Here is a 72,089-nt window from a genome sequence, read left to right as displayed (position 1 = left end):
AAACATGTGGCACTTTCAAAGATCTTCGTTAGGCTCTGTGTGTGTGTGTGTGTGTGTGTGTGTGTGTGTGTGTGTCGGCGAGGAGGGAGTGCATTGGCTAATGTAGCAAAAATAATCTCAAAGCATAACTGGCTTAAAGTATGTTTACACTGATACACTAATTAAGGTATCTCTCTGGTGATTACTTAGGCAGTCAGTTTAACAACTTCTCTTTCTGGTAAACTGTGCAGCCTGCAGCCCAAGACAAGCGAGTGTGTGAGGTAACTTCAATAAGAATTGCCAGTGTCCACATGCCGCAGGGAGACATAAATTGCAAGTAATGGACTCTGCGAGTGCTGAGATGTTTATCAGACTAAATGAACAGAATCTCACCAGAGGAATGTGGGGCTCTGTGACAACATGCCAGAAAGAGACCCGATCAGAAATGATGGCTGCCATGAATTGATGTATTAAAATTTTGAGCAGAGCTATGGCTGATCATTTGGAGCAATGATTTTCATTATACTCCGAATGCATGTCAGTCATGGCATTCTTCTCTCATTCCTTCCCACTGCTCTCACTGACAAAGCAGATCCTCATAAACACTCAATATACAGCACGCTAAAACAATAAGTTATTGTTTCCTATAATTTAAAAAAAGACAGAAAAGGGTAGAAGTGTACCATTTTCATGCTAATTAGCCACTGGCCATGTCCGGAGTAGAATTAAAGTGACCACAAACATGCATCGCCTCCTTAACGAGACTTGGTGAGGAAACCATCACAGCTTGACTTAACCAAAACCCTTCATTGGCAAATCCATAAAGAGAAGGAAGAACAAGGAATTAGGGAGATTTTCTGTCTTTCCAACGCAAGAGCCAGATGCCAATTTATTGCTCTCCTATTCTTTCTTTGTTTCTGTTTGCCTCCCTCTTTCTTCCTATTCGGGCTCTTATAATTGTCTCTCTCTCTCTCTCTCTCACTCACTCTGGGTGATTGCATCCATATGCTCTCCAAGGATAGATGGGGTCAGCACCCTACTTACTCACACCACAGTGAGGCACTGACACTTGTGAGAAAACTCAGTGCGCAGACTCGAGCGCTTGCACACACGCACACATGAATGCACACATGCAGACATTGCAAGTGTGGTTGTCTCTACACAGCAGGCCCAGACCAGGGTAGAGGATGGGAGGCTGTGGGATCCTTATGTCAACGTTTAATTCCACATCATGAACATACAGAGTACACTACTTATCAGTGATCCCCTCCTCCTCCTCCTCCTCCTCCTTCTCCCCCCAAAAACATTTAGGACTGGCCCCTGAAAGGTTCTGGCATCAATTAAGTGGCTCTCAGAAGAACACTGCTTGATGGGGCCCAATGGATACTCTCGTCTTCAATCCCCTCTTTTGTTCAGGAAAGCCAGAAGAGGTCGTAAATCTGAACCTGAAGACAGTGCGCAAATTGCAGTCACACTTTCAAGAGAAGAGAACCAAGGCCAGGAGGGGGAGGAGGATTTAGGCTGCGCTCCACCGGCCGCCCAAATCCTTTTCTCTTTCCATCCCAGAAAAAACACAGTGCAGACGCACACACAGATATGTGCAAACATATGTTGCTAACCACAAACTTGTGGCTGTCTGCCTTGCGCACGGAGCAACAAAGCAGATGAACACATGCACCTTCAACCAAACACGCGAAGGCGCGTACATGCACGCATATTTTGAGCCACCGATGAAACATCCCAGCATTTGGAGTAAACAAGAGTATCAGAAGGATCACTATCCATTTGCTATTGTCTTTGTCTTTAGTCCGATGTCCCTCTTAGGAATAAAGACATCCATTGTCCTCATCCAGTGTCCCTGCTCTCACTTACATACTCACGCACACAGACTCACACAGACACAAACTGAAGGACATCGATAAAATCTGCTATAATGAACCCCTCCCCTAGACCTTGCCAGTGACCTTTGGGAATCCGATTTACTCTGCCACATCTCTTATCATATCTCTCCTGTCACTCATAAATTATAGCAATAGAGCAATAGGTGATGGTACCGCACAGAGCTGCACTGATGCTCTCTGGATATTCAGCCGCCAAACCCACATCCTTTTGTCTGTACATGTGAGTAGGTTGAGCAAACGGCATGGCTTTAAAACACTTGTATGGGCATGAGCTTCATTACTTTTGAAGCTAAATGGGCAGCAAAACACATATGTGCTTAGCTTAAAGGCTATTTAATAAAAGAAGAAGATTGCAGAGGAGTTGCAGAGTGAGAAGGATTTTAAAAGGGGATCGAAGATGCCTGCTTTTCAATTCAACCTAACGGTTTAAATTTAACGTTTGGTGGGTTTTTTACATCTTTCTTGGTGCACCAAAGCAGTCATGGGCATAAAAAAGGTTCATTTTGTGTGAAAATGACAAAAGGATTTCACCTCCTAATATTCCAATTAGCAAAGTTATAGTTTATACCTTAGAGACGTGGGTCCTAAAATGCTGGATTTTTTACTTAATATGCTAAAGTTTAGAAAACAGAATTCAGTTGACTGCAATCTACTGACATCTAGTGTTGGGATTTCATACACTGTACCTTTAAAGTGCTGCCACTGTGATAGTCCAGCATAAAAAGAGTGCATGCTTCACACGGAGGACTGATTGTATTTTAATGGAGTGTTAATTTATGTATTACACTACTTGCTTCACAACAGACTATTTTCCACGTCTGCGGTGTAAAACTTTCATACCGGCTGTATTTCACTTTGAGTAGACACTCCAGTCAGTCATAGGACCTTTAAAATGCTCATTTACTGGCATGGCTCAGTGGCACATCTCACTGAAGCAGAGCCATCACAGCGGGTGCCCAGGTGGCTGGCAGGTTGAGTGTTCACTCAGGATTACAAAGGCCCTGGGTTCAGCTCCTTTTGTGTACATTTTGCTTGGTCCTGCGTGCTCACATGTGGTTCCAAGGTACCCCTGCACCTCTGGCTCCCACTGATTTATAGAGGTATTTGCAGGGTTGAGTTTTGGGTGAGAAAGAGTGAACTTCCAGCGTTACACCCCTCTACCTTCATAGTGAAATGCCTTGCTTGTAAGGAGAAAGAAGCGGCTGGGAACGCCATGTGTCACTGTGGTAACACAAATCTGTCTACGCTCGCCACAGGCCAACTGTAGCGTTAGCAGTGACATGAACCGCAGTGCGAGGGGGTAGTCATTTCAGATTAGGATAACACTCACAAGAACAAATGCATAGAAAGGGAGCCTGTGTTGAAGTTATCGGCTCCACTTTGGCTTTTTGTAACAAGTCAAAAATATTTTCTGTGTCTTTATTGTTGAAAGTTGGCACATGTTGACAGCCTCTATTACTTCTATCACACTTCTACTTATTAGTTCTCTTTACTTCTAATTTATAATGTCTACCAGCACTAATAATTGTGTAACTGCTGTAGGTTAAAAGAAAATAAAGCTTGAATAAATCAGCAGTATAACAAAAAAAAAGGTAATCAGAGGTAAATCTGAAGAAAATTAAATCAAAGAACTAGTGTGTGAAATTTATGTATTTATCCCACACCTGAGGGAGCTCTCCGTTAATGTATTGCACAGTGAAGACCCCAGAAATTGTAACCACATAACATATTTTGGGGGTTTTTTCCCAATATTTTCTCTTTTTAAAAAAAAAAATTACTTTAACTATGCCCAACATCAGAATTGAATACATGTTTTTTTCCAGCCGCTTTTGCAAAACCAGGTGCTGTGGACACAAATGACAAATAACCATCAAGGGAAGCAGTGGTTTGCACAAGAGGTCGTGAGGTTAAACTTATTTATCAGAAGCTATTCATTGGCCCGCTACTTCACCCTCAAAGCTGTGGTCACAAGATCACAGTGGGAGCTCTCAGATTAGCACGCCACCCGTTTTGGAAAAAATATATATTAAGAGGAGGAGGAGGGCGTGTTCTCCTGTCTTAATCCTATGAGAGAATATCCCCACTCAAGGCCTTGACCTTACGAGCCGCAGACTTAGCAGAGGACTTTGATTTGTCAACGGTGACCGCAACAAAGCTGACCACACTGATTGCCAGGGTCAAGGATGCTGCTACACGCATTTCATGTGGCTCATGTGACACTGAGGTCATCGTGGGTTTAAGATGTTTTCATGTGCTACATGTGTCATTGTAATAACAGCAACCCATTAACCTGCTACTTTAGCTCCACTTTCAGAATTAATAACAACATAATGATCCTGATGAAGGATGTATAAAAATGTGGCTTCTCTGTTCAAAATACAGCAATTAAATTCTGTTTGACACACCAAGGAACTGACAATTAAGGCAAAGCTTTTTGGGGGGGGGGGAGGAAGCTCTGATGTTTAAGGAAGCTTTCAGTTAATCTGTGCAGATGCAAGGATTCTGCTGAGTGAGCTAATCTCCATTATAATTCCTCTTTATGAAAACATAAATGAACATTATAATTAAATCAACAGTAGTAGATGCTGCCAAGAACAAGTTAATCTCTGCAAAAACAAAAAACTTCGTAAAACAAAATCACATCACCCTGCCCAACGAAGTATCAGCAAAGAGACAGAAAAAAGTCTTTCCCAAGAGAACAGTGAGTATGTCTGCCCTGAAATCTGTGATTTTCAGAGTAATCTTTCTTACCCGAGCCACTAACAGCACCCGAACTGCTGATATACTCATTGCTTAATTGTGTGTTAATGCAAATATTTAATCAGCCACTCAGATGCATTCACATGCTGTATGTAAGTATGTGAAAGACAACCTGCTGAGGTTCAAAACCAGAGCATCAGAATGGGGAAGAAAAGTGACTTTGTGTGTTTGTTGCTGACAGATGGGCTGATCTGTGTATTTCAGAGAAACTATTAGTCTAATGGGATTCACACGGCCATCTCTAAGGTTTACAGAGAATGGTCTGACCATGGCTGTCCCTTTATGACCACAGTGTGATGACCGCTTCCAGCAGGACAATGTGCCATATAACAAAGCTCCGATCATCTCAGCCTAGTTTCCTGGATGTCACAATGGGTTCACTGCACTCGGAGGCTCTCTATAGTCACCTCATTCATGTTCAGCCAACAAATCTGTTTCAAGTGTGCGATGCTGTCATGTCAACATGGATCAAAATCTCTGAGGAGTGTTTCCAGCACCTTGTGTGAGTATATGAAGTAACTCATTTTTGAGAAGTGACAGAATATCAACCGAATCTAAACAAAATCCTTCTTATTTATTATGATAAAGCTCAATGTGACTGCTTACTTTAACCTGAATAAAGATAACAGCACAATGTTCTGATACAATGAGGGGCCTGAAAATGTCATCATCTATCTCTAACACTGTGTACTTTAAATCTCACTTAAATCTCCCGATCCTTGAATTTTGCTTTTTTATTTATCTTTATTATTTATTTTTAACAAATGCTTTGCATTTCAAAGAATAAACCATTAGTGAAGAGTTCAGTAAGCTCCAGGAAGTCAGTGCAACAAAAGCAATAGCAGAACAAAAGTACAGCAAAGCTGAAAACCTCTGGGATAATTGGCATTTTATTGCTGATTTCCTGTCTTTACTGTCTAGCCCTTCAGTGCTTGTGGTGGCTTTATGGAGATCTATTACTTTTTGGCTATGCCTAAATGTTGTTTCAAGCTGGTTGGTTCATCAAGTTGAGTGACAGGTGTTGGGGTGGTTACTCAGGGTGAGATGGAAAGTAGGTTTTTCTCAGATAATTTATTAGAAAATATATATGTGGCATAAGATCTCATAAAAATGGTTGGATTCGTAAATTAGCATGACAAAAATATCATAATTCATTATCTATATATGTGGTTTTAAGGGTTGATAACAAAGTGAAACTGCAAGCGCTCTTTCTGTCCCCCTTGCACTTTTAAAACCTCTGAGTGTAGCAGTCATTCCCACATGTGTGTGAGGCCCACACCTTTCCTCCTGCTGAATGTTGAAAGCACAGGCCAGAGTGCAGGTTTGTTTGTCGCTCCATCAGCGACTCGTGTTTTATTAGTGGTGACTTAAAAGCTCTGACATACACTGTAACACAACATTAACGGCGAGAGGTTGAGATTAGCAGCTGAGTGACATCTCTTTCATAAAGTACCAGCAACGCTATGAAATATTAGGCGGCAGACTGAATGCTTCACACACAATTCCATACAACAGAATCCAGAGCCCTTACTGCTGCATTTGCAATCTAAAAAAAGGTCACGGGAAAATGTTATAGGTCAGAAATAAGTACAGTAGAATAAAACCAAATGAGGTCATATGTTGATGTGAAGCATCACAGATATAAACTGTAGCGGTGTTTAAATCAGGCTGTTGACGTGCAGCATTTGCGAGCACATCCTGCAGCTATTACAGTAAAATACTGAATCATAGAGGCTAAGAAATAACTGCCAGCCCTTGCCCAATGTGAACTTCCACCCGACACAAGACACACCCAAACACACACACACACAGACGGACACACATGCACACACTTTCTTTCCAGCTATGCACAAGACTGATGGAAACCATAACATGGAGTTGAGGTCCTCTGGGGGATTGAGGAACGCCACACACCAGCACGGCTCCTGTTACCCTGTAACCCAAGACAAAAATACTGGGGAGACAGAGAAACACACAGAGCCAGGAAGACAGAGACAGAGACAGAGAGCGAGCAACAGACTGTGTCCAGAGGTGGTCAGATGACGCCACACACCAGAGTGAAGAGCTGGATCAAATATATTACTGTCAACATTTAATAGAACTGACTCATCGTACCAGATGGGCAGATTTAATCTACCAGTGCCATGTGAAAGCAGAAAAGTGTATGAAATACAGTCATATGGGTTTTTAAGCAATTTATCAGCATTGTTCACACCTACAGGATGAGTGAGAATTAAATCAGCATTGCTGATTAATACTCTCACCACATTATTACCTCAAACCAGCAACACACTTTACTTAATAACAGTAGAACAAGCAGTCAAGCAACTGTAGGTGCTTGTGCTTGGTGTATGAGTAGATATCTATCTATCTATCTATCTATCTATCTATCTATCTATCTATCTATCTACCTACCTACCTACCTACCTATCTATCTACCTTCCTACCTATCTATCTATCTATCTATCTATCTATCTATCTATCTATCTACCTACCTACCTATCTATCTACCTTCCTACCTATCTATCTATCTATCTATCTATCTATCTATCTATCTATCTATCTATCTATCTATCTATCTATCTATCTATCTACCTACCTACCTATCTATCTACCTTCTTACCTATCTATCTATCTATCTATCTATCTATCTATCTATCTATCTATCTACCTACCTACCTATCTATCTATCTATCTATCTATCTATCATCTATCTATCTATCTATCTACCTACCTACCTATCTATCTACCTTCCTACCTATCTATCTATCTATCTATCTATCTATCTATCTATCTATCTATCTATCTATCTATCTATCTATCTATCTATCTACCTACCTACCTATCTATCTACCTTCCTATCTATCTATCTATCTATCTATCTATCTATCTATCTATCTATCTATCTATCTTTATTTAACAAAACCTAAAAGTACTAACAGTACCTCAGTTCATGGCACACACTTACCAGCCAGTTTGTTAGGTACACTTATTGAACTGCATATTAATACAATTATCTAATCAGTCAGTCACATGGCAGCAACTCAGTGCATTTAGACATGTAGACATGATCAAGAGGACCTGTTGAAGTTCAAAGCGAGTATCCGAATAGGGAAGAAAGGAAAACCTTTGATTAAAAGTTAATTTGAATGTTGCATGGTCTGAGCATTTTAGAAATTGCTGATCTACTGGGATTTCCCCACACAGCCATTTACTGGGTTTGTAGAGAATATATCCAGTGAGCAAGGTTGATGCTAGAAAGCAGAGGAAAATGGCCAGACTGCTTTGAACTGATAGGAAGGTAACAGTAACCCAAATAACCACTCATTGCAACCAAGTATGCAGAAGAGCATCTCTAAATGTACACTAGCAGAAGAGCACACTGGTTGCCACTCCTGCCAGCCAAGAATAGAAAACTGAGGCTACAGTTTGGATAGTCTCCTCATTTTTTATTTTATTTATTTATTTATTGGCTCTTTAGAACCAACTGAACATTGTTTAAACACCACAAACTACTTGAGTATGACTGACTGTGTCAATCCTTTTATGACCACATGGTACTCATCTTCTGAGGGGTTGTTTGTTGTTGGGATTGAGTTTAGTTTGTTAAATACTTCTAAAGCATATTCTTTCCCATCTACCACTGACTGGTGCTTACTTCACCATGACTACTAAATGCCGTGTAGAAAGAATAAAGATCTTTGTTTACCAAGTTTAGCAACATTTGACTTTTATGGTACTGCCTGGACTGCCTGACTGGCAGTTTATTGGCTTGCAGGAAAACATTTCTCTTTTTTTATCGTTGGTAGCTTACAGCAGAAAAACCTCTTCTTTCTTGATAATGTTCAAAGTCTGCCAGGAAAAAGAAATTCTGCAGAACTCTGTGAGGAAAAATTACATTCTTTGCTTTTATAAGATCTTTGATTAAGAAACATTACAACACCAGGGGAGCCATTTGAAGCGGCCAGGGTTAAAATAAAGATTTAAGGCACATCTTCATTAGGTGAAGTAAGACTCTGGGAATGTGTGAGAGGAAGATGGAGAGGGAGCAAAGGCACAGAGGATGGAAAAAAGTTCATAAAAAGTAGATAGAATCACCTTCACCCTTTAATCAGCAAGTGTAAGAGAAAGCATCTTCCCTATTCTCCCCAGGGCTGAATAAATCCCTTTTATTATGGCAACTTAGTATTTAGTTACATTATCTCACTGTTTGTTAATAGGTGGTCAAGAAGGACGGAGGATAAACACCAGAGGGAGCGGCAAAGAGCACGTCGGGCCAGCACTGGGTAATTGTGATTGACTATTCCTGCATTGCACAAACAACACAGCAAAATGAAGCACGTTGTCCATGAACCCGGGGCATTTTATCTTCCTAATGAAGTGAATCCTGTTAACCTTCGCATAACATTTGAAAAGGTTGGGTAAAAGTTAGCTAACGAGGAAGGCATAATGCAGACACCCAAGGACACCAAATTACACTCGAAGTTGGAAAATGGAGTGTAAAAATACTCTAACAATGCATTTGTTTATGACACACTTCCTTACCGCTGGGGCCATTTTTGTAGCAGTCAGTATGGTCATTAACATCCACACATCTTGCCCCATTATCCTTGTGCAAGACACCAAGGCCCCAAATCACTATGGGTTATTATGCAGCAGCTAAATGCCTGAAATATAAATGTCAGTTTGATAAATTACTTCCATAGCTCCATTTTCCTTCTTGTGGCATCATAAACATGTAAACACCTCGAACCCGGGCAACAAAACTAATCCCAGACTCCCCAACTTTACACCAGACACCGGCGTTGCCTTGTGACAACACCACGGCCCTGCTTCTCCTCGACTGTGACTCAGAGTCATTGATGTGACGTGGTTTTGATGGGGTACAACATTGTCAGGGAAGCTGAGCTAATGCAGAAGCACAGAGTCCCGGGGTTTCCTGCAGGGAGCTAGCTCGGGGTCCGGGGCCTGTTTAAACTCCCTGGCCCCTGTTTGAGCTGTCCAAAATGTTAACATATAAACATAAAGGCTTATTCCCCAAGGGTATTCATAGATGTGGGAGGTGAGGGAAGGTGTACATGATGTACTACATTTCCATTCATAAAACCCCCAAATCTTAGTATTTCTTTCCCCCTAAAGATAATTTGAGCTGCAAATCCCCAAAACCTTCATCCAAAACTACACTGGCACCTTTTTTTTGCACATGCGTCTATATTTTAAGCACATGGTCATTTATGTTTTAATGTAACAACTTTTGCTACATTAAACACGTCTTCATCTTTACATCGAGCCTTTGCTGCAGTGCCAGAAGTAGACAGGCTTTGGCATTGTCGTTCCAGATTAACTTTCTGTATATGAACAAAACAATCAATTTGAAGCATCTGCCTGGCACCTTTGCTTATTTCCCAACAGCCTATGGAAATGGAAATGGAAATCGTGCCGGCAGATTAAAGTAAAAGCACATTCCCGAAGCAGCGTGCCAGCGCGAGCCCCTCTGACGAGGACATTTTTATTGTTATTATAGGTTGCTACGAGATAGATTGCTCTCTCGTTTTAAGGGTCACAAATGTAATGCTCCTAATTTGGGTGGGAGATTGCATCCATGTAATTACTATAATCTTCCACATCCCTGAGTTGTGTGGAGATGTTGCTTGGTGAGCGTGTCGTCCAGAAAAGCAGGAGGAGAGTAATGTTGGTAGGGAGGAGAAGCTGTGGGCACATTCAAGCGAGTAAAAAGAATCAAGCTGATAGGCTAGCTGCCCAAGTAATGGTGTTACATGTGTGTTGTTGCTGTGTGCTTGCAATTAATTCCCAGCTAAGGACTGTAATTGTTATCAGCTGTATATAACTGCATATGTGAATCATTTCAACCTTTCAACGCCAGCGATTTACTATATGGCAAAAAAACACTAGCAAATGCACTGCAGGCCTCATCAAGCACATTGCCAGACAATACATTCCACAGACCTACAGAGAGCCACTTATCTTCCTCACATATTTTCTGCAAAAATACACATCCCTGACATATTTTCACACTTCCAAACCAAATACAATAACAGCTCAGCTGCACTCTACCACGGGCCAGGGCGAATATCATTTGCATTTTAAGCATCAACTGATGCCTTTATCCAGAGCAGATAGCAGTGAGAGGGCACGCAGGGGTTCGCAGGATGCTTCCAAATGCAGCGTGGCCCTTCTGGAATTTTGTAACATCAGCACAGTCTTAAAATGCAAATGTCGTGCTGGGTTAACAAGAAGTGGAACATTAACGTACGTGTTCGTCCACAAAGACAAGACCACATGGAAGAGAGCGGAATCACAGCGCTCTCCGATCCTGAAGCAGGGAAGCAAGTTTGTGGGGTTCAGGGGGATAATGTGCATATTCATGCAAGCTCAGCTTAACGCTGATTCAGTTTTAAAGTCACGTTAAGACTTCTTGCCAAGTTTCTGACAACTTTGACCAAACGCCAGTGTGAGAGTTTTACTGCACAGTATTTTTTTAAGGTGTTTTTGTCAACTGTTTTGGGATCACAAGCCCGAATAAAACTGCGAGCTGAAAATGATGTGGCCGGAGGGGTTTTAAAAATAGTGACGCTTAAACTGCAACTTAGTAGAGCAATTATTTCTGTCTTCCTTTCACAAGTGCAGGTCAAATGAGAACCACGAGAGGATTTTTCTCTGTGTTAACTACGTTGTCGGTGCTGTTTTCAGTGTCAGCTTCATCTGGCTGCTTCATCAGAAATTATCCTTCAACTAATTTAAATTAAGGCAGCATGAAAAGAAATCAAGTGTTAATTTGCTCACCTTGAGCCTTTGTAGCAAGCGAGTTAAAGGACGCCCCTGTAAAAAGATTTAGATAATTATTGCCAGTGTTGGTCAAGTTACTTGAAAAAAGTAATCAGTAACTAATTACTGATTACTTCCCATTACGTCGCGCACTCGGTGCTTGTTTAGGGGTTTTTTTCGCTGTAAAAAGAAGTTTTCTTCCCACGCACAACACTAATGTTTTTGTCACTTTTTATGGAATCAAACTCAAAATAAGGTCAGTACTTCCAAGCTGTACTTCCAATCAGTAACTAATTACTGATTACTTCCCCAAAAAAGTAATCCCATTACTTTACCGATTACTTATTTTCAAAAGTAATTAATTACTTAGTTACTTAGTTACTTTTTAAAAACACGATTTACAACCTGAATAGGTGATAAAGCGATAGATCTTTCAGCCCAATTCTACTTTTTCTACATAATCCATCATACAAAATGTAATCAAATGGAAAAGTCTATTTTTAAAACTTGTTTTATTAGTTTTAATCTTTTAACTTTATGCATCAAGCAAAAATTTAATTATATGCAACATTCTCTGACTTGAAGAAATTAGTTTAACATTTTAACCTATTTTCTGCACATTCCAGCACATAAAATAAAATATTTTTTGTGTTTAAACTCAGTCTTTCAAATAGATGCAAGTAAAACACAGCAGAAAATAAATAAAGTCAAAGACTAGCGGTCCTGTTGCTCTATTTTCACCTGTAAAGCAGGAGTGGGGTAGGCGGAGGTTTACCCTGGTGAGGGTGTGCCGCAGCGGTCAGTGGAAGAATCCGCGAGTTTCTCTGTGAATTTCCCATTACGTCGTTGCGCACTCGGTGCTTGTTTATGTTTTTTTTTCGCTGTAAAAATAAGTTTTCTTCCCACGCACAACGGACACTAATGTTTTTGTCACTTTTTATGGAATCAAACTCAAAGTAAGGTCAGTACTTCCACGCTTTAAACGCTGCACGCTCATACTCTCTCTGCACTCGATATATTATCCATTGTTGATCTGCACACAGCTGTTGTCACGAACGTCACACTCGCTTACGTCACTGTCATGAGACATTCTCGCAAAAAAAATCACGGTTTTAGTAACGCAGTAACGCAGCATTCCTACGGGAAAGTAACGGTAATCTAATTACCATTTTTGCAATAGTAATCCCTTACTTTACTCGTTACTTGAAAAAAGTAATCAGATTACAGTAATGCGTTACAAGTAACGTGTTACTGCCCCTCTCTGATTATTGCACAATTATTTAAATCAAACTTTAAATCAATAATGACATTTAGTGCCAATCTAAAAGTCTTAGAAATATCTAATATGAAAAAATAAATAAAACAAGTTCTTCTGATTAGCTGGTAACTGGATCCATGTGTCTTTACAAGGCACAAAAAAGCTGTTTTTAATTCACTGAGACACTTGTACACTATCTTAAATATTCATAGTTTTATTTAGATACCACACTTTCAGCTGCTCCTATATTCACGAGGGTCACCAGAACGGGCAGCTCCGCATGTTTGATTTGGTAGGTTTTTACTCCAGATGCATTCTGATCACACTCCCAAGGAGATTTGTGATTATGGGCCAGATTTTCAAGACACTGCTAAAAAACAAACAAACAAACAAAAAAAAGCAGAGAGGTATTGCAGTGAAAAGATTACCTGTAAGATGTAGGGACTTTTTGTGACTGAGCCTGTTGCACATGTGTAGAAATAGGAAGGAGAATATTCAAATCAAGCATGCAAAGTGATTTATTAATGTTGGAATCACAGAATATATATTTAATATAATGATATTTAATGTAGGAAAAATGTGTTGAACTTTGTTGCATTTGATACTGAAATGGACTGAGCGCGCCTGTGTTTAGGAAACAGCACAACCTTTATAAATCACCATTCACTCTATTCAGGGATTGCGCTCTCACACTATTTTCACCGTTTAGTGAATCTGACAAAATATTATTGAAGGCAATATTCTGAACCTAATCCAAACTGTTCAGTAAATCTTTATTTTTAATGAGACAAATACTTTTTTTTCTGAAAAGTTATTTGATTTTCAAAACAAAAGCTGCAATACGTGTCAAGTTTTTCTTCTGAGGCTTCGGTGGACATATATTCCCTCTAATGACACACTTCTATCATCCTCGGCATTTTTGTCTTAATTCCATTAAGTTCAGTCTGTCAGAGCAGCTGGACTGCTTCAGATAAACTGGTCTACAAAAACAATTCTGATAAAATAGTCACATTTCCAACCAGCAGGAAGTCTGAGCAATACAGTCATAGGAAATCGTAAATGCACATGCTCTCAAATGGCCCCGCTATGTGCATGTTTAATGGATCCGAAATGAAAGACTAAATAAGAAGCCCGATGAAAGATTGTGGAGGTCTTTCTATGTACCCAGTGAGACCATTAAATATCCATGGTTTATAGCATGTCAGCAAGTGAACTTATAAATACAACATAAAATACGCTACACATGAGCTCATGCAAGCATCACATCATCACCAGATCTGTAGATGCATTATGTCGACTGGACCTGAATCAATAAGCTTCTCCTGACTTATCCAATATTTCCTGAGACGTCAGATTAAAGTACCTCTGTCAATCATTCTGACATTTGCTACACAGACGTAATAACAGGAGAGAGGCCTGCATTTTCATTAGACGTGGCATTGCCAGGGCCCTGTTGCTGTACGCGCCGGCTCACTGTCACCTCAATGGAACATTTTTTCCATAGCAGACGTTTGGCACGCCATTACGCAGGAAATGCACAGGTGTGATTGATAACTGCATTCCATTTAGGTAAGCTAATCCTGGTGCTCAGTTATTGTGCTTTCTGTCATGCTGTCAGGGCTTTCTGGGACAATTAATGGGACCGAGCCAACTAAATTTGTCAGCTGCATTTTGTGCCACGAGAAGCCCAAATGTGTGCCATGAAAAAGGTTTACTGAGCCATCCTTAGTGTCATTAGACTCACCTGCGGTATTCCTGCATGACAAGTCAAAAGCAGTTTATCGCGACACTTTCATAGTTGAGATGTTTAAATATTTCACTTTCAATTTTAGTGAGCTTCACGGCACACCCATCTACCAAAAGCCACTATACTGCTGTAGTTACCAGATACATTTCCACAGAAGACTGCCTAAAAACAGGAAATGGGAAAGGGATAAATTGTCCAGTCTACTTGTATTCCAGGCTAGCTCTGAAGCACAGTGATGATGTGCACTAAAGTCACAGTAGGTTACCACAGGACCCATAGAGCTGGTCAGAGTTTTGCCTGTGAGTAATTACTCTTCTCTATCAAGGGAAGCTCAGAGAACACATGCATCAGTCATTCACTGAGGATGGGGGAAAAAAAAAATCTCAATGGCTCACAATGGCACCCAGGAGCAGCGTGCAATTAATTGATAAACGCCAGGACGTGATGTCCCCTCTGATAGTATGGAAAGGCTGCAAAAGAGCTCACTGGTGCGTGAATCAAAGACTGAAAATGCATTAACGGAAAGTTAGTGAAATGCCATTAACCTACCAAAGCCCTCAACTGATAGTGATGGGCTACAGAGTGAGTTTTAAATTGCACCAAGCCCATGAGATTATGGCGAAGTCTGTAAGTCTTCCATGAAAGGCTGCAAACCCATTTTGATTGCTTCTGACACAGACTCATGACATTCCATCAGCGAGACTTTGAATCTGGAAAACCATCATTAGGGATGTGCGTTTTGAACGAGTGATTATTGCATATACACACGCGCTGATTTGAGATCAAATTGAAATTTCTGGGGGAAAAAAGTATGCTCTCTTGGTGGGTTGTTTTGTAAATACTGTGCATACGCCAGCATGACTGCATGTTTCCCATAACGACGTCTTCCCAAAGGGCACCATCAGCAAAAATGAGGGTTGAGCTCCTTTTTCTATGTAGTGGAGAACAAATCAAGAGACTTGGAAAAGTCTAGAGTTCTTCCTTTATGGGAGTTTGGTGCACGCACAAAAACATATGTAAAAAAAATGTACACTTATCCTCCAAAAAATAATGACATGCACACACACACACTAAGAGACACACACATCAATTCGCTGCCTCATCTTACTGTGGAGATTCCCCTGGCTTTGATTAATCTCCAGCGCCAGAGGATAGTTCCTGTGTTTGGACCCAACAGGCAGGTTGCCCACTCCACATCTGGAAGCTCTAGCCCTGCCATCTCCCCACTCATGCACGTACAAGTACACAAAAATGCTGCTGCGCACATATAAATCAATCAAAAGCTCTGTTTTCCAATTTCTTCCTTATAATTTCTACCTCTGTTTCTTCTAAAATCAATTATTTCTGCAATTCAAGTTTGTCTTTAAATGTCTCTTTAAGTTGTATTTAAAAAGAATGACAGTCACAACATCTTTCTTAAGATAAGGTTTTGTCTCAGCTGTAAATGAAAAACCTTTAACCCTGACATAGTGTAAATACTTATACATCACAGGGCTTTCTGGGTCATTTATGGCGAAAAAGACGTATGTTGTCGTACACGAACGTGTTCCTGAGACATAAAAGCAGCGATAATGATGTAATAATGATATGGTAAGAGACAGGCAGTTGGGCAAACAGTCTAATTTTCCAGGGGAGAGTTGCATGGCAGCTCTGTGAGCATGGTGGTGTGGGCTCCAGTGTACTGACCATTTGAAGAAGGAATGCGAAGGCAGGCCACGACTGAAAAAAATCACCAAGTACACAGAAGTTTTTGCAGAGGGCAGAGAAAAGTCAAACAACCCAACACTTGAATCTAAAATAGGTTCAAGCTAAATATTTTATTGGTAATGAACAACACCTTCTATCCTAGACTTGGGACTGAAGTCTGAAATCCTGCATAAAGTTATCGAAAAGAGAACTCAAACAGCAAACTTGTGGCTTTGCTGACAGACTATGAGAACAGGGAGGCATCCTTGCCCCACCACCAGGAGATGTTCCAGGGTAATGTATGAAACACCGGTGGATGTTGACGAAGCCTGCAGAAACAGTGCAATGTTGATTTTGGTGCAATGGCCCTACCATATTATTACAACTTCTGTATTCATAGCGTGAGGCACACTGGCCCCCAAAAGCACTTTTTCCACACATCACTGGAAAAGGAGAGCCTGGAAAATGAAGCTTTTTTTTAAGCATTACAGCTCCTGCAAAATCCGGAGACTTATTCAGTCCAATAACATTTAAAATGTCTAGGAGAGCCATAGTTTAAGCTCATTTGTGTATATGGAACTGGCAGAAATCAGTGTCTCTCGTGGATTTGTCTGCAGCGGATGCCAATGCACTTGCTCCAGGGGCCCGAGTTTGCTAAAGCATTTGGAATATCTGGTATTTCGTGATGAAGGAAGGGGAATCTGTTTCAGTATTTAGATCACGGCACAACTTTCCTTCAACAAGACGAGGTATCATCATGTACCCAGTTTTCTTTAATAACCAATGATTTTATCTACTGTTCTGATTTTATCTGTTTTGATTTTATATACTGTTTTGTTTGTTTGTTTGTTAATTAGTTAGTTTGCTTGTTTGCTTGTTTTAATCAATTTTAAATCATGCTTTTTATTTGTTTTTGTTTCTAATGTCTCTGTAAGCACTTTGAATCTCCTTGCTGTTGAATTGTGCTATACAAATAAACTTGCCTTGCCTAATAAAACTAAGTTTCAGGAAGACGCAAGCAAAACTTCAGAAGCAAGATTAGATGTTATTCACGAGCACTGTGGTACGTAGCTAAATGATTGATACAACACCCTCACTTTTGCTTCCTTCCCCAGTTTTTCACTTAATTAAATGACACCAGTTAAAACAATAAATAAATAATCAAGTTAGAGTTCTGTATCTGAAAACACAGACTGACAGCCAGTTCAAGTTAGACTGGCTGAACGCCCATCTGGCCAATCGCAGTCAATCCATCAGAGTCGAAGAGGCAGCTTCTTCTCGTGTATCACTGTGATGTTGCATAGTGTTGTTATATCCAGCAAAGGAGACAGATGAACTGTTATCTGCTGATTTTATAAACAAAAAGAAAAATTACAGTGAAATGAACCCATCATTTCTTCCTCTGGAGAATCACAATATTTTCTTTAGCACATCAAGTGGTTTATTAAAGGGAGTTTTTGGTTTTGCTGCTTAAATGCAATGATAGATGCAGGCGTTGGCTTTTCTCCAAGCATGACTTATCAGATCCCTTAAGTAAATAAAAAATAAGCCAAGAAATTAAAGATCAAAAAAAGTACATAAATAACATAAACTGGTGTTTGCTTGTTTTTTATAGTTAGCTTTAATTTGAGAGCTGATCTGATATCAGCAAAAAAGTAAAGGATGATTAAATATTGGTGAAAAAAACATTTAAGAAAATTCAGCTTCCTTAAAAAAAGAAAGAAAGGGAAAACTCGGAAAAACAAGCTTCAAGTGCTACTTAACAAGAAACATGTTGTTAAATTAACAAGAAAAGTTAAAAATCTGCTGTTTTCTGTGTGTCCTAAAATATGCTCAGGCAGCTGTGAGTATGCACAAATCTCCAATCATTTCTAACAGCTTGTTGCATTTAGTACACACACCTCTGAAGCTTCCATCTTTCCCAAAAGCATCTCATGTCTAAATAAGGACTAAATATAGATTTCACAGTTTATTCCAACAGCAAGCCGACGACATTCATCCCCGTCCCCTGTGTGTGTGTATGCTGTGTTTAGATTGCTGCATTGCTGTGCACCTCAACAGTTAATTAGTGACAAGGTGAGTATTTAGCATGTAGACACAAGGCACAAAGATGCCCTGGCATGCAGTTAGCATCGACGTGCATGCATCAACTGCTATCCATTGCTACTGTAACAGTGCAATCCCCAATACAGCCATGCTTTATTGATGCATTATGTCTTGTGCAGACTATAAACAAATGCAAAACTCATGGTAGGCTGCCAGACCCTGTGAGTCCTTGTAGCCAAAGCTTAGACAATAACTTTCAGTGAAAGCATTGTCCTTAGTGCAATAAATCAGTATGTAAACACAGCCAGTAGTATCGTAGCAGTGTGTCAACACCGCGCTGTATTTATGAATTGGGTCTTTAAGGAGTTAACGGGATTCTGTCTGTACTGTATGTATACAGCATGTGATGTGCTGGTGTGCCAGGAACAGGCTTACTGCTCCATTCTTCATACATGAAAGCAAAGTGAACTCGGTTACGCTTTAGGGGATGAATGCGTGTTCTGAATGAAACTGGAGGAGAAATAAAGTAACACATGTCGTAGCTCTGGCTTTTAAAGCACCTTAAAACAAGTCGGTTTGATTAATCGCTGATTTTGGGCGGTGGTTCTCAAACGTTTTCTGGCATGGCCACACACAGATTTATCGACCATCAACAATTTCAAATGGATCAGAGTTGAATTTTAATTAAAGGTCAGCACAAAAACATCAGCAAACTCTTGTTTGGTTATTTTCTTTAGAGTACTTTCACTCCATGTTTATCATCTGGTTTTGTGACCCATATGAAAAGCGTTCCCCCGCCCCACAATTTGAGAACCTCTAATCTAGCGGTACAGTTCTCTTCTTGTGCATGAAGTCCAGGCGTGGCTCCTCCAATCTGCACGTGGAAGTGTTTTGGAGGCAAAATAAAGACGCAAACTGCCCCTAATGCATCCATTGTTGTGCGAGTGGGGATAAAGCACCGTGAAAAATAGGGAAATGTAACCGAGTGGTCAATACAACTAGAAAAGTGCTATAAAAGTTCCAGCACATTTTATCACAGATATTTTCTAGTTAAGTATTTTCAAGTGTGTTGAAAATTGCAAGTAAAATTCACAGCAATTTGAGGATTTCATTACAACAAAGAGCTGCAATGGTGTGTGAATAAAACTGGAGAGGGCCGTTTAAGGAATTTCACATATTTATGATTGACATCACGGGGTCATGCCAAACCCGGTCTCCATGATATCTTTTGTTTTAAAAATTCAGCCTCTTTTAAATGTTCCCGTGACGCAGTATGAGTATGACACACGGGCTCAGAGAGCGGTCTGATCTGGCTGCTCCCACTTTGACCTTTTTTGTGAGCGAGGGAAACATGCCGACCTTTCATTCCCAGAACACTTCGTTTAAGTCAACTTCCTTTTTTTTTTTTCCCTCCTCAGCCCGTGTTATTGTAAAGTGTCACTTGGTGCTGTCAGAGACAGGAAGAGTTCAGTCCGTTACTGCGCACGACGTATGTGCATGCCTGCTTTGTGTGTGTGTGGGGTCCCACGTTGTGTCCATATTATCTTTCAAACTGGTTCGCGTGATTAGTTGTGTGTGTCTCTATGTGCAGGAGTGCGTTTGTGTGGTCGCAGAGGGCATCTGTGTGAGGGCTAGCTATGACATACTACTGCCACTCAGTGGATTCACACCAGAATGCAGCATGAATGGATGGCAGAGCGAGGCCTTCTTCACCGACGCTGCATAGTTTCAGCAGCTGTTACCAAAAAAACACAAAATAACAAAACAAGAAGTGTATTAAATCATTTCTGTGGATAAATCAGAAAATAAAACCGATTTAAACACAGATGAAGAGCCAAATCCACTATGGGAAAGATTCTTTATAACATCGTTTTTTGCTCAGAAATGGACATTTAACCTTTCTGTGTTCGATGGAGACAGTATAAATATACAAATCACTAATCCTGTAAAGGCAAACACATTGATTCTGGATGAGAAGATGCTTTGGTTCTCTTTTACACTGGCACAGCTAATATAGAGCAAAAACCAGCACATGCAGTTTCCTAAAAGGTTTCTGGAGGTCATTAATTAACCCTTCATGTCTTAGTTATTTCCTTCGTTATCCATTTGGGATTATTATTGATCTTCTCATCAAACTTTGGGCAAGGAAGAGACAAAGTGGATATAGTGAATCTATTCCTTTTCAAGCTCTAACACCTTTACACCACATTATCTGTCACTATTATACAACTTTTTGCTGCATGCATTAACAGAGCCCTTTTAACACGCTGGATATCTGGTTTCGTTTCCATTTTGATAACACTCCAATTATCTCAAAGAGCTTGAGCAATTATCAGAGTGTAACACCACTGAGGAAAACTTTAGATGATAATAAGTGTGCTAATTTAAACTACGACTGCTGAGGAAACTTTGCTTTGAACCTCGAACATGCTTTCCACCACAAGTCATCCGCAGAGCGAGCCCGTGGGTTGCTGGTGGGGAAGGTTATGAGAGAAGAAGGATTCGCGGGCACACCGAGGTGATGACAAAGGAGGACGGGCGAGAGAGAAAGAGACGGAGACATAAAGGGAACACTATAGTGAAAAGGATGACAATGTTGATAAAGTGAAATTGGAGATCAAGCCAGCAGATGGAGGCGCAAAGAATGTGACCTGCCAAGTCGCTCGTGGCACTCCAGACCCGGATCGACGGATACATACAGTCAGGAGATAAAAAGGGAGGGAGAGTGGGAATGACAGATGCAATGTGGGGGGAAAGCCAGGGAGGGGGAAGGACGAGACAGCAAGACGTGAGAGAGAAAGAGAGAGAGATGAAGTCAGACTTACACAAAGGGGGAAATGAGCAGTGGATGAGCGAGCAAAGCAAATGGGGGATATCTGCGAAATCGAAATAAAAGAGTACGTGGAAATAAAAAGAGGGCAGATAGTGAAAACGAGTAAGAATTTAGGAGAGGGAGCTCAGAAGGAGTGGAAGAGGGAAGCAAGGGAGCAGGGGAGAGGCCACAGCTTGCCTTCCTCCGATTCAGATGTGGAACAATAGCTGCCCATCAGTCTGTCAGCACCTAGAGGCGCAGAGGGAGTGAGAAGTTAGGAGTGACACAGTGCTAGCATCAATGAGCTATTGTCTGCGCATGAGTCTCCGCTGAGCCAAATCTCACTTGGTTTCCTATTAAAAAGTTCTAACACTATGAGTAATGGCTTGAACCAAAGGGACACTGTTCTCCCGTAAAGCCTGTAAACAGAGTGAACGTGAAGATGCGAGTAAACCGCGGACACGTGTGAACGTCTCTCAACGTGACCGGGGCTCAAACATGCATTTACCACCATCTGACAGTTACACACACACACTGACGCGCTCATACGCACACACAGAGTATTAAGTGCACACACACACACACATAAATATTGAACAATGATGTCCTCTAATGATTTCCATTACCTCCCTCCAAGCGCAGGTTCTGTTTCGATTTAAACTTTTACTGTTTCTTGACAACACGCATTAAACGACAGAGGGTGGAAAAGCACCGAAATAAACATCCAGACATTCAAAGTAATTGTCATGTGCGTGTTCATGCACGTGTCTGTGCTTTCCCCTGGGCTACCAATGTACTGCTAACATACGCACTGGACTCTACACAAAAAAAATCGTCTTGTTAATAGCCAAGTGTCAAGTGCAGACTCAGCTCCAGCATTCGAGCTTTGACATCTGCCTAAATACTGATGTATGGGAAACATCTAACCTTCTAATCCACATAGAAATATTACACAAAACTATTAAAGCATCACGTTGATTGTTTTCAATCCTATTTTTGACCTCCACGGAAAAGGAAGCGGCGCTTTACTCAGCTACACAATAAAATCTAAATCCCATAAGGATAGCGTTTTGCACAAGTGCAACCTCTTTGTTAAAAGAGGCCACAAGTCTGACCAGCTAATCTAGCCATGAGCATCACTGGCAGGAGTCTTTTCATTTCAATAATCAAGTAACATTAAAAAAACATAGACAACCTCAGTAAAAGCAGCACAAACAAAAGTTCTCTGAACTCATTTTGAAGAGACGGTTTGTTCCACAGTTTCAGAGCAAAGGTACGGTCTCCTCTGTACTTTAATCTGGAGCTCAGGACAGCCAGGAGCGTTCACTCAGGAGACCGCTGTGATCTAATGGGAGAAAGATCCGAGAGGCGAGAAGGTGCCAACCCCTCCACCCATGCTTTAAAAACCAATAATCACATCTTTAATACTGTACCCAAAACTCTCTCCTTTAGGTTTGCCACATTCTTTTAAAGGACCTTTGCCGTCACGCTGAGTAAGCACCACTTTCAGCACACAGGTTTAATCTTGTTGTACAAAAGCAAAGTAAAAAGCGAATAAAAGGAGGGCATGAAAAAAAACGTGAAGTCAAGCAAAACGTAAAGCTTCCAAAAGGGGACACAAGCTGAAGTTGTGGCTTACCCACACACCAACTTCCTCCCGGCGTCCTAATACAGACTCTCTTTAAAACAGGATCATCATCTATGGGCATCCAATATTGTCACAGCCAGAGCATCAGTGTGCAAATGCCTTGTAAATATTACTGTGCCACAAAAGGCACCCAGGATTCAAAATCCTGCTCCTCACATACAAGGTCTTAAATAATCAGGCCCCATCTTATCTTAATGACCTTGTAGTACCATATCACCCTATTAGAGCACTTCGCTCTCGCTCTGCAGGCCTACTTGTTGTTCCTAGAGTATTTAAAAGTAGAATGGGAGGCAGAGCCTTCAGTTTTCAGGCCCCTCTTCTGTGGAACCAGCTTCCAGTTTGGATTCGGGAGACAGACACTATCTCTACTTTTAAGATTAGGCTTCAAACTTTCCTTTTTGCTAAAGCATATAGTTAGGGCTGGACCAGGTGACCCTGAATCCTCCCTTAGTTATGCTGCAATAGACGTAGGCTGCCGGGGGATTCTCATGATCCATTGAGTTTTTCCTTTCCAGTCACCTTTCTCACTCACTATGTATTAACAGACCTCTCTGTATTGAATCATATCTGTTATTAACCTCTGTCTCTCTTCCACAGCATGTCTTTATCCTGTCTTCCTTCTCTCACCCCAACCAATCACAGCAGATGGCCCCGCCCCTCCCTGAGCCTGGTTCTGCCGGAGGTTTCTTCCTGTTAAAAGGGAGTTTTTCCTTCCCACTGTCGCCAAAGTGCTGCTCATAGGGGGTCATATGATTGTTGGGTTTTTCTCTGTATCTATGAAGCGCCTTGAGGCGACTTTTGTTGTGATTTGGTGCTATATAAATAAAATTGAATTGAATTGAACTGACCAAATATGTTGTTCTAGCTTATGTTGCCTTTACCTTAAGATCAATAAAGGTCAGTAAAAATCAGCGTTTTAGTCCTTCTACTTGTATTACAGAGGCTACAAACAGTTAAAGAGGACAAGCTCAATTTCAAAGGTTTTTTTTATTTTTCATAAAGAGAACATAAAAGATTTAAATAGGATTTGACAGCTGTAAAGTCTCATCCTTTAGGGAGTTAATGGTTAAATCAGTGTTACAGTCGAACCCTCAGAAATCTTCTCGTTATTGGTTCCTTGGGAGGAACGATAAATCGTTTTTATTAGTCCTTTAAGCTATATTTGTTGCACAATCCTAAATCAAACATCTCCCTTTTGTTTCACCACTTTGTTCATTTATTTGCACAAAAAGCAGGTGAGCGGTCGGTGTGGGAAATGTTGTGATTATTTACTTCCATTAGAATTAAGCTGTTTTTTAGACACGCTGATATTTGTGTAATTAAAGTAAACTTACAATATGTAAAGTATACGAGCACAGAATTCAATTTACCCTCTAACAGCTCCATCAGCAGACTAATAAGTACAAAATCTCAGAGAATTTGACAAGGTAATCATAGAGAACACCAGGCAAACCCATGCAAGCCAGCAGTTTATTTGACTTCAGCCCACTACATGTAAAAACATGGCTTTCCTGTGACCTACTGCTAATATGGTGCAGTTATTAGTTTGGCTTCAGCCCAGCTTTGCACGAACCCACTCGGCTCATTTCTACATGCTGATCTGCTTTCAGTGGGCTGTATTCAAAGGCAGGGTCAATGTGTTTCTGGTTAGGAAGGGAAACACGGAGAAAAGGAAGCGAGAGGACGGAGCGCCCGGTCGATGTAAATGTTCCCCTAAATCAACATGGCCGAGCCCACTTTCCTCAATGATTTTGACATTCGGTACTTTAAACAGTGTAAAACAAATATCTGCAAACAATAAAGGAGCACTTTGGGGTTCATCAGTGCTGTAAGTGAGTATGATAAGCTGAGTGAAGAGAGTAGTCACTGACTGTTCATGTGATTTGTGTGTGGTTATGCTGTATTGAGAATTTAAGGTAAAACTGTGGAGCATAGGGGTATACTACTATGTTTGTGTGGTATTCAGCCGTGCATCTAAGGAGAGGTGTGGTACTGGGAGCAACAGCAGTTCCTTACATGTCTTTTTTTTTTTTAGCATAAATGCATGTTAAAAGGCATCCAACCAGAAGCATGCAGTAACAAACAGTCCACAAACCTCATCCCCCCCATATTTCCGCCTTACAACTAACAGCAGCTCCCTTTGATTCCATATCAGCGTGTTATCTGCCCACTTTTACAAGCAAATGGGAAATATTACAAGCACTCCTTCCTGGCTCGACATTACTTATGCTCTTTGAAGTGCATGTTTTCTCCCCAAAAAATATCCTTCTCCTTAAAGCGTTTAGGAGTAAAAAAAAAAATCAGCTGTTTATTCAAAGCAAGATAGAAAAAAATGTAACCAGTTCCTTTCATTGCAGATATATGCATCTCAGAAACACTGATGACAAAGCTATGAAACATTATGTGGCATTTTTGCCATCAATCCAGCAATAGACAAATGATAAATAAATCAAAATCTTTCAAATAACTACATGGTAACACTTAGGAGAAAAATATCACCTAGACAGTTTGTTTTACCTTTATGACACTAAAACGTTGCATATTTCAGTGTTAGGAGAACTACTTTTAAACTCAAGTTGAAGCTAGAAGCTATTCATCCATTCATAAGCTCAGTTTAATATCTTTGCACAAACTATAGACGGCTATACCCCTTTTAACAGGAAGATGTCATGTGCTGCGTGAGGCACACAGAAATGCGCCTAAATATGCAGGACTCACACAAAATTTAACTTAAATGCTGCTTTATTGCTGAATTACCAAATACATTAACCAAGGAAATTACAACAAACCTAAACTGAGATATACTAAACAGACACATAGCCAGAGGATGAAGACAATCACACAAGGAAACAGAGAGAAATGCAGACAATTTATACACCCAGGGAACCAGGGCAGAGAGGTAACACCAGGGGTACCAGGCTGGATAATCTAACTGACGGGACGCACACGGGACAAATGACTATCAGAATAAAACAGGAAACAGACAAAGACACAGGAAAACATGGGAAACACACAGACTCAGACTGACTAAATACAGGGAACAGAGAGAGGAGACAGACACTTGGAGGACACAGAGCAAAGGGGAAAAAATAATACATAATAACTGGCACAGGAAACACTAACTTAACTACATAATTAGGGCTGCCACGATTACGCCGACTATCAAAATCGTCGACGACTAATTTAATAGTCGACGTGTCGTTTGAAGCTTCGTAAGATCCCAAAAGACGCAGGAATAAGTAGTAGGATTTAAGAGTGTAATAACGGACTGAAACAGAAGATGGCAGCACTGCATGTACAAGGATGCCAGCTGCCGTTAAACCCCGAAGAAGAAGAAGCAGTGTCCAGTATCATAGCTGTGTCTAAATTCAGGAACCACATCCTCCTGTGCCCGTATTTGTAAGCACATTACGTTACAGCGACATGATGAAGACTGTCCAATATTCGAAGACTCCGACAAATGCGGCCTTCATTTCCCCATATTTGAAGGATGGGTCGGGTGTACACTTCGTGGCCCAACCTATCCCAGAATTCATCGCGTGGCTCTGCTCAGTTGTCAACAATGGCGGCAGCTAGTTAGTTTTAATATTACTCTTATTATTCTTTCTGGGTCACAAAATAAACGTTTAACATATTTTCAGGTGAGAATGTAGCTGTGTAAACTTCAAACATCTGTTCAGTTTATCAAGACACCACATATTTTCAAAAGCGCTCCGACGTTTTCGGAGACGTCTGTTACCCACTAGCTCGATAGCTAGCTGGGGGCTAGGCTAACTAGAGCCATGAGAACACCGGACTCCTGGCTAATCCTTTTCAAACCCACCGCCGTCTCTCACTACTCAGGTTAAACATGATATATCAGTCACTTAGATAACTTATAAGAGCAGATGGATGCTGGTGCAACAAGCTGGACGTTTTACCTCCAATGGATGATCTGACTAGTCGACACAAAAAATGCAAAATACGGAATTAAAATATAAAGATTACAAACAAGAAAAACTCAAAACTCTGGGGCACAGACCCAGGTACCATGACAGAAGAAACCTCCAGCAGAACCAGGCTCAGGGAGGGGCAGCCAGTGTGGGGGTGAGAACTATAAACTGTAAAATAACGTTTTCAAGTTCATGCATTTTTAAAAGAAGAAAACAAAAATCACACCATTGCTTAGAAAAACACCATTCTAACTGAAAAATGTTCATATATGTTTCCTTAGTTCATTGGTGTGAAATCACCTTGCAGCTGATTTCCATATTTTCAGTTAGAGCAGAGACCATACACACAAGTCAGTCAACCATTCTGCCCCTGCAGACTTTCCATCCCTACAGTCTTAGCTGTCTGACAGACCTGCAGTGTAGCAGGAATGGTGGGATGAGCGTTCGAGAGCAACGGTGGTTTTCATGGACACAGACCACTGCATGGGGCCCTATAAATGTCATTCCGCCTGGTGGGAGGAGGGGACGAGGATAGGGAGGCAAAAGTAGAATCACCCTGGCGATAACATTTTCCACAGGCAGTGCACTGTAACCACCTGCAGGTTTAAATCAAATCCCACCATCTCTCATTCCAACAATAGTGTCTAAAGCAGAGTTTGAACTGTGAAAGACTGGTGTTCAAACCCAACGTGTCTTCTGTCTGCAGAATTACAGGAGCATTCATAGAATTTGGGAATATATGAAAGTGGAAGGTAGGAGTGGAGGGGTTGCTTCACAGGCAGGGCTTCTCCGTGGGAGTACGGTTCCAAACCACGCTGGTGTTGCACAGCCTGCTTTGTGGACAGCCTGATCCTGGTTAGTGTTGTTCATAATTACAGCTAGCATGAATCAAACTGAGCAGGAGAGTTCAGTAAGATAACCTGGCATCTGGCATAATTCTGGCTTTGGAAAAATGGGAAATTTCATTTTGGAAACTTTGAGGGTAGCTCATGTTTCTGTTTGTGGAGATGTCTCGACGTTGAGTGACGCTGTGGGTAAGGGGAAATCGAAACCAATCTTTTTATTTGATATATGGCCACCTTGAGATTTTCTGGCATGATGAAAGGAGTTAGCGAAGATGCGTGTGTCCGAACTGCGAACACACTGGAAAATATGGAGAGAATTTAGGAATGCCTTATCAACAGAAGTGCTTTTTGAGATCAAAAGTGTTACTTTGGCAGGCTTTTCCCAAGTCTACAGTATGCTGCATGACACTGCACAGTGAGTGTTTGAAATCGGCTGGTAGTGCAATGGAAAAAAAAGTCAGCGTGGCAAGATGCCAGGTTTAGGAAGAGGGCTTCATTTCTGCGTGTGCATAAATGCATCTGCTGCCGTCGTTCAGTGTGTTTTTGTGTTTATTTATCTACCACTCAGCCTGCCGCTGAGCGTTGAACCACAGCAATCATAATCAGAGGTGTTAATGGTTACTGATAATACCCAGTTATAAACAGTACACGGTTAGCGCACTGCTCCTACACAAAAACAAACACAAAGAGAGGCTTGAGGATGCCAAGGGAACACATACACACACAGGGACTGGCAGAGCTAATCTAAGCAGCAGGGCTTCTGACTAGGCTTCCACAGGCGATGTTGGTGTCTGTGGCCCAGTGCCCCGAGGGCATCCGCCTATCACTCTGCCTGCAGGGCCTGGCTGGACCTCCGCGCGTCAAGGGCACATGCTCCTCTCCACTATACCCAGCCATCACCTACTCTCTGCTGAATTATTGATGAGCTCCCTTGCCCCGCAGAGCTCTTTGACATCTTCTGCAGTACAGAGTGATTCTACTGTAACAGTGTGCAGCTAGACTGAATTAGAGTTTGGAGATTATAGCATTGGGCGCATGTATGTGCAGACTGAAGGAATGTATACTGTAGATGCATGGGTGGATAGAAATATATGTCTGAATGGATGCATGAGTGGCTTTTGGCTTCTGCACTCTGCTCAGTGAGCCTGTTTAGTAAAACAGTGTGTGGTGTGAAATCACACTGTGGGTCAGGGATGTAAAATGTTGCACCCTGCTCCTGTTTCTGAAGCCACTCTTTTGAGGACCTGGAGAAAATCCCAGTTCCATATCAGCACAGAGGGAAGGTGGAAGGCTTCCTGCGGGATTTGCAAAGGAAACCGGACTTTGTACTTGGGACTGAATCCTGCGATAAATAAAAACAAAGAAAACCTGAATTTTAATGTAAAGGTATTGTACATTTGTCTGAGAACGCAAACTTGTGAATGCGTTGTGCTGCGTGGAAAGATGACACGTAATGTTCTTGTCTGAGAATAAGTTAGCTTCCAGCCAAAAACACTGCAACCTTAGGAGCCTTTAACTGGCAGGAATGCCATAAACCCGCCTTTTAAAAAGCTATAAATCAATTTGAGTAGACTGTACTTTTCAAATAAACACCGGACTCGGGAGAAGAGGGTGGGGGGAGTGCGGGGGTGGTGGGGGTGGGGTGCAGGAGAGGTCAGATTTTGGGCAGTCAAGTCCTGGCAATGGATTATTGCTGTGACGTCATGAGTTTGAAAATCATCCGCATAGCCGTATATTTGGGGGGTGAGGTGCACAGTTCTGCAGCACTATATACATATGAACAGTATTCAGATGTACAAACATAAAAATATCAGGAAAAAATAAATAAAATAGATAAATAAATAGTGTTATATATTTAAGGTGTGGGTTATTGCACGTAAGTTAAGTATTGCACAATGGTGATGGTAGTTGTGTAGTCTCCATGTAGAGGGAAGTCCTTGGATTCGGGGGTGAAACCGTGCAGTCAGTGCATGTGTGAGTTCAGGGTGGTTATGGCTTTTGGGAAGAAAAAAGCATGAATACTCCATTAACTTTATGCTCAATTTAAATTTGTAGCCAAACTATTCAGCTGCTCTAGTCCCTCCCGAGCCCGCCATGCTCTCAGAATCTCTTAACAAGCCATATTACATAGAGATTTTCCTCTTCAAATGAGAGATAGCTTATCAGCAGGGGATCGGTTTAAGATTAGAAGTAAATGGGGAACAAGGAGTGGGTATAACTCCAGATAATTAGAAAACATATTTAAAAAACAGCTGAAATCACTAGGATTACAGAATGACAAGGAATACAAGAGTTTAGTCTCAGAGCGAGTAGCTGGTGTGAGCATAAACAGGATTAAAGGAATTTAACTAAGAGGACTTGAGGCATGCTCAGTGGCATCATTGTTTTGCTTCTGACAATCAGTGAGGTTACGGTCATATGAAGACAGCGGCTGAGATTATCTGCTGCGGTACACAAACATCTATACCCTGATTTGTAAAGAAGGTAGGGGATTGCTTCTGGGCAACGAGGACAGGTTTGCATACTGCTGCTCCAAGCTCAGCTAATTCTGCCTGTCTCTCTGATTCCCAGTGCTGTTTGTGGGCAGGGAGCCTGGAGACTGAAGCTGTCAGGGTCTCGCATGAGACGCCAGGCTCTCTCTCCCCTGCACTCGCCCACCCGCATTTTCCCTGGCTCCCTTCCTCTGTCCTCTCCACCTCCACCACCACTACCCCTGCCGCCGCCTCAGCCTCTTTAGCCAACAGGCCAGCACGCCTCCTCCAACCGCTGTTTTGACAAGTGCTTTAGACATAATGTCACAGGGAACCCCCAGCCTGCCAAAAATGCTAACTAACCATAACACTAATTAGTCAGCAGGAGAAATGGTAGCTTGAACAGTGAGCAGTGCTGGTGGCGGCCATTGTGGGGAGACTTGGACCCTATCCTGATTGACAGAGGGAAAAACCAAGACCAAGAAGAGAGGTGGGAGTGGAGTCAGGCGGAGGGCCAGAGTGGAATTTCAAGGAGTCCATTTTCCCTGTTCACGGACGGCGAGGTTGGAGCAGGGCTTTCAGGAGGTGGGTTGGGTTTCTCATGATCTGTCCCTGGTGTGTTCCCCGCCCACCTATCTCTAAAGCCATCAGTGTCAGTGGGGTTGCTTCTCCCATAGCTGTTTAATGGTTTCATCACCCGTGTCCCTAAGAAACTTCATAAGACAAACAAAGTCTTTTCTCTTGTTACTCACAGGTTTCTGTGAGCGTTGATGCAGTAGGATATGATGGCCAAAATTTTAGGCCTGCCGGAGAAGATGGATACAGTATGAAAATTATTTAATCGTTAGCAAACTTTTGATGAATGACCATGTAATCGTGCCAGTTGGAAGAGTTTGAGTCTTGCAGATGGTAAAGGTATTACTGGGAAACGCAGTTTCATGGAGCGACCAGTCGCATTTAAGAAAGTTATGCAACCTAATAACAAAATAAACATAATTCTGAAGTAAAATCAGTTACAGTTGAGGGAAAATATTATTTTAAATTGTAATTACATTTATTGTTCAAAATGGTTGTGATAACAAAGGAGTTACATAAGATATCATTTTTGCACGAAACCTAAAGAAAACTTTCATAACATATTTCCAGTGAATGTGGGTCAGCAGTGTACAGGTCAGTGTACTGCGATGGCTTACACAGAGGTATTTCTATATATGCAGAGCCGTCATTCATTTGGCATCCACTTGAATTGTGTAGTAGGCAAAGCACACTGTGCTAAGTGAGTCTGCCATACCTGCAAACAGCCATTTTCACCACAGAAGTAGAGTGAGAGGCAGAGCCTTCAGCTGTCAGTCCCCTCTCAGCTCTTGGTCTGACTTTGGGAGGGAGACCCTCTCTCAAATTTAGCCATTAAGCTTTAACCCTTTAAGACCTACCATAGAACCAAGTCCGCCAGAGCTGATATTATATTTTTACATGCTGTGGAGCCATTTTTGGGAGCATTTCAAGTTGCTATACATCAATACAACCATTATAGCCCAGATTTTAATAATATGTATGCATTAAGTGCATAGTAATTACATAAATTGCAAAAAAGTGCAATAAACTACAAAAGAATTGAAAATCGTTTTTGCTTTTTTAACATATATTTCTAGTTAGAGAAATTTAAGAGGCTTATCCCTCAAAACTGTAAATACAAAAAAGTTGCACAAAATAGTTTCCCACCACAGGAAATTTATTTTGAGTGTCTTCATAGTTTTATTTTTGAAATACACCAATTTTTATATACTGCGGGAAAAAAAAAATATTATAATGCAAATTTGCAAAAAAGCAGCATATGCATCAAAATAAACTATTTCCAGCAGTGCAATATGAGTCCTAAGCATCCCAGAAACGACACAGAAAGTCATAAAGTCAAACAGAACTTTTAAAAACACCAGTATAGGCTCATGAGGCCCTGATGGTAAAAAACTACATTTTAGCGAAAGTGACGTCACTTCCGGTTTCGGGCAGGTAATGGCGGACATGCAAAAGTTCGCGCTGACGTCTATTCTACCGTAGGAAGTGTTATGAACAGCTGATCGGATCGGCAAAGCGTGTTTCTGGAATATTATGTTTTTGTTGCTGCAAGTGCTTTTTATGCAGTTTTTGCAAAGCTATATGTGGAAGGAAACTGTGACCGAGGACAAGCTGATGGCATAAGATGTAAGTACAACTCCTCCGGTTTCATATGCAAAAAAAATTATTGTGCTAGCTTATGTGGTTGCAGAGCTACCGGGATTTAAAAATAGTTATGCAAAACAGAGCGTGCCCGCTCCGACCGGCTTTAAAGGGTTAAACTTTACTTCTGGTAAATTCATAGTTGGTGACCACAGATGGGCAGTAACGCATTACTCCGATTACTTTTTTCAAGTAACGAGTAAAGCAAGGGATTGCTATTGCAAAAAAGGTAATTAGATTACTGTTACTTTCCTGTAAGCACGCTGCGTTACTGCGTTACTAAACCGTGATTTTGTTTGCGAGAGTGTCTCATGACAATGAAGTACGCGAGTGCGACGTTCGTGGCAACAGCTGTGTGCAGATCAACAATGGATAATATATCGAGTGCGGGAGAGAGTATGAGCGTGCAGCGTTTAAAGCGTGGAAGTACTGACCTTACTTTGAGTTTGATTCCATAAAAAGTGACAAAAACATTAGTGTCCACTGTTCACTGCGTGGGAAGAAACTCGCAGATCCTTCCACTGACATGACCGCTGCGGCACACCTGCACCAGGGCAAATCGGCAATTAGTAATCAGTAATTAGTTACTGATTACTTTTTTCAAGTAACTTGACCAACACTGTTGGTGACAATGAACTATCAATTTTGCTGCTAGTTCAGATTGACATAAATGAGCAACTCTCTTTTCACCCCTGATGCATTTTCTAACACTACTGCATGTCAGTAACTTTCTTCAGTTTCTTCTAGTCTCTCTATTTTTTTCACCTCACCTCCAAGCTGCCACTTCCCGAGCCAGGTTCTGCAGGAAGTCTCTTCCTATTGAAAATTAGTTTTTCTTTCCTGTGGTCACCAAATACTTTCTTGTAGGAGATCATCAGATTGTTGGGTTTTCTCTTTAATACTATAGAGCAGCGGTACCGGTCCGTGAGTCGTTTGGTACCGGGCCGCGAGAGTTGAGGCTCAGGTGTGAAATGTATAGTTTTCAGGGTTTTTATTGGTTTTCAGCGTTATTTTGTTATCGTTTTTATCGTTTACTCGGTTTTCCTGGGTCTTTTCACGTGTGTTATGAATAAATTTTATTTTTTTCAGTACCGGTACTAGTTTTATTTTGTTATAGGCCGGTCCATGAAAATATTGTCAGGCATAAACCGGTCCGTGGCGCAAAAAGGGTTGGGGACCGCTGCTATAGGATCTTTACCTTACAGTATAAAGTGCCTGGAGGTCGCTGTTGTTGTGAGTTGGCACAACACAAATGAAACAAATATCACATACCTTTCGATCTTGTAGACTTAACTATATTTTCCTTCTAATGTTTGCAAAAGGCTTTACCATGACCCCATTTACTAGTGGTGCACAGTAAAATGCCCAGTGTCAAACCAGCAGTAAAAGATAAACAGTTATGGATTTTTCAGCTTTATTTTCCAGTTACCATTAAGTAAAACAACTGTCACAATCATCCATCACACTTTGACTGGGTATCTAGTCATTTGTAACTAATAGCATTTCCAGCAAAATGTTGTACTTTTTTATTGCTCTGAAGTAGATACCAGCGTGCTACAATCAATAAATCCACTCAATAATCTCTTAAATAACCTAAAGAAAGAGAGCATTGTATTTCACTTGTTTATCTAAAACACATGAAGAGTTGAGGATTCGGGGAGAATCCCCTGCAGCTGCTTTCCGAACAATAAACACATGTTGTCAGCAGAGTAATGATAGTCTGATTGGCCCCTGACGCCCACAAGAGGAGGACAGCAGAGGACGACACTGTCTCTTAATAATGTCTCCAAGCTTTTAAAAAAAAACATGTGGCTTACCAACAGAATTTTCTCCCTCAGAGTCATCTTCATGGGCACACTAAGTTATGTGCTTAGGTTGGCTTAGTGCGCTCTGTGAGGGAGTGGAGACAAGAGTCAAAGCAGTCAATGAACTCTGTAACATGTGACTCATAATGTGCCAAAACAGAAATCAGAATGCATTTGCTTTAAAAAAAATCTTGTTAAAATATACACAGGACAGTGAGTTCCACCAGTATAAAATACATCACATTCAACAAGCCACAAACTTTTGAAACAGTCATGCAAGCGAGAACAAGCAGGGATGGTGTGTGGTTTCTTGTAACACTCTATCCATCAGACTCTGACTAAGAGAAAACGTGATGAAGCAGGGAACACGATGTTTAATGTTTAAACCTATGAGAGGTTTGTGTTCGTGGTCTGGTTAAATATCATGCAACCACTACCGGACTTTATTGTTGATGGCACCGGATCGGTTGTCAGAATGAGCCACAGAGCCTTTCTGTTCCTCGTCCGACTGTCTCATCAGTGTCTCTTCCCGACTCTGATTTTGAACATCAGAAGCTTAACATAAACCTCCCCGATCACAAATGGGAACAAGGCGCCGGACTCAATTATGAATGAAGGAGGAAAAGCTATGTAGTGTTAATTTTGCTTACAGTGAACAATGTGAGCAAAGTTACATTGTTCACTGTAAGGTAAAACTGGCTCATTAATACGATATGATTGCCCTTACAGGCACGCATTAGACTGCATCACAGCTTCTTGAAGCTTCTTTCACTTTACATGTTTGCAGACACACACCATATTCATTATTTTTATCTCTATAGAGTTATGAATAGTAGGAACTGAAAACCCCTGGCAGTGTCCCTACAAAGTTAGTGAATTGTATGGCTATTGTGGTTATCGCTCATAGGCCAAAGTTTTGGAAAACTGGAATTGTATTACTTGTTATTATTCTTTGCACTATAGCTCCTAAACATACCTGACTTTATTGTTGGCATTTTTTTACAGGGACAGGGAAAGCACATTCAATTCAATTCAATTCAATTTTATTTATATAGCGCCAAATCACAACAAAAGTCGCCTCAAGGCGCTTCATAAGTTATCCTCCTCCGCCAAGGCCAGTGCACTACAGCTGAGATTGTGCTATTGGGTAAAAGTGTTGTGCATTATATGATGTAACAATTCCTGCAGTACTGGCTCTTCTTGTTCTCATTTCAATTCAAGTTCAAGAGTGTAATGTTGAATTCAAACATTTAGTTACCCACTAGTTCTCAGAGCATCTTTCCAGCAACTATGAGGTTTTCTAGTTATGGTAAATGGCCTGTATTTATATAGCGCTTTACTAGTCCCTAAGGACCCCAAAGCGCTTTACATATCCAGTCATCCACCCATTCACACACACATTCACACACTGGTGATGGCAGCTACATTGTAGCCACAGCCACCCTGGGGCGCACTGACAGAGGCGAGGCTGCCGGACACTGGCGCCACCGGGCCCTCTGACCACCACCAGTAGACAACGGGTGAAGTGTCTTGCCCAAGGACACAACGACCGAGAATGTCCAAGCCGGGGCTCGAACCTGCAACCTTCCCCCTACAAGGCGAACTCCCAACTCTTGAGCCACAATGGCCACATATCACCACTAAGTGCAAATGTTCAGTACAGATTGATCAGGTGTCGGCAGTCTTTCAACCAATTATATAGATCAGATGTTCTTATTGGATTGCTGTTGCTTTCAAACTTCTGAAAAAGTAAAACTTCAGCTTTGAATGACCTTTGACACACTTGGGCATCCTCCATGTCTTGTTGCCCTTTGTTGCTTTTACTGTGAATCAGTCCCAGGTGAACACAGTTCACCAACCCTTTGGGCCACTAAAAGCTGATGTAGTCCCATCCTAGCTGCAGTCTAAATCCATGTTAGCTTAACTGTTATTCAGGGATGCTACAACAAGCTAAGAGGACGTTGGCTAGTGCAGTTAGCAGTTGCAGTTTTATGCATTTTCATCATGAAAAAAAGTAACCATATTATATTGATGTAAGTGGCCCCACACTAAACAGGCCACTTCACACAGACTGCCCTTTCTTTTTTCACTTGCCCTGTATGTGCCCCTATCAAAGCAAAAACGCTGATCTTTGATATATAATGTATTTTTACTGTTTTCATATTTTGTCCTCCCTCTTTTAAAAGCTCTGTTAATTATCCTTCACTTGATTAAAGTCAGATTACAGTGGCAGCAGGCTAAGGAGACTATTCAAGCTGTCCAGCTCTCCAGCCACACTTTCTAGTTCTTCTTAGGGAATCCTGAGGCATTCCCAGGCCAGATGAGATGTAATCTCTCCAGTCGGTTGTGTGTCTGTCTCAGGGTCTCTTTCCAGTTGGGTGTGCCTGGAAAACCTCCAAAGGGAGGTACCCAGGAAGCATCATAACCACATGCTCAAACCTTCCCGTCACTCGTGAATAACATCCCAAGATACTTTAACTCCTTTGCTTGAGGCAGTCTTTCTAGCCAAGCCAAGAGGGAACTTCTTTGACACCTGCCAAAAGCCGTTTTCCATGGCGTCTCCAAACTCCTCCTCCCACACTCGAGTGTAGGAGACATTTGAAAACACCATGAAGGCAGTAGCGGAAGCATACCACTGTGGAAGTATAACCCTGTGCTTCCACAACTGCTGAAGCCACAGCCCTATTACTCTAATATCCATCTGGTGCTTCAGAAGACCCCTCGGCCCACCAAGCCCAGAAAGTCCTCAAGTTGCTATCTATGTTCACAATCCCTGACATGTATCTCTTGCATCCTGGACATGGAAGTTAAAGATTCCGTGGATAGGTTCCTCCACCAAGTGTTCCCAGTTCATCCTCACTACTTATTTGATTTCTCCAGGTCTGTTCACACAGCTCCCAGCATCACAAGGACACACAAACCCCTCCAACACAATAAGAGAGGGTTTGATCCATATTAATGGATTTTGACTGTGACTTTTTTTTCTGGAGATACCATTATGAATCCTTTTAATCAACCGGGCAGTCACAAGATTCATCCTGGTACTGCACCTTGGAATATCCAAGCATGCCCTGGAAAGTGATTCAGGGTTGTCAAATACTACAGTAGCTTGGAGTGACTGAGTCTTTAGATGTAGCAAGAAATGGGTCAATGCTCGCCTAGGAGCCAACTGGTCCACAGGTTCAGTCCTAGGATTGCAGATTAAAACCCTACATAGTATTTTTGTGCATTTCTACTCAGGTTATATGGAAAATGTAGATTCAGTACCAATTCGCTAGTCTATGACTTGAAGTGAAACGATAACCAAGTTTCATTATACTGGTGCTCAACTCCTCGTGCTTCTAATGTCTTATCCTTGGGAGCTTTTCTGATAATGTTTACAGCAGATAGTTCTTTTGTTTTCTCAGAATGATTGGCATTGGTAAGAGTAGCATTATCCTTTTGTATAAGTGGGATGCAAGCACTGTTTTCAAAGACTTTCAAACACTTCCTGTTACTGACAGAAGATGAAGAGATAATAAAAGCAGCCTGGGCCAAAAATAATAAACATTGTTATGGAAGTAATCCACTATCAGCTATAAAGCAGGTGAAATGTTACTTTACTGATGCTGCCACTAATGATTAATTTAGTATTAGACTAAATAAGTTTGTTTATAACTTAAGTTCCTTGTGGCCACACACAAATTCAAATGCACTTTTCTATAGAAAATCTGCATGCTGAAATTACATACATGCTGGTAATGCAATAACCTACCGTGCTACCAAAAAGTGGTAGCACGGTATTAATTAAAATTATTAATTAAAGGTTATGGCCATCAAATTTTATAATGGCGCACTGCAGAAGACTGCTTGGACTGGTCATACTGCTCATGCATGCAGTCTGCACAGTGTAGTCTTCCTTCTGCCTTTGTCAAAGTCTTATGTCTTTGTTGTTAACTATGTTCTTATTTTGCATATTGAAAGGTATAAGAAATGATTAAATGATACATCAGGTTGCCAGGGACAGGTCTCAGATGTTGCGTGTCAAGATTAAGTCAGTCTGCTGTCTCCTTCTAGGCTTTTGTCATAAATAAAAAAAACGGAGCTCTATCTCTCTTGTGGTGAGCTGCTCTGTAGCAGTCACTGGAGTCGCGCAAGCTGTCAGTTTGCATGACTTCTGCAAAGGCTCTGATGTACCACTATTGCTAATTTAAAGCTCCCATAGGATAGAAGAGCACTTGTTGTGTGGTCACATCTTCAGCTGTGCTCTTCCAGGACATGACAAAAAACACACTGACATCGTTGCCGTCTGAGACACTACTCAAAATGTTGCTTTGTAGCATATTACAAAGAACTCCATTACTATAATCATGTGCTTGTCTTGAATCTATTAAACACGTAACTGGGCATTTTCACCACTTTATTTTCTCTGAAGTGGTCTTTGGGATGGTTTTCACTAAGTCCTGCTTTGCGGTTATGGGCTATTACATAATATAAAGGAAAGATCGTTTATATTGTCCTTATTAGTGTTAATGTGAAACATGTTAAGTTTCACATTACCCTGTTAATTGGTAATTATGTAACAGTGTGTCTCAGGTGATGTTGCTGGTGAAAAACTAAACCAACAAAGCAACAAAGCTTGTCAGTAGGAAGGGTTGTCAACACAGCAAAGAACAACATTACTGTCAGCAAAGAAACAAAGAACCACTAAAAACTATGCTGAAGGCAGCTCACTGGGCAAGAAACAAGCTTTATCTCTTTTTTTTTTTTTTGCAACGATTAAAAAAACATGTCTCACAATAGAACTGCAAAGCATCAGATCATTCACATGTACACAAAGAAATCGATTTCATGTCACCTGCACCCTGATTGGACTCCAGCAGATGTGTTCCATATGGAGATGTTAGGCAACCTTTTTACAACGTAAACAACTGTAGGCGAGGGGTGCAATGGTGCAGAGGTTACCACTGCAGCAAGAAGGACCCAGGCCAGCAATTTGTGCGTTCTCCATGTGCCTGTGTGGGTTCTCTCCAGGTACTCCAGCTACCTCCCACAGTGCAAAATGCATGCCTGTTATGTAATGCTACAGTCACACTAGGGAAAACAGTGGTTAGAGACCGTGCTCTGACCATGTGCAATAAACGTGTGATCTCATTGCCTTTGAAATGGTTGCTCTGAAGATGAGGACCAGGTCTGAGACCACTTACAGTCAGCTGCCATCTTCAAAGCAACTTTGGTATGTCAAGATGGTGATAAAACATCAGTCTGCTTTCAGTTTGTAATTGAATTGGGTCAAGTTGGTAATTACACACAATCTGCTTTTGATAATTGGCAAAACATTGCAAATTATTTCCCTCTACATATAGAGAAATTCACATTAACTATTTACAGTCAAGTCACAGACAGAACATCATAGATCTAGAAAGAAATCCAAAAATTCCTCCACAAATGATGATGTAGTTTCTGCAGGATGGCCATTTAAGTGACGAGGGTGCTCACTAATACAATATAATCAAAATACAAAAAAGTAGGCAACTTTAGTCGAGTCCTCTACTGCAAAAAGAAGCATCACAGACGAGTTGTGCTCATCAGAACAAATAGATTCAAATCTAACAGGGATTACAGTTATTCCAATTTGAACTCCACTTTGTTTGAAGACATGTTGCCTGCAACCACGCTTTCTGTGCAGTTGGTATGCAAGTTGCTCAACACAGGTACTTGCAATCAATTGCTGAATGCCAGAAAATTCAAGGCAGTCTGTAGGCAGTCACCAGTTTTCACTAGTTGCAGGAGATTGAGCTCCTATTTTTGCTCCAGTGTGTCTGAGCCATTAATTGATTCTAAATGGGCTGTGCATTTGTGCGCGTGAATATTTGTTTGCCTCTCTGGCGAGGCTGACTGGCAAAGTGCCTCTCACTGGGATTGACTTAAGCAGAAAGAAAACGGACTGATGGATGGACAATTGTAAGTCAAAATGTCAACTTTTCGTTGTGACTAACTGAATTGCAAATTTTAAATCTTGTTTATAAAACCACATGATTATGGTAAATGCAGCTCTAACAACTTTCACATTTCTTAAATCAAAGGAAGACAGTTAAAAGTAATGAGAATGACAAAATCCATGAATATTAGCTGTTTTCATGCTGCATTATCACACTTATGCACACAGGATAAGACGTGCTGAGATTTAATGATCCCTTTGGGGAAATTAACCATACAAGTATGTTTAAACTTAAAAGCAAATACATAAACACACACACACGCATAAACATAGTTCTTATTTCTGTTTGCCTGCTTCTGATCCAGCAGGCCAAGCGACGCCTCTGTGTCCTCTCTAAAAAGTCAGTTTATACAGCTTCTGATTTATGGCGCTGCTGCATGCAGCCAAAACAACGTCTCTGACCTCTTTTCCCACAGTTCTGTCTGTCAACAGACGTTGAATAGAGTTTTTTTTTCTTTTTTTTACAGTTGGTGCAATAGCAACAGACCTACGTGTGTCACACTGTGTTTGAAAAACACATTTGGGAGGATATTTTGGCATGTTTTGGTGCTAGACTGACAATATTTTATGCATACCACCACACAAACACAGCCCGAAAGCTTTGATGACTTTAACACCATTTATTATGTATACTGGTGAGTTACCAGAGCTGATCTAAATTGCACTGGTGCAGTAATATCTGTGCAGCAGTTTCCTTGAAGCTAACTATGAGGAAAACTGAAGATGATTTTGTTTTAAGGAAAAGCTCACAAATGATCATAAAATCGGCTCAATTTCTGGACCCGAGTATGAATCGGGAAAAGTAAATGAGTATGGGAACAGAAAGAAAATCCGCAGAAGGGAGCCTCACAAACAGTAATAGGCAATGATGAAAAAACAGAAACAGGTTTTGAATGAGAAGCAAACACAAGCTCCCGCAGGAATAGAGAAGCATTACTACTGTGAAAAGAATGCACGTAATTGGCAACAGGCATATCAGATCTAACAGGTTAAATGCTCCAAGACCCACCCGGCCTTGTAAAAGGATGTCACATGTGTTCAGTAAGCCATATAAAAAGGGTTACAGTGGGCAAAAACACAGGTCAAGCAAACCCTAAAATGAGCAATCAGTCAAAATATTAGCAAAAGAGAATTTTCATGCTAAAACAAGAAAGCACAGTGGGAGAGGTCTGAAGCAGTAAAGCTAAAAAGCAACATGGACCAATTGGCAAGACAGAAAAAACCCTTTATATATACATACTGGGATTACATGCATTTGACCAATTATACAGGGGATGCATCATAACATTTCTAATCGTCAAAGCTTGATTTATAGAAATTATATCTTATGGAAAAATCATCTGGTGATTACATGAGTAAATGAGCATTTGGCTGTGATTTGAGTGGAGAAAGAAGATTTCCCACCAGCAAACACTCGCTTACTTATGCTCAACACCCCTGCTGAGTCCTCCAAAGTGCTCACTCTTAAGCATTGTCTTAATCTGATGCCAATTGTTTCCCAACTTCTCAGGATCCTATTGGAGTTCTCTGCCATGTATTCTTTGGCCTTGCTCTTCTTCTCCTCCCCTTCGGGTTGACGTCTGGGCTTGTCTGGTGATGTTGTTGCCTGGTTTCCTCAGTTTATATCCTGTCCATCTACAGCTTCTTGTCTGTCCCTTCTTTTACATTTGCTTGCTTTGCATTTTCGAATAAGAACGATTGATAGATCATAAAAACGTTCACTGGGTGGCTTCTGGTGATAGTCTGTATCTTATTGATGGTAGCCACTGTTCACCTGAATCAGTGAAATTCAGGTTTTTCAGTTGTGTCCACTGAATTCGGTTTCTTCTTCCGTTTATGGTTTTCTTCATTACCCAGTCAAACACTAATAGGAACAGGAGCGGTGAACGTGGGCACCGTTGTCTCACCTCTTGATGAGGTTAACCAGCTTCACTGGCACTCCATAGTTTCTCAGCAGTTTCCACTAGGTCTCCCTGCCCACAGCGTCAGATGCCTTTTCATGATCCATAAAGTTCTCTACATACTCTGATTCCACTCAGGTGACCGTTCAATGATGATGCGCAGGGTGTCAATCTGGTCAAGACATGATACGTTTCTTCTGCTTGTTGATCTCTTAGCAGGAGATCAGCAGCAGCCTTCAGTCTGTCCAAAATTATTCTGTTAGGGATTTTCCCTGGAATTGGGGGTAATGTAATTACAGATGGCCCCGCCCCTCCCTGTTTCTGCTGGAGGCTTCTTCCTGTTAAAAGGGAGTTTTTCCTTCCCACTGTTGCCAAAGTGTTTTATCATTGTGGTCATCTGATTGTTGGGCTTTTCATCGAATTATTGTAGGATCTTTACCTTTAATATAAAGCACCTTTGACTATTATTCTGATTTTGGCCTATATAAAAAAATCAATTTAATTTAATTCCTTAGTAGTTCTTGGAAAAGACTGATAATAGCACTTCTTTCTAGTCTACTGGTATTTCTTCTTGTTCCCAAATCTCTGGGAAGAGTGGGTAGAGCGTTCCCAATGTGGTATTGAGATCTGCTTTTGGTACTTTGGCTCTTATGTCTTCAACCTCATTATCCATGTTGTGATGAAAATAATAATAAACATGGTGTACTCATCAATTCAATATGTTCACCTTCAAAGTCAGCTTTCAGTATTCATTTTATCCGCACTTGTGAAGGTTGTTTTTTTATGTATCAGATAAAAATGTCTTGTGATGAGAGCAGCTATAAAACAGTGTCATGGTCCTCCAGTCTTCACTGTGCACCCCAACCATTGCTCTCCCCTTTGTTCTCTCTCTGTGTGTTTGTGTGTTTGCTGCACTGAGTGTTGGTGTGTTTACCTGACGGACAGGGGCGGGATCCTCCTGGATGCGCCTGAATCATTCAACAACCAGTGGATCATCTTTCAATCAGCAGTTTGGTGTTTAAGCTGAGACCTGTTTCTGTTCGGGACACTGAGAGGATTGGGCACTTGGACCCTTCCTCACATTGGATTTTGTACATCTTGGACTTTTCAACTGAGCACTTCAAAAAGACTTTATATATTGCGCTGCACCAACACTATATATAAACTCACTGAACTTTCATTCCTGAGTCCTGCATTTGAGTTCGGCCAGACAAACCGTGACAAACAGAATTTTTAAACAGAAATGTTTTCTTCTATTTCAAATGTAGTTTAAATAAAATCTTGACCAGGGACCCCATGTCCATGTGTTTTCGGTTATTGTAAGTGAAAACCCTCAAAACACCAAAGCGGTATGAAATCTTTTGCAATGATCGGCATATTTTTGTAAATCAGAATGTCCTGCAGGGTCGAGGCTAATTAATTTGGGTATATTTCACAGGAGAACCACATGGGTGCTAGCCAACGCTGGCCAAACAGCAGAGTGAGGGAAGCCAAGAGTGGACCTCAGAGATTCTGCATGTAGATGGGGCGTGAGAGGGTCATCAGAGGTTATGCCGACCTCACAGTTTGGATGTCTACACCTCCCACTCATTCATTTCTCTTTCTCCTGATCTCTTGCCATCACTTTCCCTTTGGTGGTGAGTTCTTTCCGTCTCTGTCTCCACTGTCATTTACTCTCAGACTATCCATCTGTAAACAAATGCACGCATATGTGTGCATAATTACAAGTGCGCACAGCCAAACATCACACCATCACATCAAGGCTCTCATCAGAAACATGTGTCCTGGGCGGAGACTCCTTAGATCCCCCAAACTAATACCAAGTGCTGAAAAACTAATGAACAACAAAAATGAAAAAGTCTTAATTCTGTTTCCTCAATCTTGCCAGCAGATGTGGGGGAAAAAAACTCAACCCCGCATCACCTCAATTTCTCCCCTCAAAGAGTGAGCAGACTTTGCAGAATTACTGGAAATTACATGTTGAATTAAAAGCCCATATTATCTAAAAAACAGAGGGCCTGTGACAGAGACAGTGTATTATGGAGTGCCGGCAAACGCTCTCTGTTTGCTTAACTGCTCTTGCCACCCTGCATAATCTTGCATTACTTTATTGTTTCAGTAAAATAGCTTTTCTCCCTGAGCTTTTCTCTTAATCTCTCAACTTCTTTTTAAATGGATGGCAAAAGTGAAAGAGATAAACACGCTTTCCAGCAAAACCATTAGGCTTATTTTTCTTTTTTTTTTTTTTTTAGGTCCAACAACTTTTTGGACTTTTTAACCCTTTTACTTTCACACGACTTTTAGTTTAGTTTGTCTGTAGAAATTCTCCCAATTAAGGTCACGAGTGGCCATCCAAACTGCTGATCACACAGAGCCACTGACTTTAAGCCACGCAGCTACATACTCGCATTAAGCTGAACTAGATGGCGGTGCTTGATTTGTGCAGCCCACAACTCATGTTTCAGTTAATTCAGAGTCCATTGAATCGCAAAGTGTGTTTACATTCACTCCACTGATGCATCTAAAACGTCAAGTAAGGCGATACTGCAAATAGTGTTCAGGTAAACGCCCTCGATTGTGAGAGCAACGTGAGCTGGGTTTGTTACTTGTTGTCCTACAATCTGGTGATCCCGTGATTTCAGCACACACGCAACTTAACTCGTGACATAAAGCAGACGCTCCACATTGTGTTTAATAAAAAAAGCGGAATGGCTGGAGGTGAAGGAAAAGGAAACCTTGCTTTCCGTGGTGACAGCAAACCAGCTGTTACAACAAAGCACACGTCTCTGTGAAACAACCCGAGCAACAAACACAGCAAAACTCTTCAGTTTTCCTGTGAAATGGATTGTATTATTAACAGCAGACTTGTGCCTCACAGCCCGTGTAAACCTGAGGTATTAGAGGAGTGCTGGTAGTAACTAAAGGCATCAAGAAAATGTTGAGTAAGTTTTACCTAGCTATTAATTTCTTTTCTGTGGATACTTTACCAGATTTCCCATTGGAAATACACCAATATGCTGCATTTATCTTACAGCTGCAGTGGAAAGGTCGAATTACTAGCCCAAAGTAAAGCTAGTAAAGCTAAGTACACAATGATAATCAGCTGCAATGTTTCTACATCAGCTGACCTTTGACCGTCAGTGTGAGATGCTTTGTGAATAGCTTTTATCATTACGAAGGTTTCCTGTGAGATATTATATATAAAAAATTATAATTCCTTTGTTTTGTATTTATTATTTTTTATTTTGCTCTTGTTTGTTTTTCAGATATGCATTTCCTGGATTGTCACAGTTTACTTTGATTTTGGACACAGTGTGCTTTGGGTCACTGCTCTTGGCACTCTCTGTTGAACATGGTCCTCAACTCGAGCTGTGCCTGGCACCATGTCAGCGTCAGACAGTAAAGAAGATTCAGCTGTGCTCCAAGGGAAATGTACGCAGCCGCTTACAGGGAGGTTTCGCCCTAGTACACCTCAATTGCTCTTGTCCCTTAACACCCCGCTCTGCTGCAACCAAACAGGAGAAAGGAGAGATTAAATAAGGAAAGGAGTGAACCAAATTTATCCATCGGTACGAACGCACATGCTAAACGGCATTCTACCATTAAGCTACACTGTAGATCTTCTTTTTTAACAATTAAACAGGCCTCTGCTCATCTAATCTAGCTCATGGCTCCTTTGACCACACCCATTTATTTGTGCACCACAGCAACATGTTGGGAAACTGAATTACTGGAAGTCTGCTGAGACAGACCAGCAGCAAGTTAAACATCTGAACTTTCCAATTTGGCAATTATATTTATGCCAAACCACTACAAACATCAGAGCTGGCAGCACCCTAAGGCCTTTTCAAAGGACTTGAAAAGATAAAAATATTTTTTATCTTTTTAAGGATAGTGTTAGAACACATCAGTGGAATTTAAATGGTTACTTGGTTGCCTAAAAATATCTAAATATACTTATGTTAGCTATGCTACAATAAGTATTTTGAGATAGCCAAAGAAAAGAGAGCTGGGCACTGGGCAGCTTGCTGCACCTATCACCCCTCCTACAGGTTCTGGGATATAAACTTGACTCGATCAGCCGGGGGTGTTGCTGGACCAACTGGTCAGCTGATTCTCCATTTCAGCCTTTAAACTTCTCATCATCCCCCCCTCCAGTACATTTACCATAAAAGGCATGAAGAACAATCCTTATACATCCTTTTCACCATCAGCAGCTAAGTACTAAGCGGGCACAAAGTTTAGACTTTAGTCCTCAAGCGACACTGCAAGTACCAGAAAGTTTGAGTTTGGTCTAATCGAATGTTCTGTAGGTCAATAATGTTATCAACAGTGTCTGAATGTTTGCCGGTGTATAAGCAAAACTTGCTGTGCTGCAGGAAGAGTTGGGTTTTCACGACAAATGTAACTGACAGGAGTTGCCTTTGTCTGTCCACTACACTGCCGTGGGGCATGTGGGGGTTTTTGAAACTATGTTTAAGTGTCAGACATTGTGTACATTTTTATATCCTGAGTTCAGCTGTACATTTGCTTCGTGGGTGGATCAAGATTACAATACTGTCAAGTCAGACAGTGTCAAGAATGTGATTCACAGGACAGAAAAAGTTACAAAAGGACAAAAAAAGATTATCTATATGACTGGAAAGTAAGCAGGATATGGATTTTGGCTTCCTGTGGCTAAACATGAAGTTTACTACATCAGTTGAGCTGTTTCTCTTTCGTAAAATGATTTTATTGCAAATACTTTATCCATAATTGTTGTATTCTGTAATAATTTGTCCAATCATTTAAAATGGGTAATCCTGCTTTTTTCTGTTGTTAATGTCCTGCTGCTGTCCCCACCTCCAGCTTTTCATGTGTGCATATGGGTGATGAGATCTCAGCACTTTATGCATGCACATATAACCACAGAAGGATGGCTTTCAGCACACAGCTATGCTGCAAATATAAACTACTGTACAAAGAAAACAACAGTCTATCACTATAGCAGTCCTCTGTGAAAGACAATAGTATCACTGAGCCACAGGAACAAGTGAACTCGATTCATTGCCGATATAAATTACATGGATAGAGGGCAACTAATTTTTCTCTCACTGTTTTCTTAAAAGTGCACATTATTAGTGCACATTCTGCTCTCCAGATCTATCTAATATAGGTAGCAAGTGGAACCAGACAACTTTCTCCTCTTCCTCCTCACCCACAGAGACCCACACACACACACAGATTTCCGTCTTTAATTCCACAGTCACCCTGTGACTCAGTCAGCTCAGTAAACCCTTTCTAATCGATTAGCCATCCCTTTCCACGCACCACCCCTAATGTTGGATCTCAGAGAGTCCGCTGTGCCTTCAACCTGTTTGGTGCAGATAGGCCACCATGACGCTTCTACAGGAAACGTCACATTTGCTGCAGAATGTTGCCTAAAAGGCAACGTGATAATATGTGAAAGTTGTAATGACTTTGTGCCTCAGGCTTTCTTTCGCTGCCTCATTGGTGAGTTTTGTACGTCTGATGGAGAACAGTTCATGACAGAAGACCAGAAGTTGATTCATGAGGCTGAAGAAGCCACCGAGCTAACATAGTAGCTTACTAATTGAGGCCACTGTCTCCTCTTGAGCTTTACTCCCATTTGTGAGGTGCATCCCCTTTCACAGGATGAGCACCACTGTAAATATGCCTCTGTTAAAAAGCTGTCCAAGTTTTTTGGTGGCTATCTTTGAAGTGTTCTTTCTTTTGATTACAATTGATAATTAGCATAATTGATTTATCTGTATGTGATAGTGGCTTTGAAGTAAATGGAGATGGTGCAAAATCTGCTAGTTAGGGACCTTTCCAAATTGTCCACATAACCGATAACCGAACTTCCAAGTTCCCATGCTGTAAAGAAAAAGACCCATTAGCTATTTGTCAACCCTGACGATTGTCCAGCCACAGATCTAATATGCATTACACAACAGTTTGTCAGGGGTCCATGAAGTGGATTAGTGCTAACAGGTCAGCTTGGTAGCAAAGACAGTTTGGAAAGGCAGCCAAGTGCTTTGTGTCCGATTAATCTTTATTAAAGGCGGAAGCTAACTGTTGTTTTCAGTGAAACAAAGACATACAACCAAAGACAAAGCAAAGCGCTTTCATTTCATTCATTGTAATGAATGAAAAGGACCATGTGTGCCAACTAATGCTTTTCACTCAAACATTCTAGAGCAGGGGTGTCCAACATAAGGAGTAGGGGCAAGAACCGGTCTGGTAAAGACTCATTCGATGCTTTTGGAAAATATGAAGGATTTTATGGCCTTTAAATGTATTTAAATACTGTTTTGCATACTTTTAAGATTAGGCTTCAAACTTTCCTTTTTGCTAAAGCATATAGTTAGGGCTGGACCAGGTGACCCTGAATCCTCCCTTAGTTATGCTGCAATAGATGTAGGCTGCCGGGGGATTCCCATGATGCATTGAGTTTTTCCTTTCCAGTCACCTTTCTCACTCACTATGTATTAACAGACCTCTCTGCATTGAATCATATCTGTTATTAACCTCTGTCTCTCTTCCACAGCATGTCTTTATCCTGTCTTCCTTCTCTCACCCCAACCGGTCGCACCAGATGGCCCCGCCCCTCCCTGAGCCTGGTTCTGCCGGAGGTTTCTTCCTGTTAAAAGGGAGTTTTTCCTTCCCACTGTCGCCAAAGTGCTTGCTCATAGGGGGTCATATGATTGTTGGGTTTTTCTCTGTATCTATGAAGCGCCTTGAGGCGACTTTTGTTGTGATTTGGCGCTATATAAATAAAATTGAATTGAATTGAATTGAATATTCCCCCCCTAATAAAGACCTCCACCATGCCTTTCATACTACACCAAAGAAATTTCAGTTTTTAACAACAGGGCCACAATAATAAAAACGTATACATGCGAAGAATCGTGCTGACAGATTTCTCTGATTTACTACAACAGCATTACTTTATCATGTAGAAAGCTGTATGAGGACCACAATGTAAAATTAGGTTAAAATTGCTGATCTAGAGTTTGAGCCTGCCTGGTTTTATTTAAAACCTGTTATCACACGTTTAATGTTGTGTGATTACAGAAACAGAAGACAGTGTAAATAATTAAAACAGTCCCATTGATCACAGCTAAAACAACTGAGGAGCAGTATTTCTATTTGGTGAAGACTATAATTGTGGATCCAGTCGTTTTTTTGGTGTCCAGTTCTATTTACATGGTCTAAAATCTCAAAAACATCTGAGCAATTCATGCTGAAGATATGAGATTCTACTTTTTAGTTGTAAGTGATCTTCTGTTCCACCTGCTGACTTTGCTTTTCACGTTTCTGCATCTTTTCTCATCGTTTAGCCTTCGTAAAGAGAATATGTACGCAGCTCGTAAAAATCATTCAAGAAACCTGACAACAGGGGTAGCATGTTTTTTGAAACGGTAAAAAAGTCCCCACATTGGTGATCTTTGGAGTGTAAATTTAATTTTCTATGCTGTATTTTATAAAGATGTTCAGCATACCCACAGTGCTCGAGTTTGAAATGCCAAGAGGATTTAATGGCGCTGATAAGTGGGGTCGGCGTATTAAGCTAAGTCCTTTGAGTGTTGCCATTTCTGTTTCAACTATAATTTGTGGGATGTGGAATTAAAGTATTACAAAGACAAAAAAAGAGGAATGGGAGACGAGAAAGCATAATAAGGGACTCTGGGTTACAGTATAAAGGATACAGCAGTATAGGGTTCAGCTAGATGTCTCTTTGGGAACAACAGTGAACTACAGCGAAACAGACGGAGTACAAACGTGAACAGATATTCACAGACGCACACTGTGACTTTTTCTGCATGACTGGAGGTACATATCACTAGCTGCAGCGGGGGCAGAGGGCAGATGGTGCCTTTGAGGTAGGAGGTTGAAATGTAGGAAGGTAGAGGAGGTGTCTATGTGTGTGCATGCGCATGTGTGAGAGCGGGAGTGCGAAGCCAGATTCTGGCTGAGGTGTGGGCAGCACAGCAGCACATGAAGGTGAAATTCTACACAAAAAAACACAAAATCAGCTTCACACAATTTCATATGGTTGTGCTGTTATTGTGAAATTTTTCAAAGCTGTAATCTGACTTATTAAAGATGAGGTGACTGGTAGTAAACTCACGGCCACATCTTGCTATGCAAACCATGATTTCCTCATTGCATCTGCGTCTAATGTGCCGTAGCTCTGATTTGCATGCCGTGATTTAGACGTTTCAAGCTTTTGAAGAGATCAGCCTAAGTTCATAAGCTTTTGAATAAACACAAATTTTACACGGTTACAACACAAGACATAAACTCCCTCTGCCGCCACCGGGCTGTCAAAACAAAGCTAAAGTTTTCAAGCCCACAGGTCTGAAGAACTGATTCATAAAGGACGGATTATGTAGCGCGGTGGATGAGTGGGATGATGGTTCCATCTAGTGGTAAAGAGGTTTGTATTCAATTAAACTTTAAAATTTGTACCATTTCAGAACAACAGTAATCTCAAGGCACTTTATATTGTAAGGTAGAGATCCTACAATATTAGAGAGAAAAACCCCAAAACACCTATGAGCAGCACATAGCAACAAGGGGAAAGAAGAACTCCCTTTTAGCAGGACGTGAGTTCTGACAGAACCAGGGCAGCCATGTGCTGCAACCAGTTTGGCAAATGAGGGGAAGGAGAAGAGCAATAAAGGAGAGCATGGAGAGAAAACGTGAAGCCAAAAACCGTGGGAGAAAGTTCATGACATGATGCGTTAGCAGTGTATTTTAAATGGTACAATCAAAGTGCCGGCTTTCCGCTTTAATTGAAGATGTACAAAAAAACCTGCATGAACCATTTAGGAGGTACAGCATTTTATACATAGTTACCAACTTTCAGAGGCTCAAAATTAATACATTGACTGACCACCAGTTTCATAACCAGATGAGGTGTGTCTCCTCGGGATATCATGACAAGCAAAACAGGTAAAATATCTGAAGTTGGGCAAAGTATTGAATTTGTCTTTTATAGCTTTTCTGTGTAATTTTAAATATAAGGTTGTCAGTGGGGTGGTTGGGTGGTTTCCTTACAGCAAAAAGGTCCTGTGTTTGAATTCACCCTCTGGCGAGGGCCTTTCTGCATGGAGTTTGCACATTCTCTACCTGCGTTCCCTCTGGGTACTCCACCTTCGTCTTACAGTCCAAAAGTCACACACTTAGGTTAACTGGTGATTAAATTAGGTGTATGAATAGTTGCCCGTCTGGCAACCTGTCCAGGGAACCCCGCCTGTTAAGCTATGGCATCTGGCATAGGCTCCAACTATCCTTTGTGGCCCCTTATTCAGTCTATCAAAGTCAGTCTGGCGCTTTGGCAGAAAATGTTGCCAACCCCCCCAAAAAAACAAAAAAAACCAAAAATCATTTCAATTAAAACAGAAAGTCTGCACTTCAATCACGTAGTCATAGAGTTAAAGTCCACTGTTGTGTCTTTGTCCATAAATTATGATTCTAACTGTGAAAGCCCCCTACAGCGTGAGTCTATAGCAGCAAATCTGAAGAATGAATCAGAGTCATCGAATCCAGTTTTATCAAAAAGGAAAGTTTTAAGTCTAATCTTTGAAAATAGAAATATGTGTCTCTAGCAATCAAACTGGGATCTGGATCCACAGAAAAAGGGCTCTGAGAGGTGAAGGCTCTGCCTCCCATTCTTCTTTTGGATTCTAAGAACTGCGAATAAGCCTTCTCTGTAATACATGTTTTAACACGGCCCTTGATCATTCAAAACTTTGTGAGGGGTAAGATTTTCAAATCAGATCCGGATTTAACAGGGAAAAAGTAAAGAGAAGGTAATATGGGCGAAATATGGTGTTGCTTTCTAGTCCCTGTCAGTACTTTCACTGCAGCATTTTGGATCAACTGAAGCCCTTCTGGGGAGCTTTGAGAACAGCCTGACACTGTTTTCCAGCATCACTCTGATACAGGATGTTTTTACTTTTAGCAGTATTGCACAGATGAAATCAGTCTGTGCTTTGAGGGTTCTGGCAGTCAGTACAGCACATGGGTGCTGATTTATTTACATGAATATATTCTTCCATCTGCAACTAAGTTTCTGTAAGACAAAATAAACCAACATGTTGTTCAGCTATTTAATCACTCATTAACTAAAGTTTTGTCATGTAGTTTAGTAAGTTAATTGTTCTGAAAAGGTGTTACAGCTTTTCTTCGTGAATTTTTTATGGTTTACTCCTTTTGTTTAGATCTTTATGTTAGGTGGCCTGGAAGCAGACACCGGTTTTATGGGGTAATGGTTTTGGTGTGACAAGAGGAGGAGAAAACTGCAGAGAGACGTGTAAGACTGCATCTCAGCACCAGATAGTCATGTTTATAGAGGTTTAATCAAGCCATATTTATGAAACAGTGGCACAAGTTCAATAAGGAACACTCTTAAAACTGTAGAGATGACAGTGGACTTCAGGAGACATCCCTCAACTCTGCCCCCCCTCCCCCTCACCATATCAGACAGCCCTGTGTCGACTGTGAAGATCTTCAAGTTCCTGGGTATCACCATCTCCCAGGACCTGAAGTGGGAGACCAACATCTCCTCCATCCTCAAAAAGACCCAGCAGAGGATGTACTTCCTGAGACAACTGAGGAAGTACAGTCTTCCACAGGAGCTGCTGATCCAGTTCTACACTGCAGTCATTGAGTCTGTCCTGTGCTCCTCCATCACAGTCTGGTATGGTGCAGCCACTAAACAGGACAGGAGCAGACTGCAGCGGACTGTACGGGCAGCAGAAAGGATCATCGGCGCCCCCCTGCCCTCCATCCAGGATCTGTACCTCTCAAGAACCAGGAAACGGGCAGAGAAAATCATCACAGACCCCTCACACCCTGGACACAGACTTTTGATCTGCTGCCGTCTGGCAGACGGTACAGAAGCCTGCAGACCAGGACCACCCGACATAGGAACAGTTTCTTTCCCCTCGCCATCTCCCTTCTAAACAGTTGACCTGTCACACTGCTCCCACTGCCAGACTGCAACTGCACCTTATGTACATTCTGTAGTATTCATTCCACCTCATTTGATTTCTGTATTTTATGTATATAAGTTTAGATTAGTTATTTATAGTTGGTTTACACAGCTTTGTGTATGTATGTGTATGCATATATGTATATATATATGGGCCATCAGAGTCTAATCGGCAAATAGTATCATTGAATTCTGTAGATCAATAAATCATTTTCAATTCCTTTGAATGATTTCTCTCTATTGAATTAGATTTGCTTGACCACCTAAAATTGGATGGATACCATCTCCAGAAAGACTGGAGAAGTATAAAGTTTGCACTGTTTTAAGCAGTTGAGGGATGACATGTGGCTATAAATGCAATCACTGTTCAGATCAGGGATCAGATTGGTTGAAACGTGTAATGTAACAACATGGAGGGAACATGGAGGGAATGGTGTTAAAAATATCTAAATCTAAAGTCTTTGAGTCATCTTTATCTACACAAGATGTTCTCCGTGCTCACTGCATAATCCATTTGTGTTTTAAAAAGTGCAGAGTTATGAATTACTCTTTAATTAATTCAACAAAAATGAGCATCATCAATGGGATCCAAGTAAAAAATCTTCACTATGTTGCCAAAAGTATTCCCTTGTCTGTCTTTACACTTATGAACTTGAGCGATATCCCATTCGTAATCTATGGGGTGCAATAAAACATCAGCCCACCTTTTGAAGCTATAACCGCTTCAGCTCTTCTGGGAAGGCTTTCCACAAGGTTTAGGAGTGTTTATGGGAATTTTTGACCATTCGTCCAAAAGCACATTTGTGAGGTCAGACATTGATGTTGGATGAAACGGCCTGGCTTGCAGTCTCCCCTCTAATTTATCCCGAAGGTGTGCTGTCGGGATGAGGTCAGCACTGTTGTTGAAGACCGGCCCACACAAACTCCCTCATCTCTCTGTGGACCTTGCTTTGTGCACTGGTGTGCAGTCATGTTGGAACAGGAAGGGGCCATCCCAAAACCGTCTCCACAAAGTTGGGAGCTGAAATTGTTCAAAATGTCTTGGTATGCTGAAGAACTAAGAGTTTCTTCCACTGGAAATGAATGCCCGAGTCCAGCTCCTAAGAAACAACTCCACAACAAATTCACCCCTCTACCACACTTCAACTTGGCACAATGAAGTCAGACAAGCACTGTTCTCCTGGCAATCTCTGCAATCATCCATCAGTTTACCAGATAGAGAAGCCTGATTCGTCACTCCAGAGAACACTTCTCCACTGCTCAGTCCACTGGTTGTGTGCTTTACACCACTGCATCTGACGCTTTGCATTGTGTTTATTGATGTAAGGCTTGGATGGAGCTGCTCAGCCATGGAAACCCATTCTATGAAGCTCTCTAAACAATGTTCTTGAGGTTATCTGAAGGCAACATTAAGTTTGGAGGTTTGTAGCGACTGACTCTGCAGGAAGTTGGTGACCTCTGCACACTATGCACCTCAGCAACGGCTGACCCTGCTCTGTGAGGGTCAGCAGATGGCCTACCACATCGTCGTTAAAATGCTGTTGTTCCCAATCACTTCCAGTTTGTTATAATGCCACTAACAGTTGACTGTGGAAATTTCACAACTAGGCACAGGTGGCATCCTATCACAGAGGTCCTGAGAGAGACCCGTTCTCACACAAATTGAAAAAGATGAAAAAAATGGACAGGAAGATTTCTGAAGAGAAATTTCAGGTTCAATAATCAGATCGTAGAGTCACAACTGAGCATAAACAACATGAAAGCACAGATCCATCCTTGTATCAATAGTTCAGACAGGCTGTGGTGGTGTAACTATGTGGCGTATGTTCTTGTCACACTCTGAGCCCCTTAGAACTCTCTGAGCATCACTTCACATCTGATTTCTTCAACATGACAATGAGTTCTTGTACTCAAAGGGCCTCCACAGTCACCAGATCTCAGTCCAACAGAGTACCTTTGAAAGCAGGTGGAACAGGAGACTTTTATCATGGGTGTGCTGCCATCAAATCTGCAGCTAGCATGTTAATATTTACCCAAATCTTCAAGCACTTTGATGGATTGGAGCGATGAATTACAGCAGCACTGAAGGCAAAAGGAGTCCTACTTGTTACAGTGTACCTAATACAGTGGCCGGTATGTGTATGTCAGTGTAACATTACTCTACAAAGGAAAAACATACTTTTTGAAACAAAAATTACAATAAAATAAACTAAAAAAAATTGATGATATGATATATTCTTTTGGTCAGACTGTCGGTGATGTCAGTGATTAACAGTCAGTGTTTTAGTATTTACCATAAAGAGTCCTTGCTTCACTAATGACAACCACATGGGGGCAGTATTACACTAGATTTAATCAAAAATACTGTCAGGAGAAAATCACAACACCAAAATACATGATGGACTTTTTTAAAGCTACTAAAGATATAACTTCCATAATAAAATGATACATGACGCATAATAGCATCTGTTAGATCCAATTCTATGAATTATGAATTAAAACTGCTGCAAGAGAAATGAGTGTAACTCATGTAGAGCCCTAACTTGTAAAGAACACAAAGTCATCGAGTCTTTTTTTAAAAATTATGTTCCTAATACATGATGTTTCCGCTGCTGATCTATCTGAATTAAACTTGGGTGATGTACAGCAAATACCGTCCTTTCACTTTTGCAATTTGAATGTGGTAGAAAGTCTGTGCCAAAAAACATTTTGGCTCCAAAACCCCTTTAATAACAGAAATAAAAACACAACATGAAATTCTTTTATTTATTTTTAAATTGACATGTTTTGTCTTTTAAAAGTGCAACAATTTCAAAGAGTTTTACAATCCAGATCAAGTCAGTGATTTACCAGAAAACACTGCATATAAAATGCTAGAATACAGACGCTCTAGTTGAGCCTTTTAAAGATGTACAATAAAAGACTTGTTGTACTGTTTTATGGAAGCAGACACTCTTTTACAGACATTACAGCTTTCACCTGACTGGACTTGGATAAGCCACAACACATTCTCAAGTAGAAAGATATAGACAATTGAAAGAGAACAAAAAGTCATAAAAACAGTATAAAATTTTAATAAGTGAGCAAACACTTGGTTCCAGTCAAAATGCCACACATTTTTTGAGATTTTAAATCTTTTAAGGCTTATTCCAAATAAAAAGGACCAAATCCGAAAAGAAAAAGCTGCTGAAAAATTGCATGGCCTCATTAAATATTTTAAAGTTATTGCAAAAACAAATTCTAAGGTGGTCAGTGGGAGGTACTGATTTACTTAGCATAGTAAATGATTTGTTTTTATTTCGGTTGTGAAATTTGCCGTTCCTTGAAAATCCAGAAAGTCCGTTGCAGAGTAGACAGTGTAGCTTACAGAGTTGTTTCTTGAGCTCTGGCATCATTATGGGAAAATATGATTAAAATGTGAGCAGTACTTTTTGTTTCAGCTGTTTTTACTTTTACTTTGAATGACAGATTATTTCTTAATTCTTCCACATGTTTAGTCGTTAATAATGAGAAACTTCAGCAGCACTGAGATGTCAGAGGGAGAGACAATTATGGGAAATTCTGCTTCAACAGGTCGCCACAGTGGGATGAAACATCTTAGTCCGTAGTGCTCTGTAGCTGGAGCAAACTAGCTAGCAGGCTAATTGTTTTTGTAATTGCACTTAATGACTACTGCAGTCATGTGAAAAAGTTTCCACAGTACGATACTACATACATACAACAGTTTATAGAGCCACCTACAGCACCAAAAACGTCAGGTAATTGCTTCTATATGGCTTTATAAGTCTCAACTGTTCTTCTACAAGATTGCTTCAGTTAATTGAGGTTTGCAAACATTCATTAATGCACAGAGTTGACATCTTGGGATCACTGTCCTGTTGCATGGCCCAGTTTAAGTCAAACTTTAGCTGTCTGACAAAGTCTCACATTTCACTGTAGAATACTTTGGTATACAGAGGACTTTGTGGTCAACTCAGTGACTGGAAGGTGTCCAAGTCCCTTGACTGTAAAACAAGCCCAACTAATCTCCCCTCCAGCACTGTGCTTTGTGGTTGGTTTGAGGTATTTGTGCTGATATGCTAGTTTCTGCCACAATTATGGTCAAATATCTCCACTTTGGTCTCGTCTGACTACAGGACATTGTTCCAGAAATTTTGTAGTTTGTTCATTTGTAACCTTGCAAACCTAATGTGTGCTGCCATGTGCTTTTTTAGGGATAAGAGGCTTTCCTTCGAAACAAAACATATTTGTTCACCCTTTTCCTAATTGAGCACTGCACATTCTGAACTTGGAGGGAAATTTGCTGGGAAGATTGTAGCAGTGTATTAACACACACAACTGAACGCTCCAAACAAGCAAACTGCTACAACTTCTGCATTTGATGAGCAGCATCTGCTCACCTCTTACCATCTGAATTCCTACGGAAGCAATAAGGGTGTACTTAGTTTTTCTACTATTTTTGCTGTCAAATTATTTGTGCATATGTATCTCAAGCCACATAAACTGTGTAATCTGTTCAAATCCACATCTTCACATCCATGTGTCTGCACTTGGATCTGTGTGTCTGTGATGAGATTTGGAAATGTGTGAACAAATCTGTTAACATCGATTTCTTAAAGTGTAGAGGAACGTGGATGTGTTTAATTCAGATGTATTTAAGCATCTCTAAACAATCTGATTAAATCACTCTGTCATTTACCGCAATCTGTAAAATAAGATGACAATTCAATTACTTTTTCCTTTTTAAGTAGATCTGAGGCACTTAAATGTGGGAGTTAGTAATCGCCTTTTCAGTTTCTCATCCATGAATTTGCTAATAACTACCTCTTCTTTTACAGTACTTCATTAATAGTTTTTATACAGTGCCCCGATTGAGAACCAAAACAAATTAGAGGCCCAGGAGGATGCAATCAAACAGATGAGTTTATTGAACACACGCGTGGGAAGATGAACACTGCAAAACATCAGATGTAGATCTCCGCCCAAAAATACACTTCAGATTGCTTTTATAACGTCAGGGTTGGTTAACGCCCCTTCTCGCGTTGTACAGGAACATAATTTGTATTTTAAGAACATCATTTGCATGTTTTATAGACAATGAGCAATCTTAAGAGATAAATGCCGACACTGAAGTTCCCCTCTCTAGCATCTTCTCCAAATATGGCGATGGATTCAGGCTCTGACGTTTCCCATGGACTAGTCCTCCTTTTTGGCCCATCTTATGTCACCTGTTACTAAGCAAACTCAGATGCAACAAGAAGCCGGATACATTCAGGCCTTCACTCAATTGTAATTAATTTGATTAATGCAATGGTAATAATGATGAGTATGAGTAGCAGTAAAATATTTCCCTTATTCCACAACAGTATCTAAAGTTCTTCTCAGACACATTATACACTCCTCTAGCTTGATTGAAACACTTCATTCCTTGTTGTTCTGTCTGAAATAAAACAAGTTTAAAAGATATAAACTGTTTTAACTGTGGAAACACAATCTTCGTTTTTTTGGACAAATTGTCGCTCAGTGGAGTCACTGCCTTCATGAATGAGTTTGTTCCTGTCTTTCACTTTTGTCACTGAGCTGAGCAGCAGTCTCAAACCACAGCTTCTCCACCTGCTCCTTTCCTAACTCCCAGAGCTGCTGGAGAATGTTAACACCCTTTCTGGACGAAATCATCAGATACTCTTCATTTTCTGGCTGCAAGGTCAGAGAGTAACGAGCTATAACTATGGACTGGCAAAAGCGGGACAGCACCAGCAAATATAGACAATCTTTCTCCACCTCATTGAGAGGAAGGACGCTTTCCCAGCCAGCAAGGATGGGTCCACCCACCTCGATGGGTTTAGGGTGCTCAATCATCATGTACATGACGGTGATTGCAAGCTCATGGATGTAGTAGCCACTATTCATGTCGCCAAAGTCCAGAATACCGGTGATCTTATAGCCTTCTTTATCATTAGGCTGTACGAGGACATTGAGGTCATTGAAGTCGCCATGGTTAACGCCTTTAAAAAAGACATTTGAAAAGTGTATTTGTAAAATCGAAAATCACTACATGAGAGACACACTGACAATGACTTCTCAATCAGCCAATGAGAAGCCAAGACAAGGTAATCAAGAAGTACAGTGCAAGCTGTATGAGCAGCTCTCTGATAAACAGTTACTGGTCTTTAACCTTATGACAATAAATATATCTTATGGTAAGTCATAAGCATGTAACTGATACATGTAACAAGATAATGTTGTATACTCACATTTGCGAAAACTAGAGCGTTTGGGATCCACAGAGCTCTTATACGCTTGGATTACAGACTTCACAACCTCCAGCAGAGGCTCTCCGTCTAACACATAAAGGTAATCTTCCAGGAGGGCAACATTTGACAGACTCCATTTGAAGCCCTCTCTGTCCAGCACGTGAAGATGAGGGTGTTTCATCTTAAATTACACCAAAAATGCAAGACATGTGTAAATGAAAAATAACTGATAGACACGTGTATTCTGGGCAGTTTCACGAAATTCTCTCGCAAAGATTCACTGAAATTCTAACACAGAGTCGACGCCTTTAGAAGAGATTTCACAGGACTGTTACTATGATACCTTTTTAATGACTGTGTCCATTTTAGCTGCAGTTTTCCCCATTTCATACAGCAGCTGTGGAGTTGAAGGAACCTTGGAGATGGTTGTCCCAGGCAAATAGGTCAACAGTCTCACCAGGTACTTCTGACTGCCAAAACCACAATCTGCCAAAAGCAAGGATATGAATAATTATAGGCTTCAATAAACTTGAACATTAGAAATTAGAAATATCCTGTCTCAGAGTGACGCTGAAAAACTAGTTCATGCATTTATTACTTCCAGGCTGCACTACTGCAATTCATTATTATCAGGATGTCCAAAAAACTCACTGAAAAGCCTTCAGTTAATCCAAAATGCTGCAGCAAGAGTCCTGACAGGGACTAGAAAGAGAGAGCATATTTCTCCTGTTTTGGCTTCCCTTCATTGGCTTCCTGTTAAATCCAGAATTGAATTCAAAATCCTGCTCCTCACATACAAGGTCTTAAATAATCAGGCCCCATCTTATCTTAATGACCTTGTAGTACCATATCACCCTATTAGAGCACTTCGCTCTCGCTCTGCAGGCCTACTTGTTGTTCCTAGAGTATTTAAAAGTAGAATGGGAGGGAGAGCCTTCAGTTTTCAGGCCCCTCTTCTGTGGAACCAGCTTCCAGTTTGGATTCGGGAGACAGACACTATCTCTACTTTTAAGATTAGGCTTCAAACTTTCCTTTTTGCTAAAGCATATAGTTAGGGCTGGACCAGGTGACCCTGAATCCTCCCTTAGTTATGCTGCAATAGACGTAGGCTGCCGGGGATTCCCATGATGCATTGAGTTTTTCCTTTCCAGTCACCTTTCTCACTCACTATGTGTTAACAGACCTCTCTGTATTGAATCATATCTGTTATTAATCTCTGTCTCTCTTCCACAGCATGTCTTTATCCTGTCTTCCTTCTCTCACCCCAACCGGTCGCAGCAGATGGCCCCGCCCCTCCCTGAGCCTGGTTCTGCCGGAGGTTTCTTCCTGTTAAAAGGGAGTTTTTCCTTCCCACTGTCGCCAAAGTGCTGTTCATAGGGGGTCATATGATTGTTGGGCTTTTCTCTGTATCTATGAAGCGCCTTGAGGCAACTTTTGTTGTCATTTGGCGCTATATAAATAAAATTGAATTGAATTGAATATGGCAGAGCCCTGTTCAAGGGCACAGGTGTAACAATATTGCTAATTATGCAAACTTCCTTGTGTAATATTGCCCTTTAGCCCTGAGCCAGGATGTGTTACTCTACTCCTGCAGATGCTGAGTTTGCCTGTGGCTTATCTTTACAGATTATGTGCAAAAGCAACCATCCAAAGGTCGAGTTCAACTACGCAGCACATTTATACTATGTCACAGAAACACGACTTATAAGCATGTGCAGTGTGCCAACATACTTAATTAATGATGGAAAGTCTTTGGACACTGGTTCACTCATTTTCTGTCAATTTCAGGATTTTGTTTAGGGTCTAGGACCCACAATATCTGGTCAGCCGTTAATGGTTGCATTTTGTGTTTCTTTGGTTATCTTTATCCAATAAAAAATGTATTTGGTGATCTGGAACATTTAAATATAAAAAAATGCTAAGAAATCTGGAAGGAGACAAAGATGTTCACAGCACTGTAACATAAAGAAGTCTGCAGTAAGCACACAAAGTCTTTTGGGGGCTTCGTAGTCCTAGGTTTAAATAACACTCTGAAATGGTATCTTTTAGAGGTGGGAATTACCATACATCCCACGATACGATATTATTGCAATTTTTAAACATATTTTGCGATATTCAGATTCTGTACATAAAGGTAAACTTTATCAATATTCATTTTATCTCATATCAAAGTCTCACACTCAGTTTTTCTCTCATTTCAGTTTGATTGTTGACAAACTGAACGGTTTGTATTACAGTCTAGTCCAACTTAACTGAATCAACCATCTGGTACAATTATAGCTATTCTGAACTATGCAGTTTATGAAAACTATGCAGCCCCTTCAGCAACTGAAGAATTTGAAAGTAAATTAAAACAAAATATAATTTTACATTAAATAAAAAAGTTTTAAACTTAATTAAAATAAAACATGTCTTAAATTAAAATAAGTAAACTGTCATGTTTATTGCTGCCAAAACAAAAGTTAAACACATTTGGACAGTGAAGGAATGTCAGGATTCTTGCTCTGAAGTCAGAGCATGTTCCAGTCCACAAAAACTTAAATTTGTAACAAAATATCGATTTCTGCTGTCCCTGTATCGATACATTATTAGCAAACAAAATATCACGATACTACACAGTATCGATTTTTTCCCCCACCCCTATTATCTTTGGATGATCTGATATCGTCGTGTTGGTGTTGTTCCCAGATCATCATGAAAATGTTGTTCCAGGTTCAACATTGCAATTGACCAATCACATTATTGTGACGTTATTCTTTTGCGCACCAAACCATTGGTGCATTTATGAAATTCCAATGTTGCAAGGACAATATCAATTCTGCTTAGCGTTTATTAAAGGGTTAGGGTTAGGGTCAGGGTTAGGGTCCGTTGATCGGCGAACAAAGGCGGTTTCTCACAGCTTAAGTACAGTTTTTTGTTTTACGCCATTTTTTCCCGAAGTCGCAAAAGTATGACATCACAACATTCTGATTGGTCACTTGCAATGTTGATCCTGGAACAACCTTTAGTATGATGATCTGGGAACAACACCAACACGAGGATATCAGATCGTGCATTATCTTTAGATGTTACTGAAAAACAAACAATTTCTTATTATAATCACTTGTGATTCAACAGTGAATGTTTACAGGGAAATTGCTACGAAGCATTTTGACATGAGTCAGGATCAATTTGAGCCTGACTGACTGAACACCGAGTGCCAGGCTGCAGTCACACAAGCTTCATCGTGCATGGATGAAATTTTATGTCATGTCAGGTAACGACATTTTTCAGATCTGAACAACGTGGCTGGTCACATACCAATTTCCTCCAGACTCATTCGCTCTCCTGAGGTGTTGGGCAGCACGGTTTGAGCAGGAATTCCATTCTGTTGTAGGAAGGACATGGTGTATGTCTGCACCTCAATCAGCAAGGTATTCTTGCTGTCCTCTGAGTTCATTATCTTTAGGATATACTCGCCACCCTCACTGGGTGCCACATAGAAGTTCTGGTCATCATAACTGGGCAGAGACTTAATCACTGATGCAGTCAGCCGGTAGAGCCTCTTCACAATCTCAGATACCTGGGAATGGCTTAAGTTGGGCTTGGCATTTTTCGGTGACATTATTGCTGAAGGAAAACAACAAGCCATTAGAGAAGAGTTGCACTAATTTATAAAATCAACAAATATTATAACATCTTCACAAATTACAACAAATGCAACTGCAAAAAAAGGTTAGAGTGAGAGAAACATTTCCTCTGCCTGACTACCTGTTTTCATCTGCCTTTTACAGTGTTACAGTATTAATCAATCATTGCCATGCTAAAACTGGTAAATCAGATCTTTTATGTGTTTTGTAACAATGATGTTGTCACGGTCTGCGGAGACAGGCCGTGCGGTGGTGTGTGTGATGGACCCAGGTGCGTACACAAGTGAGTAGACGGGAGTGAACTTAACAGAAAAAACTTAACAGCCTTTATTATGGCTGAAGACAAAGCGTACAAACAAAGCAGGGATAGCGTGACTAAACTAGACTATAACTAAAGTGGGAAAACTAATACTGTGACAAACTAAGAAGACTCAGAGACTATGATGATCACTGCAAAGACTGACCGTGAAAACATGGAGGTGAGAACACAGACGACGCGACCCTGAACACAGCAAGACTGAGGACTAAATACACACATGAGGTGATCAGGGGAAGTGGAGACACATGAGGACACAGCTGACTAGAATGAAACATTACAGCACAGGGGAGAGTAAACCTAAATGCAGTGAACAAAGAATACCAGACGCTTTCAAAATAAAACAGGAAACCCAGAGACATAAATCATGACATGAACTTAACATAACCACACAGACATGAAACATGACAGGTAGACGCACGAATCAGGGAGACTGAGTAGAGGGGGAGATGACAGAAACAAATAAGAAATGAAGGACTAAATAGCCACCTAGAAATTAACTCGATCAAAAATGGATACAAAAATACATAAAACTCAAACACTGGGTCACACGACCCAGCCCATGACAGATGTAAACTTCAGTCTTCATTATTAATGTTTACAGTACATTATTATAGTCCTCAATAATAATAAAGGTGTTTAAAAAAAGAGCAGAAAATTGCAATACACAACTAGGGATGGGTACCGGTATCATGGCACCGGTTCTGACATAAACGGTAGTAACCAGACCAAAAAGCAGCGCACATTTCGGTGCTTTTTTTTTTCCCGAGCTGTAATACACTTTAGATTCTAGCCAATCATATATACGTTTCCAAGGATAGTAGGCGGGTCCAGGTACGTACGTTCTTTTAGAGCAGAGCTACAGATTAAAATGCCCAAGGCGAAGCGGTCAAAAGTCTGGCTGTACTTCACAGCAAAATATGCAAACTCAGCAGCCTGCAACAGGTGCTTTAAGGTGATACTGTGATACTGTCAAAGGAGGTAACACCTCGAATCTGATGAAACACCTGGCGACGTATAGCGTTTTTGTTAAAAGCTGAAAAATGCACCGTATTTGATAGCTTGCTGCGAGACGTCACACCGTGCACATCTACTGCGGGTGTGGTGCCTGTTATCGGACCCGGAGTTAGCAACATCCCCCAAGAACCGGAAGAGTTCTGGCCCCTAGCCCTGCCAGTGTAGCAGAAATGATGAGGATGATGATGGCAGCAGCAGCCGTTCTTCTCTGCGTGAGTAGCTTAATGTTGTTCGTGTGTAATTTACATTGAGTAGGCTAACCACGTTATTACATTAATGCACGTAAGGTGAACTAGCAAACACTATCATAGCTACATGCGGCTGTCTTCTTGTTTGATGGCAGATACTCCCTTCACCCTGGCCAAAAAGGCTAAAATGACCAAAGAAAAAGTGGAAAACAGTTAAACATGAGAGGTTTTTGGAGAAAGTTTGTGTTTTTTTCCATTGATTAAGCTGCTTCCAGCCAAGAGTGATACCATATATGCCCCATAGCTGCAGAAAAGGCTAACATTGTTATCTTTTTACAAAAAAACAGCTGAACATGAGAGGTTTTTGGACCAATTTTGTGTTCTTCATTCTTTAAGCACCGGTTTGAGCACCGTTTAAGCACCGGCCCCGTTTCAAAAGTACCCGTTTGGTACTGGTATCGGATAAAACCTAAACGATACCCATCCCTAATTGTATAACACCCCATAAATGAAAAGAACTGCAAAGTAAAGCTAAGCTGAAGGGAGACTTCATAATGCAAACATAATGTGACAGTTTTGCTTGATCCCTGAAGGACAAAGACAGCTGTGATGAATCCAGCTGTGTTTGATTTTTTTAGCTACACCTCATATCATAATATTTTACTTCCAGGTAGCCACACTCTCTTGCAATTTGGAAAAATGGCTGCTTTTCACTTGTTTTCAGAATTTAGCAAACTCAGAAAAGAACCAATCTTAAATTGTATCTTTAGATACTTTACTGCTGGCAGCCAATTACAAAACACATCATTTGTTCCAATTTCGTCCTGCCAGAGATACGTACTCTTGAAATTATCAAGCTGCTTTGCCATTACACAACTTAAGTTAGCCCAGTTTAATCAGTGCTATTACTACCTGTAGAGCAAGATTTGACTTTACACAGCACTGCTTTTTTAATCTTCAAACATCTAAGCAAATCTGTTCTTTTAAGGTCGTGCAAATCTAGATCCCAGAGCTGCTGTCAGCACAAACTCTGCTGGACTAAAGTTCTGGTACGTGTATTTTTTTTTTAAGATGTAAATTGTTGTACTCTGAAATGGAATTTAAATTTTTATTTTCATTTCAATAAATGAAATGATAATGCAACATTGCTTATGAAGTTACTGCTACTGGGTAAGGCTGTTTTTGTGGGGGTTTTACTGCAAATTAAGATACTCTTCAATATCCTGTGTTAAGGTTATCAGGTTCATTAATCTGGCTTTAGGTTAATGAAGGTTAGTGTCATGTTTCGGCTGTGTCCAGGCAGGAAAAGGACCCAAACGCAAAACTCACCACACCGGAATTAAACTCAAAAAGCTGCTTTATTGCAGGATGGCATGGAAAACTAAACTGGGACATGGGTAAACTAAAACGCAAGGAAACACAGCCATGAGGGAGACTACCACACTGACAAAGAGAAACACAGGGCTTAAATACACAGAGGGATAACGAGGGAATGAGACACAGAAGGAGAGCACAGCTGGGAGTAATCAGGCTGGACGAGACAAGGGAAGCAAAACTAGAAACACTCACATGAGACGTGGACCTTCAAAGTAAAACAGGAAACACACTGACTGAACTCAAAACATGTAAACTTAACAGCAACTGAGACAGAACATAGGGAGCTGAAACATGGGACAGAAAGGCAAAGTAGACACAACATGAACATAACGACGCCCACAGGGAAAGAGCAAAACAGACCACCAAAGCACAGGACCTCTTTCAAAATAAAATAGGAAACAATGAAACACTGACATGACTACATAAACTTGACAACATAAGAAACAGACATGAAACACATGAAGAATAAAGGAGACTTAACACAAGGGTTGAAAACATAAGGGGAATATAATAAGCAAATGAACATAGAAATCTAATGAGCTTAAACATAAACTATAAACATCAAAATTAACTAAAACTCAAAACGCTGGGTCATAAGACCCAGGATCGTGACAGTTAGATCTAGTAGTAAATTAACTCTGGTCTGTCTATCTCTGGTACACCACATACTGACATACCAGAGATGGACAAACACGAGTCTAACAGACTACTTTCCAAACACATTTCCAAATCTGTCATGATAGCCTACTGAAAGGTGACTTGTAACTGACGATTTGTCTGTATATTCAGTGCTTCTTGCAGAACTTTGTAAATGTATTTACATGTTTACAAATGTCATTATAGGCATTCGGAATAAACATCTACAGATTCCTGTACACATGTATAAGTTTGACACAGTTTTACAGATCTGTAAATGTGTAAAAAAAAAAAAAAATAATAAAAGTGCAAACATACACACAAACATACAGATTTTGATACGCACACACAAATCTCTATCTCAGACTGAATGACAGAAAAAATCAATATAACTACAGCAGTAATGGTTAATTGAATAAAATCATTTTAGTTTAATCCACAATTCTAATATCACTATGCAAACATGAGTGTTTCTCTCACATTTGCAACTAAAAATAGTATCTATGAGCATGTGTGTGAGTAAAAAATATTACAACATTAAGCCCATGCTGGCGGCAGTTTTTTTTTTTTTACAGAAATACTGCTAAAACAACAGCAGCTGAGAAGATCCTCCTTGTCCTATTTGAACATGTAGCCAGAGTCTGCCTCGACACACACAGAGTCCTTCAGTTGGTAAGTTCAGGTTAAGTGAAAAAAAAAAATTTCTAGCACCTATTACTATAATGTTAAGTTAACTTTATAGCAGATTGTTTTACACAGTGAAATCTACAGTAAAGATACAGAAGTTACATTAAAATGTGCAGATGAACTGCTACCTTAGTCTGTTACAATGTCAACTAGACAGAGTCACCTGCAACAAGCAAAGCTGACCTATGAAAATGTACATGGCACAATAAAACTCTGAGGCACTGGCCTGGGGCTGGTAGATTAGATACTGAATGGTTCAAATTAATTATTAATTATTAATTAATAACACCTACAGCATCCAAAGGTCTGCTCTCTGCAACAGTAAACGTCGCATCAAATCACAGGGCAAACCTCAGTTCTGAGAATGCTGATCTGCTCGCTTTTCTTCATAGCAGCCATGAAGAAACCAAAGTTGAAATGTAGAAAAACTTCCAGGAGAAGTAGCCTAATTTATCTATGCTTTTGTTTTGTTTTTACTCAAGAGTATGTGCAATATTATTATTATTTGACTTATTGATTTTGCACACTGCACTTTTGCTGCAAAGCACCTCTTAAGTTTTGTGGATATACATGATTATGGATAACCATGTTTACAACAGTATAACCACTGTTGAATTTTGTGTGGCTGTAATACACGTTAAAATAAACAGCTGCTTGTTTAAACAAAAATAAATTGATGGGTTTTTTTCCCACTAATAAAGTTGTAGAGTTGTGTTTTGTTTTGCGTCAATTATATTGTCAGTTATATCGTTATCGCAAATTTTCAAATCTATATCGTGATAAATATTTTTGGCCATATCGCCCTGCCCTATTGAGAACAGTGAGGAGGCCCGTCTAAAGTTTGCCAGAGACTATCTGGATGATCCAGAGGAGGATTGGGAGAATGCCATGTGGTCAAATGAGACCCAAATAGAAGTCTTTGATATAATTACAGTGGGGCAAAAAAGTATTTAGTCAGCCACCGATTGTGCAAGTTCCCCCACTTAAAATGATGACAGAGGTCAGTAATTTGCACCAGAGGTACACTTCAACTGTGAGAGACAGAATGTGAAAAAAAAATCCATGAATTCACATGGTAGGATTTGTAAAGAATTTATTCGTAAATCAGGGTGGAAAATAAGTATTTGGTCAATGGAAAATCTGTGGCGGGAGTTGAAAGTCCGTGTTGCTCGGCGACAGCCCCAAAACATCACTGCTCTTGAGAAGATCTGCATGGAGGAATGGGCCAAAATACCAGCTACTGTGTGTGCAAACCTGGTAAAGACCTATAGTAAACGTTTGACCTCTGTTATTGCCAACAAAGGTTATGTTACAAAGTATTGAGTTGTATTTTTGTTATTGACCAAATACTTATTTTCCACCCTGATTTACGAATAAATTCTTTACAAATCCTATTCATGGATTTTTTTTTCACATTCTGTCTCTCACAGTTGAAGTGTACCTCTGGTGCAAATTACTGACCTCTGTCATCATTTTAAGTGGGGGAACTTGCACAATCGGTGGCTGACTAAATACTTTTTTGCCCCACTGTATCACTCGCTGTGTTTGGAGGGGGAAGAATGCTAAATTGCATCCCATGAACACCATACCCACTGTGAAGCATGAGGGTGGAAACATTATGCTTTGGGGCTGCTTTTCTACAAAGGGGAAAGGACGACTTATTCGTATTACGGAAAGGATGGATGGGGCCATTTATCGTGAGATTTTGGGCAAAAACCTCCTTCCATCAGTGAGAGCACTGAAGATGAAACGTGGCTGGATCTTCCACCATGACAATGATCCCAAACACACCACCCAGGCAACGAAGGAGCGGCTACGTAAAAAGCATTTCAAGGTTCTGGAGTGGCCTAGCCAGTCTCCAAACCTCAATCCAATAGAGAATCTGTGGAGGGGGTCGAAAGTCCAAGTTCAACGATTCAAGAACATACAGCCAAAGAAACCTAAAAATTCATTAAAAGCAAAGAAGTGGAATATTCTTGAACGGCCAAGTCAGCCACCTTAACTTAACCCAGTTGAGCAATCATTTCACTTGTTGAAGACTAAACTCTGGACAGAAAGGCCAACAAAAAACAGGAACTGGAAGCAGCTACAGTAACGGCCTGAAAGAGCATTAAAAAGGAGGAAACCCAGCATCTGGTGATGTCCGTGAGTCCAAGACTTCAGAGCGTGATTGGCAGCAAAGGGTTTTCAACCAAGTATCAGAAATAAATGTTTTATGTTCAGTTATTTATTCATCCATTTACTTTTGAGCTCCTGAAATGAATGGATTGTGCTAAAAGAAATGCTTTACTTCCAAACAATTGTATGCAATCAAAAAGTATTTTTTTGTCCAATCATGCATTTAATTGTTGGAATAATTCTAATAAAGAATACTTGATTACTAAAATAATCAGTAGTTACAGTTCTTGTCATTAGTATGTACAGAAGAGAGGTATAGTAAGTTTATCGTTATTTGTAAAATGCAGTGGCAGCTTTCTTATGGTTCGTGGCTGCATTTCAGCCGGTGGTGCAAATGTAGAAAATCACAGTCAGATTTTGTTCGATACCGTCTGGAAAGCGTCTGATTGGCAATGTCTTCATTTTTGAACACGACAATGATCCCAAACATACGGCCAATACAGTAAAAGCATACATTGATATCAAACATTATCACTCATAGATTAACCTGCATATTACTGAAGCAGCGTTGGATCGTCTTTAGAGACCACAGAACCAACAGCAACCAAGAAGACAATAAGAACAAGCCTAGGTTTCTCTCACGACTGTAGACAAGCTGCAAGATCAGAGCTCTGCTGAGTTAAGCAAGCATTCCATTAATCCTTAACTAGTAATGACTTCACGAATTTCAAATATTACAGTACTCATAACCATCTCACAGAAATAACATTATGTACAGCTACTTTAATACCACTCATATTTATCTAGACTCTTTACCTCCACCCTCTGTCTGTCCAGCCCGACAGACACTCTCTCTACTTTTAAGATTAGGCTCAAAACTTTCCTTTCTGATAAAGCACATAGTTAGGGATCCTCTCTATGCAGTTACACTTCGATAGGTGCCGGAGGCTACCCATCAGTGTTACTTTTTCACTCACCTTTTTTTTCCTACTTCATATGTGTTTATACACCACTCTGCATTTAATCAGTAGTTAATGTTAATTTCTGCCAACGTGTCTATGTTGTGTCTTCCCACCCCTAAGCGGTCACAGCCCTGCCTGAGCCTGGTTCTGTTTGATGTTTCTTTCTGTTAAAAAGTTTTTTCCTTCCCACTGTCACCAAAATGCTTGCTCATAGGGAGTCATCTGATTGCTGGGGGTTTTCTCTGTTTTATCTTGAAATCGCACTAACTTAAATTAGCTTAATAAAATATATTTTACTCAAGTATAGTTTGTCAGTCCCCTTAAAACAACATCAGCAAAACATCTTTGACAAAAAAAAGGCATAGATGCTATATATGCTACATACAGGCTGAATACAGACTAGTAGCTGTATTCTGTGTTTAATTTTAAAAATTGACTCAGTCTTTATAAAAGAAAACTCCTAAGATAAGCCTTTGAAATAGCTGAAATAAACCAATTTAGCATAAGCTAGAAACCATAGCTAGTACTAATAAAGTCATCAGAGTCTACCAGAAATATTCAGGATTTCACTCACTGATTCCACTTCTTTGACTTCTTCTAACAGTAAAAAATATGTTCATGCTGCATGCTTGTTTCATGTTAGCAGTCTTTGTGTTCATGAACTCCCTACATTGTGTTTTTCATGCATTTGTTCAGGAATCTAAGTCTTCATCATCCTCATTTTCTAATGTTTAGCTCACTCTCCGTCTGTTTTGCACACTTACACACACACAGCCTTGTGCACGCTTTAGGAAAAGTTCATAACTTGCTCGTGTTCCAAGTAATTAATAACAAATGCAAAACAAAAGGGATTCTGGTAGACCTACCTCTGAGTTCTGTATGCCAACTTTGTGAAATAGAGAGGGACTGTGATATAATGCCGTGTAACGGAAAAGTGCCCGCTTCCTGTTCTTTCAAAGTAAAAGCTCAAAAAAGCAAGTTCCAAAAGCAGCGTCATATTGAAGGAATTCATTTCAAGTTTTGTTTTGTTTTTTATAGATATAGTATTTCCTGTTATTTTAACAGTTGTAAAATAACCGTGTTTCTGTTTTTTAAATAAATAATGATTGGTTAAAGCTGTCAAAGGGATATTTAGGGCCAGCAAAACCATCCTAGGATATAGCAGCAGACCTAGGTTTTCTCTGTCCTGGTCGTTGTGTCCTTGGGCAAGACACTTTACCCTACTGCCTACTGGTGTTGGCCAGAGGGGCCGATGGCCAACTCGCTTCTGTCAGTCTGCCCCAGGGCAGCTGTGGCTACAACCGTGGCTTGCCTCCACCAGTGTGTGAATGCGAGAGTGAATGAATAGTGGCATTGTAAAGCGCTTTGGGTGCCTTGAAAAGCGCTATATAAATCCAATCCATTATTATTATTATTATTATTATTATTATTACTAAATTTGTAATATAGCTGAATGAATATGATATGAATTTTTATTTCACTCTTCCTTTTTATTCTTAGACATTTAAGTACACCTGCGTACAACTGCCTCCCCAAAAGCCAGCGGGTAGACAACAAAGGAAAAACATCAGCTGGTCGACCAGTCTTGGAGCTATTTTGTTGCTGCATGTCTGGCATCAGTCTGTCAGAGTTTGTTAGATTACCCTGCATCCCTCATCATTACGCACCTGAGTCTTCATATTCTTTATATTTGATAGCGCTATCTTCCAGTTTTAATTCAAGAAAGGGGCTTTAAAGAGCCCAGGGAGCTTTTTTTTTTTTTTTTTTTTTAGAAAGAGACACCCCTGTTCACATGTAGTAGTCTTTTATAGATACGTAACATCTGTATCCCCTTGCAATGGCTGGCATGAATGACTTGGATTAATGCCAGCCATTGCTGTTTCTCCAGAAATTTCTCTCAAGAAGGCACTGGCCACTCCACCTGCATCCTGATTTCTAAAAGAAAAACCTCCACCCACTTTGAGATCATATCAACAAACACCATGCAATATTATAAAATACAATAATATCTTCACATCACCTTCACATTGTTCAAGCTCACTGAAGCCCATTTAAAACCAGAGGTGATAGTGCTTTTGAGGGTGTGACACTCAAACTGTGAAACAGCCTTGCTCAGTCAGTCAGGT

At 40.6% G+C, this 72,089-nt stretch overlaps 1 protein-coding gene across 1 annotated transcript; it reads right to left on the bottom strand.

The window, feature by feature from the left end:
* Window positions 1-57,684: 57,684 nt before the first annotated feature.
* hykk.2 (hydroxylysine kinase, tandem duplicate 2) lies at window positions 57,685-70,937 on the bottom strand. The gene is made up of 5 exons (XM_085133475.1): window positions 70,830-70,937; window positions 62,334-62,642; window positions 59,377-59,519; window positions 59,034-59,214; window positions 57,685-58,784 (listed from the first exon to the last, which is right to left on the bottom strand). The coding sequence occupies exons 2-5, from the start codon at window positions 62,635-62,637 to the stop codon at window positions 58,318-58,320; spliced, it is 1,095 nt and encodes a 364-aa protein (XP_084989601.1). The 5' UTR covers window positions 62,638-62,642; window positions 70,830-70,937; the 3' UTR covers window positions 57,685-58,317.
* Window positions 70,938-72,089: the final 1,152 nt, after the last annotated feature.

This window comes from Neolamprologus multifasciatus, chromosome 15, assembly GCF_963576455.1.
Source record: "Neolamprologus multifasciatus chromosome 15, fNeoMul1.2, whole genome shotgun sequence".
Taxonomy (NCBI): Eukaryota; Metazoa; Chordata; class Actinopteri; order Cichliformes; family Cichlidae; genus Neolamprologus; species Neolamprologus multifasciatus.
Note: the sequence above shows the minus strand (reverse complement) of the source record. Positions and strands in the feature narration are given on the sequence as shown.

Coding starts and splice junctions, on each gene's coding strand:
- hykk.2 (XM_085133475.1), bottom strand. CDS start 62,637: ATGTCACCGAAAAATGCCAAGCCCAACTTAAGCCATTCCCAGGTATCT. Junction 59,215..59,376: donor TGGACACAGTCATTAAAAAG/GTATCATAGTAA, acceptor GTGTAATTTAAG/ATGAAACACCCTCATCTTCA. Junction 58,785..59,033: donor ACGCTCTAGTTTTCGCAAAT/GTGAGTATACAA, acceptor TCTTTTTTAAAG/GCGTTAACCATGGCGACTTC.